The sequence below is a fragment of the Lineus longissimus genome, chromosome 10 (genome assembly GCF_910592395.1).
Source record: "Lineus longissimus chromosome 10, tnLinLong1.2, whole genome shotgun sequence".
NCBI classification, from domain to species: Eukaryota; Metazoa; Nemertea; class Pilidiophora; order Heteronemertea; family Lineidae; genus Lineus; species Lineus longissimus.
In genome coordinates, this window is record NC_088317.1 from 9,910,181 (window position 1) to 9,964,137 (window position 53,957).

General features: G+C 41.4%; 2 protein-coding genes across 2 annotated transcripts; one reads left to right on the forward strand and one right to left on the reverse strand.

Moving 5' to 3' along the window:
* Positions 1 to 17,295: 17,295 nt before the first annotated feature.
* Positions 17,296 to 18,162, reverse strand: LOC135494296 (uncharacterized). The gene has a single exon (XM_064782209.1). It carries the CDS (start codon positions 18,160 to 18,162, stop codon positions 17,296 to 17,298), a length of 867 nt encoding a protein of 288 aa, XP_064638279.1.
* An 8,042-nt stretch (positions 18,163 to 26,204) lies between these two features.
* Positions 26,205 to 40,966, forward strand: LOC135494714 (uncharacterized). The gene is made up of 14 exons (XM_064782956.1): positions 26,205 to 26,370; positions 26,691 to 26,905; positions 27,730 to 27,960; positions 28,638 to 29,522; positions 29,805 to 29,893; positions 30,141 to 30,452; positions 30,760 to 31,119; positions 31,395 to 31,529; positions 31,904 to 32,108; positions 32,434 to 33,784; positions 33,966 to 34,137; positions 34,574 to 34,666; positions 35,179 to 35,374; positions 35,628 to 40,966. Exons 2-14 carry the CDS (start codon positions 26,866 to 26,868, stop codon positions 36,260 to 36,262), a joined length of 4,704 nt encoding a protein of 1,567 aa, XP_064639026.1. The 5' UTR covers positions 26,205 to 26,370; positions 26,691 to 26,865; the 3' UTR covers positions 36,263 to 40,966.
* The last annotated feature ends 12,991 nt before the right edge of the window (positions 40,967 to 53,957 follow it).

Sequence of the window (53,957 nt, forward strand, 5' to 3'; positions counted from 1 at the left end):
TGTCAGCTGAGCTAAAAACTGTTATAAGTAAGGAAAGGAGTCGGCAAACACAAAAAAAATTATGTTCACTCAAATTTGACTATAATAAGTGATTCAAAAATGCAAAGTTGTCCTGAGCTCTGAAGTCTCTCTTTTAAAATCGGTGTGAATATAAACTTCAACTGCTGATGCGTTGTGTTTCTTACTAGGATAACTACTGTCTTCGCCACAGCTGTATCGATTGATTCAAAATCAGCAGAGATCGCAAATGGAACTCGATTCGTTAATAAGTGTTTTTCAAACTTAAGTTCGGGTTCGGGTTCGGTTTCGGGTTCGGGTTCGGGTTCGTGTACGGGTTCGGGTTCATCTTACATTACTGTAAAGATAATCTTACCAGAACCCATGTGGTTTCTCGCTTTCGCTTTCTCACATTTTTTTCTCATGGTTTTGTGGTAAGAACCGTCGCTTTGTCTCGCCCGGTCGCGCCGCCGCGGGATTGGCTGAGGTCAAGTGCTTAGCAGGCGGCATCAGCCAGCCACGTGACAGGCGCGCAGTATAAAAGGTCCGTTCTCTTCCCGGTTTGGTAGATGACATACTGAGACCAAGACCTGACGGCAAAAGAAGACCCAAGCAGCAACTAATCGTATTTACATGTAAGTACAAGACGTGGGACACCGCGGCACCCGCACGATGTAAATCACACGAGATTTATCACAGTTTTCTAGTGTAGACCTACGATGAAAGTAATTCATATACCTTCTACACAGATACAAAGTATTAGTACCAGTCCTTAAGAACGTATTGATGTCTGTTTTGTACATGACATTGTCCTGAAATAAAGCAGATCGGTGACATCGTCATCGTCATAGTTCTTACCATTCCCTGAATGGTTCGAGTTTTGCCTCACTTATGTTTTTAGCAGTTACGTTCTGTAACTTGAACACATTGATCTTGAGATTATTGTCACTCTCGATCTTAGGGGTGTCCTTCATACAAATGCTAATATGGTTATGCTAATGCTAATGCATCGTCATTGACGTCACCTGTGTATTGACTTAATTTACGTCACCTATGACTTACATTTTGTCATCTATTACTTAAATTTTCATCATCTATGACTTCAATTTTCATCATCTTTGACTTAATCCACGTCATGTCCGTTATGTATTGACTTAATTTTCATCATTTAAATTTTGATCATCTTTGACGATGTGATAATGTCTTCTTGATATGTCATCAATTTCTTCTGGATGTGACAATGTTTTCTGGATGTGACAATTTTTTCGGAGTCAAACTACACCGCAAAACCATAACAAGAAACCCAGGTAAGCATCCACTACTTACTTTTACAAACCAAAATCTCCTCATCAGAGGTCATTTTCGAGACGATATGCCCAACGGAAGGACTTCAATAACAAATACACGTCTCTCTATTTTGTTTAGGTTCCTAATCTTCAGCCAATTGTCCTGGGATTACTCCGTTATCTGCGTCATTCCATACGCCCCCGCCTTCACCTGCGCCTCCGCCGTCAATTACGAAGAGTCAATGACTCTTTCTTCAAAACACAAAAGAGCAGTACAGAAATCTGTACAGATCGGAAGTGACGTAGGTTTCACATTCAGTAACCTTCGCTTGCGCGGAGAGACGTCGAGTGATGTATTAAGAAGGTTCGAGAATTTCTAGAATGTTCCAGAAGAATGTTAAATTTATTCCATATGATAGTGTGTTGGAAAATCCCTATTCCAGTGAGAAAATTTCAGGTTTAGTTCACAGAAAAACATGAAGCCAAGATACCTTCATTAAATTCATACGTCCATGAAAAAATAGTCACGAATCAGCATCGTTTACTGGAAGAAAGACAATCCTATGCAAATCTCGCAATGTTTCTAATTTAACCGGGCAATCCTTAATCCAACAATTCAAATACCATTTATCACGTCAGGGCCTCGGTTTTGAGGGTTCTACCATGACATTATGATATGAGGGAGCTCGCATTCACCTACTTTACCAATTAGACTTAGGACTCCATTCCTTACCTCTGCCCTTACTACCTCTATAATTACCTCTATAGGGCCTCCCATAGCCCCTATGAATAACCCGTATAACCCCCATAGATTGGATAGGGCGTATACGGAGGGGGAGGGTAAGGGTAACCTGAACTGGTGGTTGTGTTGTACCACCTGCTTGTGGGGGATGTTGGTCTCTTTCGAGCTGAGTCGAATCCGAGTCACTTTCTGTTCTTCACCTTCTTCTTGCTCCTTGACAATGCTTTAAGCGTCGATATCAAAAAGCACCCCCGCCCAACACCGATAAGGTGAACACAGTCAAATCAATTCTACCCTGATTTTGTTTGGCTTGTCTCGCAACCTCTTGAAAGATGAGAGCACTACTATCATCGGACGTCTCGGCAACCGCCGCCAATTCATCTAATAGTAGCAGCAAGAGCGACTCATTTGGTTCATTTTTGGGTGGCCAGCGGCCTCACCTTTTGCTTCGTACTTCCTCATTTATCGCCACCCCTTTCTGTTTCGGTACATCAATCTACGTCCTCTACTTTGGCGAGTGATTCAACGCAGGATCTATAGTGGCCGCAGGTTCCGCACTGGCTGCACTAGTAGATCTACAGATATATAACCCAATATAAGTGTAACCCAATATAAGTGTCACCGAAACTTTCCGGTACATAAGTGTCTGACTTATGTAGAGAAACTTCGCACAGCACCTTGACCAAGTAATCACATACACTCACTAAGAGGGGCTTGTCCCCTGCTACAACAATATGAATATACGAAGACCAGCCAAAATTCAGCCAAGCAAAACTATATTTCCATGCACACCTTCAACAAGCATTATTAGATGTAAGAATAATATAGTTATATAGTCAGAGCCTATGGCTTAGGTTCCGTTTAGACTGCAAAAAACCCATTCAGATCGGATCCGGATGCGATCCGATCGAACCACAATTCAGGTCTCAAAAATTGCGCGTGATTTAGACAATCAGCGCAATCCGGTCTCATCTGGACGCATTTATGAAGATATGGAACTGTCCAATACATGTTGCTTGTAAATGAATTTTAAAAAACGTTAAAAAAACGTTAGTGCGCATGCGCCCAGGTAAACTAAATCCGGATTCGGTATCCATTTGGGTTTAGCCAAAGCTTTTAATCTGCATGCATCCGGATACATCTAGATTAAAACTACCTCGATCGATGTTTTTTTTGTAATCCGGATGGGACCACCTTCATTTTGCATTTAGACGACAAAACCAGGCGCATGTCGCACAGAAGATGAACCTTAAATGACACCAGGAGAAAATGGAAGAAATTGATGTGCTCATATTTCACAAAAAGCAGACAATAGAGATATGAATAAACAGTCCGTTTCAACCTGCCATGCTCAGAGCGACATGCGCCTGGGTTTTCTGTGACGGCTCACAATTTAGATCACATTCGGATTCAATCGGATCGTGGCTTTTTTCATGTCGTCTAAACGACATAACCTATTCTTCTTCTATTGTTATATACCATCCATGGGGTATAGCCCAACTACACCATGCTTACACACGCACTCAACCAAAGAAATAAAGGGCAGTAACGCCTGCAACAAATGGCATACTCCTTGCCCTAATCAACTTCCATGAATATCACGATGCAAACTCGATAACATCTACCACAAACAGCACCATAACATCATGTTGACCATGATCATTACACGCGACATATATTGGCACTAATTCATCGCCTTCTCTCATGAATCTAGACGAACCCATAGAGTCCTCCTCGACTGTTATTTTATAGCCCTTCTGGACTGTTTATTTTCTAGTCCTACTCGACTTTTGGCATCCTTGCCATGCCTTGCTCGCTGAGCGTATATTTTATTGTCCTTCTCGACTTTAAATCGGTGTGTCCGTCCGGTAATGGCGTCTAACACGAAACGGCAGAGCATGGTTCATCACGTGGTGTCGCTTGTGATGAAAGGACAACACCAGTCACATTTGGATACAACATCTGTGGGCGATCATTTCAGGGACAACCCCAGTCACATCTCGTTCAAAGGACTGTGGACTATCATAGCAGAGACAACACCAGTCGCATTCAGATACAAGGAGTGTGGGCTATCATATCAGGAGAACACAAAACGCATCCGGATACAAGGATTGTGAAATATAATATCAACAACAACCGCAGTTGCATCCGGATACAAAGACTGTGGACTCTAGTTGTACTTCCACCTATCAAATCCCCGTGTCTTTTGCGCTTACACCCTATGAATTGACGTGTCTAAATAGACCCATGTGTCAAATCCCCGTGTTGATTAGCCCCATCGAGCTCGATGGGGCTAATCAGGGGCTAATTTAGACCCGTGTTCAACACGGGTTTTTTGATAGGTGGGATCTGAATAGACACGGCCATTGCAAGTTCTAAGATCCGGCGACATATGGCGCGGTGTAGTTGCCGAGACAAGACCACAATTGATTTTTTAAGCCTTTTAGCAGTTAAATTGTCAATGTTTGACCGCGACGCATCAAAGAATGCGTCAAGTAGTGAAACTGAAATTCGGATATGATATACGGGTTAGTCTTGCAAGTAACTGGTGCGATTTAAAATGGTGATTGACCACGGAAATTGTTTTATAATCGACAAATTAGACAGACTTTGATATTTCCACTCTTTTCAGCCAACTGGCAGGAAAAACTCAAAACACGCCACCTATTATCCAATTAGCAAAATTCGAAATTAATTTTTTCATCAAATAATTTCTTTATATCTGTAGACTTGCCACAACAAATATTTTTTCAATACCTCTCCAAATATGTACTTGAGAGTAAAAAACATGCACTTGTCTAATTGATAGGCCTCGACCCTCCAACCTATGAATATTCATTAGTGGTCTTGTCTCTGCCTCGGTATTGCGCATGCGAAATTCCCTCCAATGGGAAAGAAACACAGGAGAGCTCCCTACCTACAGCGCACCTGTCGCCGGGGCTATTAACCATTATCTTACAACACTGATAGGTGTAAGTCTTGAAAAAACACGGGGTTTTATGATAGGCGGAACTACTACTTTTAATATCAGAGACAACCGCAGTTGCATCTGGATACAAAGACTGTGAAATATCATGTCATAGACAACACCAACCACATTTGGATACAAAGCAAGGATACAAAGACTGTGGAATATCATATCAGAGACACCACTAGTCACATCTGGATACAAGGACTGTGAAATATCATATCAGAGACAGCACCAGATGTATCTGGATACAAGGACTGTGGACTATAATATCAGAGACATCCGCAGTCGCATCCGGATACAAAGACTGTGAAATATCATGTCATAGACAACACCAACCACATTTGGGTACAAAGACTGTGGAATATCATATCAGAGACAACACCAATCGCATCCGGATACAAGGACTGTGAAATATCATTATCATAGACAACACCAGTTGTATCTGGATACAAGGAGTGTGGAATATCATATCAGAGACAACACCAGGGGTCAAGGAGCAACTAAAAAAAGATGTACAGATTGAACCCAAAATATGATATCAATTGTAAATGTTTTATTTTAGGTAGTAGTAGTAGGAGGTATGTACACCATATACAGGGATAAATGCTGGGAAGAGAATGCAATAATATTGTAGTTGGGATGACAGGCTTAGGTACTCAATAACTACCTGCTGTTCAATGAGTTAATGAATTGATACATCTCTGATCTACGTACATTTGCCTTTTGTTGTGAAAGTATTCTAATTTCCTGACAAAGGTAACATTGCTGTTGAGGTGACTTCGGTGGGCATTTCTTTGGTGTTAGTGCAGACACAGTTTTGGTAAGATGTCTTAACAACAAAACAACAAAACTTATCCATTTACATGTTCTAAATTGTAAAAAGTGAAGCTTGAGCCATACTTCTTTCAAAGATTGTTAATCTGAGTGGCATCATGTTTATCTGTCTATTTGTCCAATGAATTAAACAAGACAATTGTTGAGTCAAGGATGTGATAGGCATGTCAGTTCCCCCTAGTGGCTACCTCATGAAGAACTCCGTGTTTCTGTAGCTGGAGTTGTCTCTGAAAGGAGTAAGAAAACATCTAGTCAGATAGGTGAGATGCGAGTATAAAGACAAAAGCTTTTACCTGTTGGCGTCAATGAACAGTGAAGATTGTTGCAAAGCTTACTTCGGGTTGATGAAAAACAATGCCAGCAAAATGGGCTGGGATTTAAGATTGTTGGAAAAGGTCTATTAAAAACTCAGGTTACAATGATCCTCCACACATAATTGAGAGTGGACCACTGGGGAATTTTATTTTACAATGAAATGTCCTGGGGACATTGTGCTCACCTGGGAATCATTAAATTGCAGATGAAATGACATATGGAGGTTAAATTGATCTGCGGTGAAATTATAGAGTTTGACCTCTGTAACCTTGAAAAGTAGGTCAAATCAAAAACCCGGGTATTATGTCATGTAGTCTCTTCAGAGGTATCCACAGAAAAATAATTCAAGATCCTAGCTATCAGCATTCATGAGATATTGACAAAATAAGGTTTTCAAAGATGGCCGCCTGGAGCCCAGAAAGTAGGTCAAATTGCAATGATTTTCGGTATGTCAGGTCATGCTGTCATAATCCATCCACACACCAAGTTTCAACCTCCTAGACTCAATGGTGAGCAAACGTGCCACCATTGTTGACGGACGCCGGACGGACGGCCCGACAGACAGCCCGACGACGGACGACGGACAAGACGTGACGGCATAAGCTCACCCAGGTGAGCTAAAAAATGGTTTATTCCAAAAAAATTATATAAGAAAACCCCAAACGAAGCAAAAGGTCATTGTTGGAGGTTCTATTGTTGCAACATACTAAAGACTACTCATACCCATTACATTATGGCGCAATGGTGGAAATGATATTGAAAGAAGACATCAACTGACATTTTCCATCAAACAAAAAATAACAACTACAAATTGTATTAACCCCCTTGTTCCAATAAGATTCAAATACGGGCGACTCGTTCAAAAACCGCGGTGATTCGTACATGATGAATAGACATCCGTACATGTCCGAAACTAAGTACGCTTGCGCACTTGCTAAGAGTATAATGACGTCATCTACTGGCATCATAGTATGACGTCATCTGTGATGAAGTTTGCGTTTATTGTTGTCCGTGGGTTGCGCATTTCTCATTGTTTAGACGTTATGTTTTTTGACGTTGCAAAAACTTCATTGAACAACATGGCGTTTTACCGAAAGAACATCCTGCACCGGGTCTCATGACCAAAGTTATCGCATTATACCGCCTTTGCCCTTTTCACTTAATCATAAAGCTAGCACAGTTGCGAGGCCTTTACGTGAGTTTGTTAATTTCCGCATATATCATTTGTGTAATGTGTATATAATGTCAATTGAAAGTGGCTAATTGCGAGCTTAGACTAGTAGCAGATATAGACGAATTTGAATAGATGAAAATTCATTTTCAGAGAAACTTTGTCACCTTACGACGTCATTGTCGTCTGGTTTGTGGTCACAAATAGGATGTGTCAGTGAAGACCAAGCATTGCAGCATTTGTGTGTTAAATGAAGAACATATTAAAGAGTTGTCGATACATGTGCGTTATTTTGGTGTAATTCTCGAAATAGTGAACTTTTGGTTTGAACTTATCGTCATTCTGTCAAAAGAGACTTGTTTGCCTCTATCTGAATATACAGTGGAACCTCCCTTAGCGGACACCTCTCTATTAGGACAACCTCTCTATTAAGGACACTAGTTTTGGTCCCAAATTGGTAGTTTCTATTCAATTTGACCTCTCTAATCAGGACGACTCTCTATTAAGGACAGCACTTGCCAGTCCCGAAGGTGTCCTTAATAGAGAGGTTCTACTGTATATGTTAGGCATTATCGACCGATTTGCCCTATAGATTGATCGCGCAGCGCCATCTATGGTTCTGTCGTTTGTGCAAGCATCGGTCGATGGCTCAGCGCGATCTATCGATGGGTTGTGTAATGGATACTGGGATTGGACAGGAGTGCGTGATGAGGGCCGTGCGTGGGTCTGCATGCGGGATGTGCTCGAGGGTTGAGGTAGGGGGTTGACGGCTAGGGTAGGCCGAAGGGTTTAACAAGGATTAGGATTAGGGTTGGGTCAGCTAGGGATAGGGGTTGGCTAGGATTGAGGTAAGGCCTAAATGCATGTCTTTTCCTTCCTAACCTCAGTTTTGAATAATGAAACGGCCAGGGGCCATTGTGCTCACCGTATACATCTTTTAGTAGGCAGGATCATGCTTAGTTTACAGGTGAATATAGTGAACACAATCAGGCATGAAGACTTTTTTTAGATGTGTATTGATGTCAAGTAATAAGACAGGGCAGTATATATAAGTTTATGATCCAACCAATAATTGTCTATGACATCAACAAGATCAATATTGTGTGATTGCTAAGAGTCCCTGCAATAAAAAATTTCATCGAAAAAAAGTCATTAATAAGCGAGATATTGCACGTCCTACCTTTTCAGTTTTGACCCCCTGGTGGCCAAATCAAGAATCAGATCAGGCCAAAATTCGGCGTCAGAGATTATCTGATGTAGGGGGTTATATGTACCAACTTTCAAGTTCATAGCTTCAGCAGTTAAGAAACGTGCCATAGTTACACTCTAACGGCCAATTCACGCCATTTGACCTCTGTGACCTAGAAAAGGAGGTCAAATCCAAAAATCGTAGGACATGTGGTGTATCCTTGCTAGAAGTCCCTGCCATAAAAAATTTATCGAAAACAATTCACTCAAATAAGCAAGATATTGCACTTCTTACTTTTTCCATTATGGCCCCCTGGGGGCCGAATAAAGAATCAGATCGGGCCAAAATTCGGCATCAGAGGTTATCTGATGTAGGGGGTTATATGCACCAAGTTTCAAGTTCATAGCTTTAATGGTTAAGAAACGTGCCATAGTTTACACTCTAACGGCAAATTTACGCCATATGACCTCTGTGACCTTGAAAAGTAGGTCAAATTGAAAACCCGTACGATATGTGATGTATTCTTCCTAAGAGTACCTACCATTAATATTTTATCGAAAACAAGTCACTTATAAGCGAGATATCACACTTTTTAGATTTCCACTTTTGGCCCCCTGGTGGCAAAGTTGAGAATCAGATCAACTGAAATTCAGCACCAGAGGCTATGTGATATAGGGGGTTATATGTACCAAGTTTCAAGTTCATAGCTTTAGTGGTTAAGAAACGTGCCATAGTTTACACTCTAATGGCCAATTTACGCCATATGACCTCTGTGACCTTGAAAACAAGGTCAAATTAAAAACCCGTATAATATAAAATGTATATTTGCTATGAGTACCTACAACAAAAGTTTTATCGAAAACAAGTCACTTATAAGCGAGATATCACACTTTTTCGATTTCCACTTTTGGCCCCCTGGTGGCAAAGTTAGGAATCAGATCGAACCAAAATTCAGCACCAGAGGCTATGTGATATAGGGGGTTATATGTACCAAGTTTCAAGTTCATAGCTTTAGTGGTTAAGAAACGTGCCACAGTTTACACTCTAATGGTCAATTTACGCCATATGACCTCTGTGACCTTGAAAACAAGGTCAAATTAAAAACAAGTATAATATAAAATGTATATTTGCTATGAGTACCTACAACAAAAGTTTTATCGAAAACAAGTCACTAATAAGCGAGATATCACACTTTTTAGATATCGACATTTGGCCCCCTGGTGGCCAAACAGAGAATCAGATCGGACCGAAAATCAGTGTCAGAGGTCAGCTGGCCTAGGGCATTCTGTGTACAAAGTTTCAAGTTCATAGCTCCAGCAGTTAAGAAACGTGCCACTGTTAGGATACGACGACGACGACGACGACGACGACGACGACGACGACGACGACGACGACGACGACGGACACAGCGCTATCATATAGACTCCCCTTACGGTGAGCCAAAAAGGTATAAATAAGACACGCTTCAGCTGTAACCTTTTTTCTGCTTTCTTGCATTATGATTCTATGAATCTTTTATAATGGCCCACCCTTGAAGATGTTGGTATGTTAAGCCTTTCTTTGGTTGACCTATATATAAGGCGAGGTGAGACGGTTTTTGCTAAGCCCGCTAGTTGCCCATGTAGAAGTTTAAAATGTCCTAGGAGAGAATTCCCGGGACACAAAGGATTCTATTATGCGCTTCAGTCTCTGAGCTATTGACGGTCAGGACACTTTTTCCAGGGGGGCATTTGTTACTGTTACACCAGCCTTTGCGTATTTTGATCACCAAGCTTCTTCTACAATGCAATGAAATAAAGTGAAATTGATTTCAATATACATTTATTTATCTATTTTATATACCAGTTGATACATGATTTATTTACAATAGTACAAATCTTAATATATAATGTTAAAATGTAAAACTTTGAAAATACCGGTATCTTTTATTTCATACAAAGTTTACAACAATATTGAATATGTTAATATGTAAAAGTTTAAAAGCATCTTTATTTCATACCACGTTTACAAACTCTTTATCCTTTATATTCAACATTACATTTAAAAATATTTATTTATTTCAGTTGCATAAAAAGTTATCGTCGGGCGTGCCACCGTTGTCACATTTATTTTGTTAAAGTCCAAAAAATTCCAACTGAAGTGGTGAAGAGTCATACGAGTCACTAGCAACTGTTGCACTTCCACTCTCTCTTAAGATTCATCTATCACGCACGCTACATGAAACCACTCTTTGCACTTCTCGCACTCCACCATGAAATCTCCGTTATCTGGACATCTGCATGCACAGTAGATTGGCGTAGTCTCCTGGAACCGTATTTCTCTCTGGTGGTGAGTCACATTGGATGGGAAAGGTGAAATCACACCGGTATTGACACATTGTCCGACTTTTTATCATATTTCAACTCAGTTGGATTCTCCCCGAACAGAATTGAAGTTGCGAAGGCTATGGTGTAGAGTCCACAATCATGAGAATTCGTTTGGCGATCCACGTTCATGACATTCGTTGTCAGATATTTCTCGGGGCGGTGGCAGTAGCGAGCGATGACTTTTACGGTTGCAGGGGAAGGGTTCTTAAGTAAAGAGTCTATCGAAGGTATATCGAAGCTTATATTCTGCTCTAGTAGCGTGTCTTGCAACCCTGATACTGTTTGAAATGTTTTTTTTCAAAAGTGTGCTTGCAGCAGTCATATGGCAGTCGTTCAACCACGTCTTGGCAGTGTCGATTTCTTCGCGTTCTTTACTCGTCAGGAGGACCATTTGTAGTTCGCGCAGCGCCATCGATCGATGCCTGTGCTATCTATCGATGCCCGCGCTATTTACCGATCTGTAGAAAGCGCAGCGCTATCGCTCGATGGATCAGATCCACTGACAGCACGTAACATATATGGGATTGACTGAGTGACATTTAGTGAATTGTCATTGAATAACATTGAGTCAAGTTATTATCGGCAACAAGTGACATTCATTAAGTCAAAGGAGAATCATCTGATGTGAAATCGGTGTATCGCCATTTCGCCTACAATCATTTTGCCTACAGCCATTTCGCCTACAATCATTTCGCCTATAACCATTTCGCCTACAGCCTTTTTGCCTAACCATTTCGCCTATTATCCATTTCGCCTACTAGCCATTTTGCCTACTTGTCTTTTCGCCTACTAGCTATTTCGCCTACTTTTACTGCTATTTTTGTTTTTTTATGAATTGGAAGAAAAGTAGGACTTTCTGGATATTTGTATTAAACAGAGGTGGTTTGAGGCAAATTTTTAGCTGGCAGATAGTAGTACGGTCACTATACATTAGCAGAAAATTAGTCAGTTTGCTTATGTTGTGTGACACACTTTATAGTGATCCAATTAATCCAGTAACCAAATTAGAGCATCAACAACAACAAATAAGTGTGTATGATGATTGGGACTCTAAAAGGGAAATGGGATACAATCCTCTGCTACAGTAGGCCTACATAGGGCCAAACATATGTGGTGGATTTGCAAATCCTCTGCAAAAGTAGGTATAAGGCCTGATAACTTATATTTTTTACTGATACTGGTATCAATATGGAGGATTTAAAACAAATATATTCAGAATTATGTGAAATGGTATTTTCTGTATGTAGGCGAAATGGCAGTAGGCGAAATGGCGAGTAGGCGAAATTGTGGGTAGGCGAAATGGCAGGTAGGCAAAATGGCAAGTAGGCGAAATGAGAAATAGGCGAAATGGCATTTTTTGGTAGGCGAAATGGCTGTAGGCAAAATGATTGTAGGCGAAATGGCGATAAACCGTTAAATCTTCATTTGATTTTTAGAACTGACAGTCTTAGTATACTAGTCTCTGAGTAAAACACATAGCATGGGTGAAACCAACGATCGTGAAAGTCAGAGTGGCTCAGCGCCACCTGCTTCTCTGTTGAGGAGATACGAGAGGATATCTCGTCCTGATTTTGTGCAAATCAAAGAGGATGTTCTGAAGCTCACATTGAGAACAGGAAACGTCGTAGTTCTAGCAGTGTTAGGTCGTACGTGTTTATGGTATCTTCCTGGTGTCGATGCTGCTGGGTGGCTCCTCTCAGTTCTGTGGGGCCTAGCTGGAAGAGGGCCAACACACCCGGTGATGCCTCATCTTGGTTTACATCTCAGCTACTTGATCAATCGAAGGACAACTCATGATTCCTCATCAATATTGTTTAATATCTTGGCGTATGGTATATGGTACAGAAATGTAGGACTTGCCTACTCCATGTCTCGGACTTATCAGAACAAAATATGGACGGCAAACCTCTACCAGCTGAGAACCTTCTCACTGCCAACATGAAATCTTCAACACTCAATGAATCAGTCAATTCAACATGCACTGCTCTCACAACAGCACACGTGAAAAGCAGAATGTAGAGCTTGGTACTGGGTAAGTCGATGCAAAGAGAGGGCCTGCATAATCCAGGCCTGTCACTGTGTAGCTGGGAGCCTGGTGAATTCTGATGCCTGGGAGTGGCGCAGTAAACTGGATACATGCCTGGGCATCTACTCTTTGACAAAATATACAAGCCTTCTTCTCTGACTTCACCATGCGTCTGAGTCCCATGACCCAATAGTGATCACGAAAAGAAGTAATGACTGTATCCACACTAGCACGTTTCAACTTAATATGCTCCCACCTGATCAACAGTACAGCCAAGTGACCCTTTGGTACAATCACTGGGTGGATCTCCCCATAAATGAGTCTTGAATACTGAATACGACCACCAACTCGCATAAGTCCATCATCGTCGATGAATGGTCTCAATGCTGAAAGAGGAGAAGTTTCAGGTAGTGACTGACCACCTCTCAACAAAGACAACTCCTTTCCATACTTCACCTCCTGATCATGACGAAACAAATGCAGTTTTGCCTCAACCAATTCCTCACAGGACAACTCTTGATCAGTACGACTCTCAGTAGGATGTGTCAGGTTATGCAGAAACCTGTAGTCCAAATTATTCGCCGAAATTCACCGGCGAATTTCTGGCGAATTTACGGCGAATTTTTACAAGTTCGCCAAAATTCGCCAAAACCTCCTCAAAAATCGTCAAAAATTCGCCGGAAAGTTCGACAGAAATCGCCTAGAATTCGCCATAAAATCGCCATAAATTCGCCGGAAAATCGCCACAAATTCGCCAAAATTTCGCCGAGAAATCGCCACTGGTATTTCAATGAACTTCGCCGAAATTCGCCGATCGAAATATATCTGGCTCAAATTCGCCACAAATCGCTACAATCTGGCGAAAATCACCTCCTCGCCGGTTCCTCATTGCAATGTCGTAAAAATAGAAGATCTGTAGCTACCTTGTGTTGGATTATAAAAAATATTGGCCAAAAATAGTACATCCACTGTCAATGTAGAACTGACTGTTCAATGCACGTCTACAGAACAAAAACATTATAATTATTACTATAGTCCAGGTAACCTCGACCGCCGGGGCTGCGTCGATTCACTAGGAATAAAGCCCAATGTACAGCCAATGTAAAGAGCACTGAGAAATACTGAACGCTCCGGTATTCAGTAGGCACGAGGATACCTGGGAATCCCCAGCCTAATACCATTAGTCCCCACAGTGGCGCTGAAGTCGCTGCCTTGGGATCTCACTTATGTTCGTTTATCTGGTCGCGCCGTGTATCGTAGGATAGGAATAAGTAAATAACCACATTAACGAGGCAAAAAACACTAACTGGAGGATGACGATACAAAGATACAAAGAACAGGGTGAGCTGCGACTGCTTTCTGGTAAAAAAATGCGCCCAAAAATACGGAAATTCGCCAGATTTCGGCGATTTTCACTTCGCCTCTCCTCGTCGAAATTTGCCTGGTATAAATTTCGCCAACGTTCAATGATAAAAACTCGTCGAAAAATAGTCAGGAATTCGCCGAAAGTTCGCCTGAAATTCGCCATAAAATCGCCGATAATTTGCCTTCAAAATCGCCCAAACTTCGCCAAACATCGTCAGAACTTGTGGCGTTTTTGGGGCGAATTAGGGCGAATAATTTGGACAAGGCCCTTAATGCGAACAGCACGAAACAATCTTGGCCATCGAGTAACCAAGAGAACCTCCTCCACCGGCAACCAATTGGTCGCTACAGCCATAAAAACCTCAACTTCACTCTGAAGAAATTGTTCAACACTCTGAAACGAACAGTGATGAATCAACTGTTGCATCAATCACTGGTTCAGACAACCAATCAGGTCCAGACAACCACAGAGTAGAACTAACCAACTCTTCAGCTAAGAGACCCCTTGTCAACAAATCGGCAGGATTTTCCTTGCCTGGGCAGTGTGACCAGAGAGAAGTGTCAGTTAACCTCTGGATCTCAGTGACTCTCTCAGCCACAAATGTCTTCCATCAGCAAGGTTCCCCCTTGACCCAGCCCAAAGCTACAGTCGAATCTGACCAGCAATGATACTGTATCTCTGGCATCTTCAATGACAATCTCACCAAGTCCAACAACCTCGCTGTAAGGAGGCAACCAAGTAACTCTAAGCGTGGGAGGGACACCATCTTCAATGGCGCCACACAAGCCCGCGCAAGAACCAGTGAGACCTCATAACTACCATCTGGTAGTGGGACCCTTTATCACAGAACCGTAGCCTTGTTCAGAAGAATCTCCGAAGCCATGCAACTCCAATCCAGTCCATGGACGAATTGTATAACACCTAGGAATTTTCCAATCCTTGATAACCTTCAAACCAAGAACCCAGCTTAGAAATCTACAGTGAATCCCTGATGGAACTCCAACATCCCAGTTTAAATTTAACTTCCAGACATCCTGTAGCAAGATCTCGACAGTCATAGAGTCATTATTATTATTATAGAGTGGGGGGGGGGGGGGGGGGGTGTGAGGAAACCCAATGGATCATACAGTCTAGCAATATAACTAAGTATGACACGCTTGGTTGTGACCAGAGACTCAGACACCTCTATTCCATTAAAACTGAAACAATCCTCACTTCAGACTGAGACTCTTCACATAGTCAGTACCTGTTTGCGTCATATGATCATCATTAGAATGACACTTGGCAAAGATAAATCCACCTTCTGACATAATCCCATCAGCCTCACGGTACAAAGAATCAGCAGCCACTCTTTCTTCTGAAGACAGAGAGGGTGTTGAAGAATCAGAATCATTAGTCACATGTACTATGTCCTCTGACACAGAGGGTGTTTATTTATTTATTTTTTTTTTTTTTATTTATTTTGATTTAAAGTGCTAAAATAATGGTGCATACATTTTCTAAGCACTGTACATAATATTAAATGAGTACATAAAAGTGGTGATTTCATGAGGATAAAAAACAGTTTAAAAACATCCGGAAAATATCAATATTTAAAACATGTATGGCCTACTCTGAATATGTTAGGATAAAAAGATGAGTTTTGAGTTTACTCTTAAAAGTGTTTAGCACAGTGACATCACGTAACCAGCTTGGAAGGGCGTTCCACAGCCCCGCGGCCCGGACACACAGAGATCGATCCCCGAAGACCCCATTTGAACGTGGGATGGCAAGGAGCCAAGGGTCATCCGAGGACCGAAGTTTGCGGCCGGGCGCACGGAGACTGAGAAGTTCCTTCATATACTGTGGGCTCTCCTCATGATGGATGACCTTGTGGGTTGTGAGAAGAACTTTGTAGTCGATACGTGATGTCACCGGCAACCAATGAAGAGATTTTAAAATAGGGGTTATGTGCTCTCTCTTTTTGGACCTGGTTAAGAGGCGAGCACTAGCATTTTGTGCTTTTTGAAGGCGCTGGATTTCACAGCCCGGTAATCCGAGCAAAAGACCGTTTTGGAAATCCAGGCGAGATGTTATTAGCGCATTTATTACTCTGGCACAGGTGGTATTGTCCAGGTATCGTCTGATCTTTGCTATTCTATGGATCTGATAGTAAACCCCCCTCACCACTTGGGACACCTGTTGTGACATAGACATGTTTGCATCAAAAACAGCACCAAGATTTCGAACCTGAGATGAGGGAGTAACAGAGGATGATCCGATCTGGATTGAAGGAAGTGGCTCAAGTCTTGACAGCTTTCTCTTCGACGCAATGATGAGGAATTCAGTTTTATCATCATTGCCCTTCAAGTGATTGGGGCCAAGCCACTCCCGAACATCTGCTACACATGATTCAGCCTTTTTAATGGCAAGGCGGAGCCCTTCTGGTGTGACATCGAACGTATCATATAATTGTATGTCGTCCGCGAAGCCATGACGACACATGTCATGATTTTCAATGATTGCCGCAAGGGGTTTGATGTATATAGAGAAGAGTATAGGGCCAAGCACGGAGCCCTGTGGCACCCCAGAGAGGAGAGGCATTTTGTCAGACTTTTGCCCTTGAACGAGCACCGACTGAGTTCTCGAGCTGAGGTAGGATTTAAACCACTCCAAGGCTGTCCCCCTGATACCAAGCTTGTCCTCAAGTTGTGAGATCAGAAGCTTATGGCTGATAGTATCAAAAGCAGCAGACATATCAAGGAGGATCAAAATCACACCCTGCCCCCTGTCAAGAGCCACATCGATGTCTGCCTTGATACGCAGTAATGCCGTCTCCGTGCTGTGTCCAACTCTATATGCAGATTGTAACGGATCATACAGGCCATGCACCTTCATATGCAACACGAGCTGCTTCGCCACCACCTTTTCAATGACTTTTGATAGAAAAGGAAGATTGGACACAGGGCGATAGTTTTTGAGGATATTGCAATCCAAACCTGACTTCTTTAGCAGTGGTGTCACAAAGGCATTCTTTAAGCAGTCCTGAAACATCATTCTTTAAGCAGTGTTGAAACATCAGAATTATCAACTACATGTGCTTTGACTTCAGAGGATTGAGATGATGTTGAGAAGTCAGCGCCCGAGATAAAATCATCAACATACGTGTTCTCTCTCAATTCCTCAACAGCTTTTGACTCTGGGTATTGTGACAGGTGGTATTTGATTGTTGCAATCAAGAGAAATGAAGAACAAGTATTACCAAATGGAACTCTCCTGAACCTCATGACCCTGACAGAACCTCCATAATTCCACAAGAATCTATGCAGATCTTGGTCCTTACCCAGTACTCCAACCTGTAGGAAAGCCTTCGAAATACCAACCTTCCATCTCTGAAATCTAATGAGTATCCCAACCAAGTTTCCCAAGAGACATGGACCAGGTTTCAAACAATTGTTAAGTGAAATTCCATTGATGCCCTCGGCTGATGCATCGAACACTGGTCGAACTCTGGTAGTGAGACTAGACTCCTTCATAACGGGATGGTGAGGGAGATAGAACACCGAATGAGGAGTGACCAGTTCGGACTCTGGGACTTCCTCAATGATACCCATAGAATCCATATCCAGGAAAGCCTGATTGTAACCGGCTTTTAAGGGAGGATCCTTCGCCAATTTTCTCATCAAATTTTTCAACCTTGTCTCAGCCATCATTCTATTGTCTAACAAATTCAACTCAGAAGCATTCTCCTTCCAAGGAAGCTGAACATGGTATTTACCATCCTCAAATTTTATCGACTCATTGAAATTCTTCAAGATTTCATCACCAGAATCCAGATTCTGTGCAGACTGAACTCCTATGGATTCTAAGTCCCAGAATTGCTCCAATGTGGACTCTGACAAATCAGACAAACAAACCATACTAGTACTCACTTCCTCATGATGAGTGACTACAAGAACCTGACAATAACCATCAAAATACCGATTCCTGTGCCACCAGACAATCTGATAACACCACTCTTCGCAAAGCTCTAGTATGAATCTAAACCAACCAGAATATCAATCTGAACTTCCCGATCAACCTCTTAAGAATCTGCCATCTGAAGATGTTCAATAGAACCTAGTACTTCCCTTGAGACACTATGCCTATGCATGGATGAACAAACAGACTTTGTACTGTCTTAGCTACCGGTTACGTTAGGATTAACTTGATATTAACGGATTAAAACAGAATTGAATCCAACAATCTATCAGTCTTTATTCTCATGTTCCGCTAACTACACAAGTACCACGGGTCTCAATATACAGGGTGTTATACAAAACACTACAACCCTTCCCCTTTTAGAACAAAACTCCTCTAAGTTAACTGTTTAACAAGAACTCCAAACTAAGACAAGAATTACAATGTTGAAATATAGTCAACTGTATCAGTCCAAACTTTAACCTGGAGACGCCTAACTAAACTGTCTCTCAATTCTCTGCTCAGGTAAATGCAACCAAATAAAACTCAATTCACATTGATTGAACATATTGAACACTAATATTAACTAAATCTTGACCTTAACTTGTCTCAACCAGATAATCTCTAGAAACCTGTCCAATGTTGTTTACTCTACTAGTACTGCAGGTTGTACGCAATTGTCTCTACAATTCAGAACAGTCCAAATTATCCTAGCATCAACAATTTTGGTTAAGTCTACAATTACTAGTATAATTTTATATAGTTCTTGACACAAATATAATGTAATTAAACCAATAATACTTCAAACCAACAAAATTAAAGGAGAACAACTGGGGTAGACTACCCAGAAGTTCCAGACAAGATCAGGGAGTATTCTGTCCCCTTATAGGTGACCTGTCTGTGTTTTAGAAAGTGCACCTTTTGACTTTGACAAGACACTTGGGCAAAACACTTAGCCCAATTCATAGTCACTAAGATGAGCTGGTGGGCGGCATACCCTACCTGACCTGCGCACATTCGGCAATTTAACCGTTGACTCTTGCGGCACTGAGTCATCATTAGAGTCACAATCTGACAGCGCATCCTGTTCAATATCTACAGTAATGGGTTGTTCCTGACTAACGTCCTTCTCAGGTTCCACGTTTTGTTCATGAAACTTTTTCAACTGCGCCGTGTTCCTCTTGTACATTTTTCCTTTGTCGGATCGGACAGTAACGTCGTTCCCGTATTTCTGCACGACAACACATGGCTTCTCAGCAAATCTAGTTGACAGTTTGTCCTTCTTTTGTTGTTGCATGAGAACTTTTTCACCAACTAATATTTCACATTCACGCGCATTTCTACGATTGTCCGCATAGTCTTTTCCCTTTTGTTTTAACTCTGCATCGCGATCTCGGGCTGCTAGCTCACGCTGGTAACTGCTTTCAGAGTATTGCGGCACTTTTGATCGTATTTCGCGACCGAACATTAGTTTTGCGGGTGTGACCCCAGTAGTTGAGTGTGGCGTTGTCCTATACGCAAGAAGTAGTCTGTTTAGTCCTTTCACCCAGTCTTTCCCTTCGGCATGTGCTATTCTCATGGCTTTTAGCATTGTCCTATTCTGTTTCTCAATTTCTCCATTTGCCTGAGGCCACAATGGAGTACTGGTTCTATGCTCAATACAATTTTCGCGAAGGTATGACTCGAATTCAGCAGAAATGAGTTGTGCCCCATTATCGGTTTTCAGCGACTCTGGATATCCATAACGGGTGAATATCGGTTCCAAGCACTCGATCATTTTTGCTGAGGTTATTGTCTTTACAATGTCTATTTCAAAGAACCGGCTGTAGTAATCCACTATTGCCACAATGTACTCCCCATCAGGCATTGGACCTAGTAAGTCTAAGGCGGTATCTTGCCAAGCTGAACTTGGCAGATCAAAGCGCTTTAGAGGTTCTGGTTTTTCAGCTCGTCCGACTAGCTGACACCCATGACACGTGCGACATTTTCTATCTGTGTCACGATCAATGCCGGGCCACCATACTTTGGACCTGAGTCTCTCCTTAGTTTTCACAATACCCTGGTGGCCTTCGTGTCCTAAATCTACAGTTTGTTTCCTCAATGATTTAGGGATAACAAGTCTCCAGCCACGCAGCACGAGCTTACCAACGACACACAGTTCATTCCTAACCGGTTTAAACTCAGCTGGGCAATTCTCCCAGTGACCTGATTCAACACAATCACGGACAACTGAAAGTTTTTCATCAGCGGCGGATTCGCGCTCAATATCACGAATTTTGAGGGCTATAGGAGTAGCCTCCTGCGCAATGAAACGCACAAATTGTTCTGCTTCATCAGTCTGTTCAAGCTTAGACTCAGCAATGAGTCTGGACAGCGCATCAGCCACCATCTGTTTTCCAGGGATGTGCTTTATGGTGAAATCATAAGACTGGAGTCTCAGAACCCATCTTTCTACTCTAGCACAAGGTTTGGATTTTGGCGCATAAATGTACAGGAGCGGTTTGTGATCGGTGGCGAATTCAAAATGTATACCAGACACATAAGCATGAAATCTCTCGCATGACCACACAATCCCTTAAGCTTCCTTCTCCGTTTGTGAATATCGGCACTCCACTTGAGATAGGCTTCGACTGGCATAACCGATGACCCTTTTCACACTGTTCTGTTTTTGGACTAGCATCGCGCCTAATCCAACAGGGCTAGCATCGACGATTATCTCAGTCTCTGCATCTTTCTGGAAGTAAGCCAAACAGTCCGTGTTGCTTAACGCTTCCTTTAGCTGTTTGAACGATTTCTCCTGTTTAGGACCCCACACAAACTTTTCGTCCTGTCTCGTTAAACACCGTAAGGGCTCTGCAATCGTTGCCAAGTTCTTTATGAACCTACCACTGAAGTTGACCATACCCATGAAGCTGCGAACTTCTGACGCGGTCTGCGGTCTGCGGGCTTCTACAACAGCCTTAACGTGCTCGGCGGTTGGCGCAATCCCATGTTCACTGAAAATGAGTCCCATGAACTCTAATTCAGCCAGTCTGAGTTTAATTTTCTCCTCGTTAAGCGTTAAACCCTTTTCAGCCAGTTTCTTTAACACTTTAAACAGTCTCCGATCGTGTTCTTCCGTATCGCGACCATGTACAACTAGGTCATCATGGATGTTTTCGCACCCCTCACATTCTGCTAGAACTTGTTGAATGATGTGTTGGAATTTTTCAGGAGCCGAACTTATCCCAAACATCAAACGCTTATATCGAAATAAACCAACGTGTGTACAAAATGTTGTGATTTCACGCGACTTTTCATCTAGCTCAATTTGGTGAAAAGCGGATTTCAAGTCTAGTTTACTAAACACACGACTACCGTTCATCCTGTCTAAAATCTCGTCGACAGTTGGAATTGGGTGACGCTCACGGATAACAGCTTTGTTCGCCTGCCTCATATCAACACATAACCTGATGTCATCACCTTTTTTTGGAATAATCACCACCGGACTAACCCAAGGGGTTGGACCCTCAACTGACTCGACTATATCATCTTTGGCAAGTGACTTTAATTTCTTTTCAAGCTTTCCACGCGTACTGAACGGAAATCTACGTGTTGGCTGAGCAACTGGTTTTACATTTGGGTCAATGTGGATGGTTGCCTGGTAATCTTTCAGTTTACCGATTCCATTAAAACACTCTGGAAATGCCTTCTTGATTTCGGCAATCCCCATTGACGTTGAACTGTTAGTGTTACCCTGATTACATTGCTCAGTTTGAATCATGTTGACATTTGGACCAACTTTCAAAACATGTAACTTTTCAGCAGTATCTTTACCTAAAAGTGGTCGACCCGCGCAATCGATCACAGTAAAGTCAGCATTCACTTCATGATCTGCTATTTTCACATCTGCTGAGAAAGTCCCTAATGTTGACAATGGATCTTTTGTACCATACGGATACAATCTTTTACTCGACTTATCAGAAATACACGTAACCCTTTGCTTTTTCATGTATCTCCAAGTATCACGATCCACGATGTTAGCAGTTGATCCCGAATCGATCAGCATTCTAACGTTGACTCCACCGATGTCTGCATCGACCATACCACTATTCAGGCTGCAACCTTTCCTCCCTATCAAGAATGCGTACTCGTCATCTTCATTTGAAGCGTTGACCTGGTTAACTTTTCCTTGTTTCGTATCTCTGCCCTTCTTCGTCGGATTAGCTTTTCCCTGTTTCGGATCTCTGCCCTTCTTCATCCGTCCTTGTTTCGTCTTACAAACGCTGGAAAAGTGTCCAACTGGATTGCACTTGTTGCACGTGGCGCTCTTTGCCGGACATGACGGGTCCTTACTGAGGTGTCCATCACGTCGTCCACAACGGTAACAAGCTAATGTCTTTTTCTCTTTTACGTCACAGGCATTTTTCACACGATTGACTTCACCGGACACCGACTTGGCTTCAATTTGCTTCATTTGCAAATCGACAGCTTCCATTGCTCTAGCTAATTCTAGAACTCTGTCTAGTGTCAGTTCAGTCCCTTTTTGTAAGAGTTTCCTACGTAGACCTGATGATTTACATGCGTCGACAACTTGATCTCGGATTTGTTCGTTTTTCGCCTCCCCATCCCCGAATTCGCAATTTAGGGCTTGCTTTTTCAGTCGTGACACAAACTGGGCAACCGTTTCATCCTCCTGTTTTAACTGTCGAAACACATGTCTCTCGTAAGCTACATTCAACCTCGGCAAGAAATACCCATCCAGTTTTCGAATGGCAGCTTTGTACACGTCATCCTCTTCACCTTCAAACCCAGCGACAAATGGCACAGCTGGCACCGTCTCGTACAGATCTTGTACCTCCATACCAGCAGAGTGTAACAGAAGTGCCTTCTTCTGAGCAGCCAGGGTGACACCTTTTCCCACAGCATAGTACTCAAATGCTTTCTTCCAACGTTTCCACCGGGGCCCTACATTGGCCAATTCACCAGTGCAGTCCAATTTAGGAAGTGGGGCCACTTCTAACGCTACCGCCATTTTCTGCTTTTAGGCTTAGGTTTGCAAAAATTAACACATCTATGGGTTCACTAGATACTCGTCGCCATATTTGTACTGTCTTAGCTACCGGTGACGTTAGGATTAACTTGATATTAACGGATTAAAACAGAATTGAATCCAACAATCTATCAGTCTTTATTCTCATGTTCCGCTAACTACACAAGTACCACGGGTCTCAATACACAGGGTGTTATACAAAACACTACAGACTTGACATCAACTGCCTTGAGTTCCTCTGAACTTCAAGAGCCACCCTGTAATTTTAACCTGTAGACATTGTATGCAGAACGAGTTGATGGCTTACCTCCACCAAAGGCTGCATAGGACATATACTTAGCCGTTACCCATTCTGGATCGACCCTTTTCACAAGCGAACTACTGATGTAGGAGCTGTCTGACCCTGTATCAAACAACACCGTGGCCTCCACTGCACACCTCCTTCCACACACTGTAACCTTCGCAGTCTGCAGCACCGTATAGACGGACGCCCCCTGGCTGAAGAACAAGAGTGAATATTAAGATCAGCTAACGCAGTATGCACCACTGCACGGTCTTCACTGGGTCCGGATTGACTATTACCTGACAGTTCTGTACCACTAACAGTTTCATCATTATCAACTTTTCTTGAATTTGAACCACTACTATGTGAACCCTGCCCATGGCACAGAAGTTGATGATGTCTACCAGAGCACTTAGCACATGTGGAGTTACAACCTTTGGGCCTATGTCCCAATTTAATACATTTGAAGCAAACTCCACTGTCTTGGATTACCCTATGTCTTTCCTCAATCGGAATCTTAGTGACAGTCCAACATCTTTCAGAAGCATGAGCTTTCTTACAGAATACACAAAATTGTTTACTACCTTTGCTAGAATTTGATTGTGAAAGAAGGTTGTACAACAGGCACATGTTTGCAGCTCGTTGTCTTGGTTGTTGAAAGTCCTTCAAACACCTCACTACGTTTTCTGCGTTGAATCTCTGTCTTGAGGAATGTCAGTAGTCCCTTCAGATCATTTTCTTTGCCCTCACTGTCTCTCACCCACTCAAGCCGCAACTCGGACGTAAGACGCGAAAGAATAAGTGGAGTCAACAGAACACCGTATTCCTCTCCACTTATTTTTAATGTCCTCAGGCTTCGAACGTGACCTTGGATAGAATCTAACAACTGCCACAGTTGAGCAATGTTCGGTTTAACAGGCACTGTGATATTCAATAGCACTTGAATGTGTGAGAATATGATTCTATTCTTCTGTCCGAAACGTTCCGCCAACATTTCCTTAACATTCTCGTAATTGTCGGCTGATATCGACAGACCTTCAATGACCCTTTTTGCATCCTTTTCGAGAACTGACTCAAGGTATGTGAACTTCGAAACGACGAACAAGTCCTTCCGATTGTCAACAATGATTTGGAACTTTTCCCAGAAACTTAGTCATTCCATCGGATCTCCATCGAATGTATCAATTTTAGGCAATTTAGCCTCAACCTTTATAGCACCACTACCACTAGTCTTAGTACTAGCACCACCAGTAGCACCAGCTGTTACACTAAGCTTCAACTTATCAAGCTCTTCCAATGCTTGAACCTTGCATGTTAGTACCTTTGTTCTATATTTGAATGTTTCATCAATGTCTGTGTTGAGTAAGTCGACATCCGCACCTATCTCCGTTTCGATTTCTGTACAAATCTGATCATATTTTGCCAAACGTATATCAAATTCTTTGATCTGCAACTCCAGCGCTACAGCAGAAAAAGATTTGGAGCGTAATAGTTCATCTATGGCATTTGCTTCTCTTGTCAGCCAAGACCTCATTGCCACACGACTCTTCTTCAGTGTGGAGAGCGCCATCTTGAATTCGTATAGGGCCTACTAATGTATAGTGTACATGGTGTACAGTCAGTCAATGCAAATGTACACACATTGAGTCAGCAAATTTTCATTCAAATGTTCAACAAGTCATAACTCATGTCACCTGCACTGAAAACCATCTCAAAGTTCCTCATTTATATATCAGTAATGTTCATTGAGGTCTTCGACACCAAATGTTTCGGACCATTATCTTTAGTGCGTCCACAATTTCGATTTTGTGACATGAATAAAATGAGTACAACAAACTTCTTTATAAAATATGGCCGAATTAATCATTGACAAAAACACAAGGTGGCAGCACCAGACTACACACCAACATATTATAAAACATACTACATCACAATCTCCAACAGGGTGAATCACTGAAGACACTAGGGATTGCATGGATTACTTCAGAGGACACCTTCCGCTTCCCAACGGCGAAGAATTTGATTGACTAGGAGGATCCTGAAGCAAAACAGAGTCTCTAAAGTATCGCATCGAAAATATTTGATCCCATGTGAATGCTATCACCTTATGTCATCAGAGCAAATTTGCTTTTCCAAAAGTTATGGCAGAAGGGTTTAGGCTGGGATGATACATTGGATGAGACAACAGCACAGAAATGGCGCATATGAAAAGGAGAGCTGCAGGAGCTGGATCAATTGGAGATTCCCCGATGTTTATCCTTGGGACTAGGAGAAATCTCCAGCATTGAACTTCCATGGATTTGGCGACGCATCAGAGAAGGCTTACGGAGCAGCGGTATACAGCAGACTGGTAGACCAGAATGGTCACACCCCAACAAGATTGGTGATGTCAAAGTCAAAACATTCAAGTCTGCAGGATTTTTCATCAAAAGGGTTTTCATTAGGGAAATAGCATCAAAGAAACAGAGTTGGATACAGATACTTTGACTACACAGTTAGCTGCCAAGGGGATAGAATGAAAATTTATCGTTGAGCGAGCTCCATGGCGAGTTGGCTGGTGCCTGGTGGGAGCGGTTAGTTCGGTCAGTCAAGGAGTCATTGAGGAGTGTGTTAGGGAAAGCACTTCTTAGATTATCTGAGCTGTACACAGTCTTGACAGATGTTGAAGCTGCGATCAACATCGCATTAAAGTACTAGAGAGTCCACGTTCATCTGCTCTAGCACATGGACATTGCCAAGTCATAAGGAAAAAGGAGCGTGTACCGAAGACTACGACGATGCAGGACTATGTTGCTCAAAATATCCTGGTCCCCACGGTGCCGAAAAGTACAGTAGAGGTGCAGCTTAAGAAAAGTAAGCTCTCTTTCCAGACAAAAAAATGTTGCAAATTTAGATCTGCTGGTGTGCTACTGAAGGCCACTCCTTGCCCCTGGTGTGCTGCGTAAGACCACTGTGAGTGCCCCTCTATCAGTGGAGGACATCTATGAGAAAACAACTCTGACCAATGGGCAACTCAGACCTGGTCTCCTTAAATGGTAACAAAGGCTTCCTACTGCATGCACAAAACTGCATATTAACATATATTTCTTGTTCAGGGAACAGCACTGAAGTGCAGCGGTCAGAGAATGAAAAGTAATGCTTTATGCTTAATGTTTATGTGCATTTTATTTTAGGTAGTGAAGTGAAGCCACCACCAACGCATGACTATAGGGCTTCGAAGAGGCAGAGAAGATCAAGCTCAGGCCATGGCAGGGCTCCATTGCCAGAAACCCCCAGTGGCCCTGCTCAGTCGCAGCGACACGTTACCCCAGTCTGACAAATGATCAGGTTCGCAATTCAAAGGTCACCATGGCTATGGAGAGTTCAACAGCCATACAGCCCAAAAAATGTAAGTAGCAGTGGTCTTGATTTTTTGTGTCGCCACGTCGCATTTGAGTGATCTCAGTGATTAGTTGATTAATGGCAGTCTCATGTTGTCGGTCCTTCCGGCTTGCGAGTAATGGCAGTCTCATGCTGTCGGTCCTTCCGGCTTGCGGTCTAAGTATAAAACGTAAAGGAAACATTTATAGATCCAGATCAGCTCAAAGCAGAACAAACACAGAGTCACATTCTTTAAAGCTTTAAGTAAAACAAAAGAGGTACCTAGAGAATGAGGTCTTCATTGCTCGGGTCTGCACTGCTCAGCATCCCTTTGCTCGGGTCCACTCTACTAAGCATCCTACGGTTCGGGTCAAACACTACTTAGCATCCCATGGTTCGAGTCTACACTACTCAGCATTCCCTGGGGTCCACTTTACTCAGTATCCTATGGTTCGGGTCCACACTACTTAGCATCCCATGGTTCGAGTCTACACTACTCAGCATTCCCTGGGGTCAACTTTACTCAGTATCCTATGGTTCGGCTCCAACACTACTTAGCATCCTATGGTTCGAGTCCACACTACTCAGCATCCCATGGTTCGAGTCCTTACTACTCAGCATTCCCTGGCGTCAGAGTGTTGAATTTACTTTGTAGTTCGAAAGCATGAATTTAATCCCGATTTTATTGATGACTATTTTCATGTAAGCATTCATGTATAAGTAATTAATAACAAAGAATCATATCATTCTCACCTCGTCCTGTCAATATCACCTCGATCAGCAACATCGTTGTGATAACATGCAGTTGCAGTCGTTTCATTGTATTCATAAAAACATGCAAATTCATTACAGGTAAAAAGGTCAGACCACCACCCAACCAGACCAGTATGGCTATCGAAAGGCAAAAGACCCATATCGGAGCCAGCTCAGCACAAGGCATGGCTCAATTGCAAGAATCCCAAAGTATGCCTCCCACGGCACAGAGCCAAGTAACCCCGTTTGTTACAATGCCTACAGGTCACAGTGAAACTACTCAGGTCCCCGTGGCGTTTCGCACACCAGCTGTTGTGCAAGCTAGGAAACGTGAGTAGAGCAATATTTTGCTAAATGTCATTGACTTGTTTGATAAATCATCTTACTTAATGATATAATCAGCCCTTTCAATCAATCACACACTCACATTCAATTGACGGAAGAACTGCAACCCAGCCTATGCAAAACAGTGGACTGCTTCCTACACATTTCCAAAAGTTTTAAGAAAAGAGAAAGTATGTCATCATAGAATGAGGTCCCGATTGCTCGGATCCACACTCCTCAGCATTCTCTGGCATCAGGGTGTACAGAAGTTGCTTAACCTAAGAAATATACATTGCGGTTCACTCTTTGTTTATTCTAATCACTTTGCCGTGAATATGGAAACCACTGTTTTAGACAAATGAATTCTTCGATCATAATTCGGCATAAACAAGTGATACCGAAAGATAAACAACCTCTTTTTTTCTAAACGGAGAAATAATGAACACCTATGTAGTTGATGATATTAGCTTTGAAATTCGAGGGAATGAATTTAACCCCAATTACATTTTCGACTATTCTCATATCAGTCTTCATGCGCGTTAAAGCATATACACGATAGACCATCGAATTGAAATATCACTCTCACCTCACCTCATCAATATCATCTATCAGCAGCATCGTTGCGATTACATGCAGTATCGGTCGTTCCCTGGTATTCATAAACACATGAAAATTCATTACAGGTAAAAAGGTCAGACCACCACCCAAACAGACCAGTAATGCTATCGAAAGGAAAAATACCTATATTGGAGCCAGCTCAGCACAAGGCACGGTTCCATTGGGAGAAACCCAAAGTATGCCTCCCACGGTACAGAGCCAAGTATCCCCGTTTGTTCACAAAAACCAAGGAGATGGGCTACATGAGGCTGATAAGTACAGAGATGAAAAAAGGCCTGAAGCTAAAGAAGGCAAAAAGTCGGACGGAATAATTTGCAGTGATGAGTTACAGCCGGTTGAGGAGTTGGTTGAAGACAGCGATGCAGATGCCAGGGAGGTAACTCATTATTATGGAGATGTAAACGACGAAGTCAGTGGTAATGTAATTCATGCAAATGAGGTCATGGAATATCACTACAGTTGTGAAAGTGATGCTGACATGGAAAAATATATCGAATATGCCACGTCTGATGATGAGAAGGATGAGCTACATCGGACAGGGGAAGTGGTTGAGGAACAAAGCAATGTCTGCCCTGCGGGAGAAAGCGAGGAGACTGGAGAGTATGGTATTGGGGAAGACGAAGCCTCGGACACGATGATTATCAAAGATGATGACATTGAAACATCTCTTGACGAGGAAGGTGTTTTTTTATTCAGTGAAACATCTCTTGATGAGAAAGATGTGGTTATAATCAGTGATGATTCCTTGCTGGCTGATGGGATGAGTGCAACAGGAAACGAAAGTTTTGGAAGAGGTCAAAACCTGGACGTAGATCATAATGAAGAAGTAGACCAAGGAACAACAATAGCAGGAGATGAACGATCAGGAATACCTGGAAACACGAAACCTGGGGTTGGCCAAAATGGAATGTGCAGAGGAGACAAGGAAACCGAAGGCGAAGATACCAAAGGTACAGTTATTGTCTTGCCTAACACTTCTTATCTAATGCATTTCCAACCAGAGTCGTTATGGTGACTTTATTGCTAGGTACTGATGACTTTCATAGGTTGCATGAATAGTCAGTAGCCCTTCGACAGGTATTCTTGGGAAATTTTGCTGAACTGCTGCAAAGTAATCACAGATCTACATAAGGAATTCATAGTGAATGTCATGGGCGGGGGTAAAAACGATTTAGAACACCACTATGCTTTTGCGAACAAACTAAATATGCTTTTGCAAATATTTCTTCCAGATAACGCCCTCCTGCATTCCATGCTGCTTCCCCTCACCCCTGAGAGTCTGGTTCTTCCTCTTAGCCCAGATAGCCTATTTGATTTTGAGGTGAGTATCCAAAATAGGAACCTTTCTATAAGTGTACGATAAAGCAAACCACAAACAATGGCCCTTGGGTCCAACAACTCCCTCAGTACGTTCAGATCACTGTCCCCAACTTCTGTCAACACTAGCTTCGGAAAAGAAAGCAAGGTGTTACAAAAGGAGGCAAGTGACCCAAGTTCCATTACCATAACTCTTGTCATTTTGACCAGGATTAGCATCAAATCATGCTTTTCCATCTTCACTTTAACAGGATGATCATCAAGTCATGCCAGTTGTCACATCTACCCCGTCAACTCATCCAGGCAATCACATGGAACCAAGCAGTCTTAACTTTTCAGAGGAGGCGCACCAACCACAAAATGAAGGTGGCCATATCACAGAGTTGATAGGAAATGGTACCAGTTCAATATTCATGGAAAATGATGCGGATACATCATCCTCGTTTACGGAGGGATATGGCTGTGCCGATGACGAAATGAGCAGAGATGTGAAATCAAGTCAAGGGTTGTTAGAAGATATCGTCAACTCATTCATGGCAGAGGAAAAGGATAAAACTATGCAGGTTAGCCCCTCCTCTTCCCATGTCGTTTTTGGAGTGAACATTTCACTGGTTAACCAACCTAATACTTAATTGCTGGCCTCGTTGTTGATCAATCAAGAGTTCTCAGGGGATTATGATAATGCTGGCGCTTAAAAAGTAGTGACAATGCCACACTCACAATGTGTCTGCATGATGGTTTGGTCTTGTTATGCTAGCATTTCATTGACAAAGTCGTGATCTGATTTTAATGAAGGGGTGAAGGGTAGGACCAGATTGGCGATTATTTCCTACTGTATCAACTTTTATATTCATTTTTCATGTTTTGCAGGCTGAGCGAACTCCTATACCAGCTGTCATTGAACAACAACTTGATTGTAATCGCCAAGTAATAAGTGAAAGTTCAGCCGCGGAGGACTATGTTCATCGATCTCCAGATAATGAAGGTTGCATATATGCAATGATGGAATGTTCGGTTGATGATGGTAGTAATTCAACCTCAATGGAAGTGGTAGATGAAGACGATAGCGAGCCCGGGTCCAGAGGGGAAAACACCCAAGATTCCTTTGATGATACGACCAGGGGAGAAATAGATCGAGATGAATCAAGTGATGATGAGTTAAGTGATGATGTATTTGAAGAGGAATGCAGCAACCCACCCAGGAAAGATGGATACATTAACACCGACTTGGTGAGTCCAGATGAGTTTGACCCATTTGACTGTAAGTGTAACGTGTAACTATGGACATTCGTTCATCTCTCAAAGGCATTTTAGTGGGTCGGGGTGCTAACTAACCCCCCCCCCCCCCACATGAGCAGTCAGTGCTTCGGGTTGGTAGTAGTGAATCTCCCCAATGTCTTTCCAAAACTTGTCACCAATTCAATTATTTTGCTACCTTTTCTCGGAGCTTTCATGAAATATTTACATAGAAAATCCATCTAGTCATCTTTAATGACATTTTGCAGAACAAATGCAATGCGTCTGAGGCACCATGCTATGATGATATGTCTGAAGATGATGTCAGCACCATATCCAAGGGAGAGGATGGTATTAGTATTAGCACCACAACCAAGGAAGAAAGGAAAAAAAGCACAAACAAAGTAAATTCAAACATTTTTCATTGCATGTTCGAGTTGGATAACAGTAGTGGGATGGGCAACAGTGACGTGAAGGAAGTTGTGGCCGAGGGGCCGCAGGGGGGGGGAGAAAACCTAAATGAAACTACCACAATGTGAAGACCTGGACTTTTCATTTAGCTATGCAGACCCAACACAAGAGAACGTCCTCAGTACACATGCACATGAGTCTACATGACTGGTCCTATCATTGATAATTGAGGTGTACTTCACCGATGTTATACTGTGGCATTCGATCTACTCAAAATGAAAACATTGAGTCCACACAGTGATATGCGGACATTTTCTTGTTTTTCGGTAGTTACTGAATCATGCATTGTAGGCCTATTTCTTTCAAGGATGATGACAAACAACCATGCCTGGCCCCGGAACTATTTGTCAATGTCAGCCATTTAGACCATTTGAGGGCGGAAGCCTGTTCGGAAGGCAGTTTTGATACTAATGGTAGACGCCATTCATCTGTGGAAGAGAAGGGTGCCATAACATCTGGAAAACTCGAAATGGACAAATCACCAAAGCAACTGCCTTCGAAGTTTCCATCAGGTTGGTACACAATTTGTACAGACCGATTTCAAATTATATTTCAGACAACTTATTTCACGTATAGTAGCAGCAGCAGCACCACCACAAATTTGTCAACGAGTGAAATTAAATGGTACGTTCATCGTTCAACGCAACTGCACCATAGTAGGCAGTGAACAAGATGTGACCGTTCATGTTCCAACATCATCTTAGTACTGACTAACTTCCATCACTAGAAAAATATGCATATTCTGATGCATCACCTGCACTACGAATTAAGGAACCACGTGACTCCACCTTAAATATTCTAAGTACTCCATATTGAAATTGTTCCATTTTCTTTCAGTGACTGTTCCAACATACCAGAAAAAGGACGGTGGAAATCGGCCCTATGACAGACGGCAGGCGTGTTTCTACTGTGGTGAATTGAAGGCAAAGTTCCCGAGGCATTTAGAAAAATGCCATGTTGATGAGGTTGAGGTCGCTCGAATTTTCAATTTGACTGACAAGCAAACTAAACTGAAGGAAGTGGAACGTATAAGGTTAAAGGGAAACTTCAACCATAATGTAAAGATTTTACAAAAGGGTGAAGGCGAACTCATCGTAGCAAGACGTCCAATACAGCATCGAGATGCCAATGAATATATTCCTTGCATCCATTGTCTTGCATTTCTTCACGAAGATGAAGCATGGAGACATGCAAGGGTTTGCCAATTCAACACCAAATCAAGTGGTAATGATGATGACAGTCGAGATGACGATGGTGACGATGGTGATGACGAGGATGAGGATGACGACAATGACAAAAACGCCAACGGATACAAGGGACACTCGATTAAAATTCAAAGTCGTATCTTTCTTGATGCTGCAACAACAGGAAGAGACCCTAACTCGGCTGACTTTGCCGATCTACACAGTGTTATAATCAGTCCGATGAGAAGTAATGTGGTGAAAACGATCATAAAAAAGGACACATTAATACTGAAGCTGGGGGCAATTTTGTTGAACAAAATTGGTGTGAAGAGACAAAAAGTCATAACACAACGTTTGCGCCTTCTTGGGAGATTCTTGCAGGAGTTTCGTCAACTTAGGGACAATCCATTCATCGGTCTATCTGAAATAATTTGCGGAGAACACTTTGATTCTGCTGTCAAGGCTACCCGAAATCTTTGTTGTGTTAGCAAAGAAACAACAATGGCGGGGGTGAGCCTTCTGAACACTCCATCAATCGGACTACAACTGGGCCACTCGCTTAAAAAATGTGCGCTCATCAAACATGGCATCGGATTGAGAACCATGGACAAGGACAAATCGGATGAAGCACACGTATTTTTCCAACTTTTCAATGCTGAATGGACAGAACTGGTTTCGTCACACGCGCTCCAAAGCCTCAAAGAAAAGAAATACAATAAAGTAGAGTTAATTCCAGTGACAGCGGACTTGCTTAAGCTTCGAACATTTCTTGACAGAAGTATTGTTGTTTTGGAAGATGAGCTGAGGAAATCCCCTTCTGAGAATTCGTGGAGAAGACTGTCGGAAGGTATCTTCTCCATCGTTACCTTGTTCAACAAAAGGCGAGGAGGGGAAGTGGCAAAAATGGTCGTTGGTTGTTTCACGAACAGACCAAACTGGAAGGAAAATAGAAATGAAGATATACTTCTCTCCCTCTCCCAGTTGGAGCAAAGACTCTTGGAAAGGTAAGTGGGTCTTAATTTATTTTATACACAATAACAATTAGACGGCTATTGAGGAAACGTTTTGTGGACTTTAAACGAGTGATTGAAAGCTAAGTCTGAAAATCCCATTGCACAAGGGTGTGGTATGTCATCTTCGTCCCATTTAAGGTGGTTGAAATATCGGTACTTATTCATATTTCAGCCTGGACATGGTGCAGTTACCAGGCAAGAGAAACAGAAAGGTCCCTTTGCTTCTCAAACCAGAATGGGTTAGACCGATGGAATTGTTGGTGGAGAAACGATCTCAATGCAACGTGGCAGGCCAATATTTCTTTGCCGTGCCTGGGTCTAATTCATATCTATCCCCCTGGAAGGTAGGTTGCATCAGTTCGAGAAGATGTTAAAGGGGAACAGTATTCTGATCGAAGACATTGTTCCATTTTAACGTTCCCTGATCAATTAAAAATCCTGACAAAAACTTATGAGACAAGTGAGGTAAAACTGGAAGTGGAAGCTATATGCGCATTCCGTTGATGCCATCATTGTAACACCCATGACTGAGCACCACCAAGGCCCTGAAAAAAGACTTGCAGATTTTTTCTTCTTCCAAGTCTCTTCACATTAGCCCTTTTGCAGGGAGAACCTTTTTTTCGTGCCTCCATTACTCTCATGAACCGTACGTCACGTTCTACGGGCTCCGTTTTGACCCCTGAAACTAGACGTGGGACCCCCTTCTCTTTGCCTGCTTAGTCAAGAGGTAACTTCTTCACGGTTGAGGTCGGGATATAAAACCCTCCTACCTATTTACAGGTTCTCAATCGATTTGCCAAGGACGCAGAGTGTACAAGACCGGATCTCATTTCGACAACTCGACTAAGAAAATACACCGCGACAGTAACCCAGGTAAGGAAGATTTAAAATAGGAGGTCACTGGAATAACGTGTGTAATGGACATTTGAGAAAATACTTGTCATAAATCGTAAATAATCATAAATCATGGATTTCACTTGAACAGACATTCCAATAACAGAAGAGAAAAGTTAGAATGGACGAACATTTTGGTGGAGTTCTTGGTTAGCATGTGATTATCTGCAATTGAGTTGAAGGGGATTTGAACCTCTGACATTGAGATTTAAGTGGTTGCATCAAAGTACTGGGGATTTAAATGCTTGCAGCATCAAAATACTGGGGTTTATTTTATCAGTGTTTAACGATATAATGCCTACCGTTAAAATCGTATTGCCCCCCCCCCCCATGCACATCACACTGCTTTTGTATTATGGTTCATTTGCGGACCACGCATATTGCTGTTTCGTTAGTCAACTCTCCCAAAATATAGCATACTACGAACACTTTCCCATTTCTTAACCATCTTAGCATGCTAATGCAAATGATTATCCCATCTGTTTTTTCAGATACTTGGTTTGAAGCCTGGTGAACTTGAGTGGTTGGGGAATCACCTGGGCCACACTGTAGAGGTGCACAAGGATTCGTATAGGCTACATGAATCAACGATTGAGATGGCAAAGGTGTCGAAGGTGCTGTTAGCAATTGAAAACGGGACAGCGGGAAATTTCCAGGGGAAGTCCCTAAATGATATTCACATTGATGGTGAGTTCAGACCGGATTTTTCTTCAGTTACTTAATGACTGATGTAATGATCAAGTTATTTTCCCCTTACAACAACAGCAACAACAACACAACTTTGAACAGACCAATGTATCGTTCAACATGTAAATATGTAAAACGTTTTATAAATTCTACAGCTGCAACAACGCAAATGTCGATGATGCTACCACATCCACTCAAATGTCGATAATTCTGATCTAGCCATCTCTTCAAAATAATATTTGTTACATTTCAGATATTAATATGCCAGCTCAGCATGAGAGTGACGACGACCAAGCTGGACCCAAAGGTGACGGAGAGGGGAAAAAGACACGAAAGCAAAAACCATTAAAGCCAAATAAGAAAGTTGTAAAGAGAGGTGCAGAAACTCATGAATCACCAGATACTTCGATTAACAGCAGCGACTCGAAGGCTGAGGGTGGCAAAGAGTGGCGTCACCCAAAACGTAAGAGTATAAAGACACCAACTTATAATCTAAGCGATGATGATACGCGTGATGACTCGACGATTGATGAAGATTATAAAGAAGAATCGTCTGAAACAAGCACTGACTCTGGGAATGACAGCTTAGTAGTGCCAAAACTGCCTAAAAAGGTCCTCCCAAAGCCACAGGCTCAGAAAAAGATTCCCAGTAAAAAGGTCTGGGTAAAATGGTCGAATACTGACATAGGCATAATACAAAATGCTTTTAAGCGCTGCATTCTAAATGAAAGGGTGCCACGAAAGGCTGATATTGAGAAAGTTGTTGAAAACTACCCTACCTTAAAGCAACGATCGTGGATGCAAATCAAAAGTAAGGTACAACACCTGATTAAAAATAAGATGAAGGTTACTAGCACCATTATGGAAAAGGCCAAGCAAAGATTGTGAGGGATATACTTTCAATTATGCCAAAATATTGTCTGTGGTGGTAATCCGCCTAACATGTGCTGTATCATGATTTTCACTTAAGTTCAATCCCCTTCCAAATGTTTGCTACTTTGAATGCATAAAACTAGATCGATTCCCAGTTGGTCTATAGTCGGATGCATAAGTAAATGTCACTGCCATTTTGGGTCACTGTGCAAAACTACTGGGCCGACTTCTTCAAAGTTTGGTTTTGAATCTAATTTCGAGACCCAAGAGGATTTTCATATTTCAGTAACCATGGTTACGAAATAATTCTTTTGTATGTATTGGTGTACATTGACGTAGTGCATTGATTTTTACATTTTCGCCTCTGTACTGCTTGTTTCTGGATGCATTTTGCAGACACATTCAGGTTAATTTTTTTTTCGTGTGTATCTTCAAAGGTGCCAAGTTTCATTTGGAACTATCCATTAAAAAAAAAATCGGGCCCGTCCAGGCCTACCCCAAAATGGCCAAGGGCTCCAAAGTTGACAATTTTTTCCTCGTGATTTGCAAATCTCTAACCTGAAAATTGTGTTGGGTCCCGAAATTATATTCAAGAAAAAACAAACTTTGAAGAAATCGGCCCAGTAGGTTTTGCACAGTGACCCGAAAGGGCAGTGACATTTACTTATGAATCCGACTACTGTTGGTATTTTGCCATCTTTCAGTCATGCCAAAGAAAGTTGCATTGTTCGTGACGGCAATCCGTCCAAACATAGTTTCTTTAAAGGCATGAAACCGTGATAGAATTCGAGTTCTCTCGAGTGTATTGTCGACACCTTGCTCACGAGCTAGGTGGACATCCCTGAGATAGTCTAGAGTATGAACATTTTCACTGGGGTTTAATTGTTTAGTCATGCCAAAAAAAGTTGCATTGTTCGTGACGGCAATCCGTCCAAACATAGTTTCTTTAAAGGCATGAAACCGTGATAGAATTCGAGTTCTCTCGAGTATATTGTCGACACCTTGCTCACGAGCTAGGTGGACATCCCTGAGATAGTCTAGAGTATGAACATTTTCACTGGGGTTTAATCGTTTAGTCATGCCAAAGAAAGTTGTATTGTTCGTGACGGAAATCCGTCCAAACATAGTTTCTTTAAAGGCATGAAACCGTGATAGAATTCGAGTTCTCTCGAGTATATTGTCGACACCTTGCTCATGAAACCGTGATCGAATTCGACTCATGAGCTAGGTGGACATCTCTGACGTGTATGTCTTTTCTGTAGTTATTTTCATTATTTCTGTATGCACAGTGAACTGCATTGGTTATTGTCAGCACAAGCATATTTTCCTGGCTCTGGGGGCGGGAATGCGGGATAATTGAGAAATTTAGAGAAATCAAACAGGTTCCAGACATGGAAAATATGCTTGTGTTCAGCTTTGGTGACAACGGTGCTATTACCATTGAGCCCCCCACCATAGCTCACAATGTTTTAGTCACATCTGATAATGCAGTTCGAATGTTATTGAAAAGGAAATGTTCTCATTTTAATTTCGAACGATTTGATATGAAGGCATTTCAGTGTCTTATATCATGCCTGAATAAAGGTACTACCATTCCGATTCATGACAATTTGCTATATCTCACTGTAGAGATCATATGTTATCTTCAGTTAGAAGAGTCAATAGTTTGTGATTTAATGCCTATAATTCAAAATGGACAAATGGCGCCATATCTTAAAGTGATGCATACTCTTCTGTGCAGCAACTATTGTGACACCGTAGAAAATCTTTTCAGAAAGTGCAAGTTGCCGACATCTTTATGTAAAAGTGTTAGCCCCAGTTACCGCAACTTTAAGCAAAAGTACCGAAATGCAAAACGACACAATGAACGGTTTGTAACAAAATGTCAACCCCACTGCAAATGCAAAACATGTTCAAAGCACCAGTCTGAAAGAATGCGTCAGATGTTTTACAGTGACGAGAGCGGTTATTCTAACCCGTATTATGGTGGTTTTGAAAGATCACCATTGCAAAATCTTTAATTCTAAATATGTTTGTGTCAGAGTGTAAGATATTTTGGCAATATATATCATATAACAGTGTATTCAATGTTAGCGGACATTTCCAAAACAATGTATTATAATGGGCTCCAGGAAAGAAATCAACTGCTCTCTCACTGTTTGCATTTTACATGAAATTGCCTTTTTGATTAGGAGATGACTATTATTTTTTGAATTGATTTAATACTTTTTTAAAGCTAGATGAAATTAGTATCTACATTTTGAAATAGGGTGCCAGGCTAATTATAATCATCATCATCGAGAAGCATCATGGTTCTTCTGGACCATTGACCAGAAAATGTATCCTTTGTTTTAGCTGAGTAATACTCAGCGCTACATATGCATGCGTTATATTACATTCTGAAGTTTGGTGTATCATTAGACACGGTTATTCTTTGAACGACATTTATTCTAAAACACTTTTTTTATAAAGCGGGTTTTCACCTCCCACAAAATCCTGTCATTCAATGGATTAATTAGATGGATTAATTAGAATTTTTAATGGGGTTTTCTAGACACAAAATCCTGTCAGCAAAGTGTGGCTATGAGTGGCATCAGCCAAAACCCAAAAGGTAAGAGTATAAAGACACCAACTTACAGTCTAAGCGATGATACGCGTAAAGACTCGGTGGTTGATGAGGATTATAAAGAAGATTCTTCTGAGACAAGCACTGACTCTGAAAATGATAGCTTAATTAGTAGTGCCAAAACTGCCTAAAACGACCCTCCCAAAGCCACAGGCTATGAAAAAGATGCTGAGTAAAAAGGTCTGGGTCAAATGGTCGAATGCTGACATAGGCATAATAAAGAATGCTTTTATCTTTGCATTCTAAATGAAAGGGTGCCACAAAAGGCTGATATTGAGAAAGTTGTTGAAAACTACCATACCTTAAATCAACGATCACGAATGCAAATCAAACGTAAGGTACAACATCTGATTAAAGATAAGGTGAAGGTTGTAGCACCATTATGGAAAAGGCCAAACAAAAATTGTGAGGGGTATATACTTTCAATTATGCCAAATATTGTATCTGGGTGTAATCCGCCCAACTTGTGGTTTTGAGTCGCCAAGGTCCGTCAGCTTAGGTCTAAGTGTCTTGCCCAAGGACATAAAGAAGAAACAGCATTCTGGGCTCGTAATCTGGAGGTCGTTGTTTTGAAGTAAGAAGGGTCATTGCTAACTCTTACCTATTATTGCTAGTGTGTGTTATTTGATGATGTTCACTCATGGTCAAAAGTTTATGGACACCATTATTGCACCTTTTCTCAAAAACGGCTAACCTCTTGAACCCAAGTTTTCACCACTTGTGGAACAACTTCTTGGCTATCGACTGATATCACAGTTGATATTAAGACCAATAGCATAACAAAGTTATTACATAATTTTGAGAGGCATCTTTTTTACTTCTTTGGTAATAAATTTTTCAAAACCAAATTTAGCCTACATAATACCTTACACATTGCTAAAACTTTCTGTGAACAACTTTTGGAAAATCTCATTTCGGCTTTGAGATACATTTTCGGTATTTTAATATTTTCGTTTTTTTTTGCAACCGTATCATTGAGAGGTCATACCCAAATACGGATTGGCACCAATTTAGCCCAGCTATCAAATCATATTGCTGAGAAAAGTCCGATACTTGGAAGTATCAAAGTTTTCGAATCATAATTTTGAGACGTTCCCTTAGTTGAAAAAAATCACCAATCATTCAGGGATGTGTACTACCAGAATATATCGAAAAATCAGAAAAAAATCTCATCTCAAATTTTGATTACTTTTCATGATCTATCAACATGTTTTCCAAACAATTCTTCACAGCAAGTCTAATCATTGTTATCCGTATGATGCCAGAGTGCTTCGAAAAATTCATCAACAAAAAAGTGAAAAAAGATGCCTCTCAAAATTATGTAATAACTTTGTTATGCAATTGGTCATGATATCAACTACTTGTGTGATATCATTCGATAGCCAAGAAGTTTCTCCACAAGTGGTGAAAATTTGGGTTCAAGATGATCAGCCGTTTTGAGAAAGTGTTCAATAACTGGTGTCCATAAACATTTGACCATGAGTGTACATCAATTGTTACCAGATATCCCAGTCGGTGAAATGAAGGAGCATAATGTGCTCACTGGAACAAATGTTTGTTCATGGGGGCGAGTGTCAAATATGATGTCTTTTTATTGCTGTTATTGGATTAGTGATCATTTCCGTTGGGGTTTTCACTTCATGAAATCCTGTCAAGTGTATATATGATCGTTTTGTGCGTGGCTGGGGAATCATCTTCCGATCGCACTTTTGCATTAACCAGGGGGATTAATTCTACCGAAATCATTTAGAAGCCTTTCAAAGAAAAGGTCTTGTGGAGGCTTTATTATTCCGGCTTTTTTCGCTATTTAGTGTATTGTATGTATGTTGCATTTTAGATGTAAAATAATAGATATAATGCATTTTAGATGTCAAATAATGGTCACATTGAGGCACAAGACCATGAGAAGCTTTTCGGTTCATATTGAAAAGAGTAACATGTAACAGTCTGAATAGGGCCACTAGACATGGAGGTAACACAGGGTTCATTGTAGAAATTTATATGTTAGGCAGGGTATATCATAATGCATGGGAAATCATTTGTTAATAAATGTAACGAGGATTTGTAGATTAATAAACGCAATCAGTTATTAAAAAAAAACACTTCCTTCTGATTTCATTTTTAGTAAAGACACTGGGTCAGTTCTAGTCATGATTTTTAACTGCTCAACTATTATTTTATACTGTATTCTGGAGCAAGAGCTGCTTGTACAACAGTCAACAGTTGAGAACAGTGAAAAGGAGATACGTGTTGAAACTGCTGGCCTTTCCGAGGATTTCAATCAAGCCTCCTCTTTGCATCCCACTACGATTTCTACGCTAAGGGCGTTTGTTGTTGGCCATAGTAGGACGCGTAACACACATGCCAGCACGATGGGGCCAGATGGTACTGATCCTATCTCGCTATCTCCTCTCCTGTCCGTCAGCTGTTAAGGAGTATGCGTCCACCAGAACTCTAGGGCCTAAGGGCGTCGATCTTGATAATCGAATTAAAGATATCCGACAGGGCATCGGAATCATAATCAGGAATCCCCACCCCATCCCCGACAGATTATGCTGCCTACGGTAGTCATTTGATGTAGCTCCTACGTAACGGTGTCTATTTCAAGTAGGTCTATGCATGTATGTAAACAGAGAGGGACAGACTGTCGGAGAGGCAGGAAGCCACGTTGTCTGGATTCAGTGTTGAATCATCGTCCTGGGTTAGCGAGTTCATTTCCTCATGAAAGAGTTCAATTTCATTTCCTGCGAAGGAGAGAATGTGTACTGAAATATCCTATGAGGAAAGAATTTTTTCTTTGCTTTAGAATCACCGAGAAAACGCCTGGTCTGTGAATGTTGTCCAGATCCCTGCTGGTCTTCGGCCCTGTAGAAACTTGATGGTAGCAAGGTTTAAAACCTTGGCTTTTCTAAGATACAAAGACACGAGTATCGCCACCAGCCGGCTTGATGTGAATCTGAGACCCGGTTGGTGGTGCGTATTTGTCTAATCAACTGTCTTGGGAAGTGGCAAGAATGCTTGGCTAATTTTCGGGAAAAAAGCAAAACTGTCCTTCCCACCGGTGTATGCGGAAAGAATTACAATAAGCAGACCACAACCCAGCGCCACAGCCTGAATGTCCAACGACTTGGCACTCATGCAGCCCTTGCATGGTGACAGAACGCTTCAGGTTATTTCATAGTCAAGTGAATTTCCAGATTCACATCACATGACCATGAGACATTGTCACAAAAAAGTAACTGGAAATTGGGCATGCTCCGTCATTTCTCGACCCGAAATATAAGTTTGATTTTTGACGCGTGTCACCGCGTTTGAACGCCAGTAAACGGATGGCGGCGCGCCTGACTTGGCGTCAGTGGCGGGTCTTTTGCAAATCAGCTTGCGTCTTGACAGCCCAGAGTAGCGGAAGAGACGCTACTGATCTGAACATGAGGTGTGCTCTTACCGGTGTGATAGAATCAAATGCCCTCCCTTTTCTGATGCCCGCCTGTATTGTTCGTCTTCGGATTAAGGGTCTTGGTCTCTTTAGAGTCCTATTGAACGGTGCCGTGTTCTATTGTTGAGGGCATTTAATATCAGGGGGCATCAGATTCTATTACACCGGGATCAACCGGCCGCAAACTCTCTGGTGTCGAGAGGCGTTCAGTCAAACGCTTCGAGTCGTCGAAGTTGGCTGCTAGTGTGCTGTCGTCATCACTCTGCTAGTGTGCATGTCGTCATCACTCTGATCATGCCACTACAAGCCCAAGTCACTTTCCCTCCAACAAGGCGGTTATGTACTGTTCAGAAACCAAGCCTCACCTTCCCATAAGTAGGGGCCTACCGAGTGTCCATAGTTCAATGCTAAGATTTCATTTCAATCCTTGGTCCGGCTCTGAATCTGACTCCCAATGACTTAGCATCGACGTTGCATATTTGGTACATTAACCTTTGGATAATGGCGACGTCGTATCTTAAAGCGAATTTCTTCTTCCAGCGTTATCGGGACACACACAACATGACAGTACAACACGTGTACTCACTGCACGGTAAAAGAGTGTGCAAGGCCTACTATACGTCCTGATAACGCGGCGGGAACGCCTATGCGTAGGACCCTTAGCCCGCCCCCTCCGCAAAAGGGAGCAAGTTTCATTATTAAATCAGCTATTTACTCCTTTTTTGCCATAGGGGGAGCAGAGCTCGTATCACGTAAGCCTCGGGTAAAGTACCAAGGGAGGGAACACCACTTCCAAGGTGGCCGCACAGTCTGAGTATAGCTATTTTCCATTCGCACACATGTGCTGCCATCTGAGTGTCGCGATCCTTCCTTGGACTTTACAGACAATACACAGCGTTATCACTAGGTTCGCACCCCACAGTGAACAAATCCTTGGGCCAACAATATAGGCCAAGGTCCATTCATTTCCGTTTACAACGGAGAGGTCCCAGCTTGGTCTTCGTAGGTACTTTATTATTCACCAAATTATAAAAAAAAATTGTCCTACATGTATGTCGATGTCGAGTTTTCACGACCCAGGGACTTTACCGCGCTCCCTGACATGCCTGAGACGGATGTCATCACCTTCTTTTCAGTGTAGGCCCCAGCCTAGTTGTAGATATGAGTGTAAATATGAGACGATTTTGTTCAGACAGAGAAAGGTTTTGTATCCCTATCTCGCTCCAACAAATTTAGTTTTCGATCAAATATACTTTAGCAAACAAAAGGGCGTTATTGGGGACATGTTTATCCCTCGGCGTAATGGCGACGTCGAATGTTTAGCCTAACTCAGTTGGAAGGCATTTTACAGCGTTCGTCATGTTCGTGGGACATACAACCTTGGCATAGTGGCGACCTCACATATTCCTGCATAACTGTTGAAATGAACATTTTCCAGGGTTAGTGCGTCTTATACAACTTGACATAGTTATTATGCGGTCCCTGAGGTCAAGGTCAATACTCGTCCTCACTGCTCAGGAAAATATGGAGTATATCTTTGTCTCATAAGGCAGGAAAATTATCAATCTTAAATCAAGAGTAGTTTCTATGAACAGCAGCGAGTAAGTGTTCTGTGGCATAATGTTACGTGAAATACGCTTTAAACGACTTTCCACAATGCGTAATAACAAAAGGACCATAACGCGATAAAATTCGTACAACCGCCCAACCCGGTCGGGACGCCTAGTGGTACATATAATGTATGTATATACATATAATGTACAGCGAATGTATTACAGTTGCAATACTGGACTTGGCCCTACGACTTGACTGGTCATGCAGTACTGCTGAACGTGTGTGAGTGTGCGAATTTTCACCGGCGAACACATGGTATGGATGGAGCGGACTGACCACCTGTCTGCTGGGCCAGGGTTTGGTTTAAGTGGAAATGGGAAACGGGGACCATGGCTAAAGGGGTAGGGAAAGGGAAGCCAAATCAACCTTAATGGGAGGGGGGTCGTCCCATCCTGGGCAACGGCATGGGACAGCACAATGTAGTATCACTGGGGTGAATGCTAATGGTAGGCCCGGGTGCGAGTTTTTTTTTACTGAACCTTTCGGGCAGTACACTGTACATTTGTACAGCGACTCTAACCAATCAGAATACGACTTTGAATGACGTCAGCTTGCACACACGTGTATTTGTTGACATTCTGGACTTAGTAATTTTGCTGTGTTTGGGGAAGGGAAATTGTTGTTATTTGAAGTGGATTTCATTGATGCTGAAGAATTAGGCCTAAGTGATTTTTTCTTATGTCACATTCGACCATTAATTCCTTATTTTTAATGCCAGTGGCCCTATCTGATAGTATCACTATCAGTGGACCTTCTCTATTCTGGGCTGGTGGGAGAGAGGTTAGCAGGCAACAAAATGTCAGGACTATTGCTTGTCAATGCCGGCCAAATAATAATTTCCATCTCTGTAACTAAATCATATTAAAATCAGCAAGATCAACGGGTTTATTGACATATTATATTTGCAAATCCCCGCCATGAAATTGAAAAGTTTTCCTGTCGATGGCGTCAGTCTGACGTTGACATATGATTGGCTTAAAGTTCCTGTACAAATGTACAGTGTACTGCCCGAAAGGTTCAGTAAAAAAAAACTGGGGGGCGAGTTTTTTTTTACTGAACCTTTCGGGCAGTACAGTGTACATTTGTACAGTGACTCTAACCAATCAGAGTTCGACTTTAAATGACGTCAGCTTGCACACATGTGTATTTGTTGACATTCTGGATTTAGTAATTTTGCTGTGTCTGGGGAAGGGAAAGTGTTGTTATTTGAAGTGGATATTTTTTCTTATGTCACATTAGACCATTAAATCCTTATTTCAATGTCAGTGAACCTTCTAGGTGGGCTTGTGGGAGAGTTGCTTCAGCTTCAGGTATGTCACTGTGAAGTGCACCATTCACCATTGTTCCCAGTGCAGACTTAATGCATGACAATGCCTGCCAGCTGCCAAGCTAGGTTATAATAATTTCCATCTCTGTAACTAAATTATATACCCTCTATATACCCTAAGACTATCAATATCAGCAAGATCAACGGGTTTGTTGATGAATTTTTCAGACTCCATGTTTGCCATCTCTAAACCGCCTGCAAGGCTAATATGCAGAAGCCCTAATGTAAAAATGAATTAGGACGGGCAACCAGTCTCCTTGTCTGACTCGACATCTGATTGGCTTAGAGTTCCTGTACAAATGTACAGTGTACTGCCCGAAAGGTTCAGTAAAAAAAAACTCGCGGCCCGGGTGAGGGATATTGAAATTAAGTCAAATCGGGTAATGTGGGGGTGAGTACTACTTGTATGAAAGGCGAGTTCCCAGGTGGTGGAAACACTTTACTTGGTTGAGGCCCCTTACAGGGCAACAACGTTCCCCTCGGAGAGCATGGTTTGCGGGTCCTCGCGGCTCGTGCGCCCTGTCTGGGCAATCTGCGGCTGCTACGGAATTGGTCTGTAGTTCGTTTACCATAAATGTGAAAAAAACCAAAAAAAACCAAAAGAACATCCCAACAAAATGGAATTGTTTGCCGACAGCAAACGCGAAAAAAGGCTTCAAAACACACTTTTCGAGTAAGATATCGCAAATTTAATGTTACGTTGCATCAGGATAGCACTATATCTCGCCCTGTGCGAAGTTTCAGGGCGAACAACGGCCTCGAAGTGCGACTTTATTGAGCCCCCTTCCCGTATTAATATATAGATGATAAATGAAACTGTAGTTACAAAGATTTTAGTGTATTTTTTTTCTTCAGTTTACAGCTTACTAAATACTTCTTATCTTTTATTTGAGGCTGTCTCTCGCTGAGAAGTCAAGATTTCCTGTGAATTAGGGAGGGAAATTACATCCACTTTGCTTTGAGTGGCAGCTTTTGTCTTATTTATTTCATCAATTGAATTAAACTGTGTCAAAAAAATACTCAAACCCGTTGACAACCTATTCTTTAGCACTATTCCACTAAAGCTATAAAGGCTTTTGAAGAATTACTAGAGCCCCAACCACAACAAAGCTATGACTGATATTTGTGGACATGATGGATTTCTTAGAAACTACATTGATACTGCGGAGAACTGCAAACTAGGATTCCTCATCTCTAACCCTCAACAGTTTGGTGCTGGCTTTCACAGGCATTCATCACATCTGTCATATATTATCTCATCCAACTGTACTTGAAATGACAGATTTTAGAAAAAAATTGAATAGATTTCGACGAACAAGACATTAGAGCAGACCTAAATCATGTAACATAAACCATTTTTTTTGGAGAATTTTTCACATGTGGCAAATACTAGATGCGGTTGTCTTAGTTGCTGAGGTAGCCTACACTTTGCTTTGTAATTTGTGAATTTTATTTTTAGTAAGATATCCTTTCAAGTTGTGAGAGTTTAAAAGCATTGTGCCTTCTTTTGCCTGATACAATCACGTTAGTAATTTCAGTCAATTTCTGATTTGCAAGCAACAAAAAAGGAACAAAGGAAATATACCAGAGATCAATTCCCACCTCAAATAAACACAAAGTTGGAAATCACTTATGACTTTTTGAGTAAGTTCAAAGTTCAACTTTCACGTTGAAAGTGTGAAAAGTTTCTGGTTGGGTGACGTGAGGAAACAAGGATATAGCCAAGAACATCACTCTTGTTTGATTCAAGTTTTACGACCAAGTTATAGGATGATATTGAATATTCTCTAGACTGGCATAAGATGGCAGCAAAGGAGGCAGTTTCTGTTTCCCCACCCCTAATTATTGGCTAAAAATATTGGGTTCAATATTTTAGATTTGAGGCCATAAATACGCTATTCGCACGAAATGCGGACATCTTAACAAGTCATTTCCTGTGTAGAATCATTATATCTACCAGAAAACACATCCAAAAAAATTATAGGAGACCATGCGACCTCCCTCAAAATTTCATTGCCTTGGCTCCCCTACTATTAATGTTGTACATGTTATCATAATCACTGTAATTATGTCATGGGGTTTAGGCCAATTCAAATTTGCTCAGCTCTCTAACTTCAGATCCTATCTTTCACCTAAACGTCGGGATATATATCCCTACAGGCCGATTTATCTGAATGAAACATCGAGTGAAAAATGTGTTATCATATGAAAGTTTGACATGCTTTGCCCCTCTTGGCTAAGTCAAGACGAAAGATCTGTGAAGGGCGACCATTTGGAAAGGATGTTGGTGAAGACGAAAGTTCTGGGAAGGGCGACGGGCGGGAAAGGAAGAGGACCGGTTCCGCAAATCCCCGAAAAGCCCGGCAGGCATGGCAGGCCTAGTATCATGCAGTGGTGACGGTAACGTACTTGGAAGCAAACTTCGTCTGCCGAGAACGTCAAATTTCTATCGTTTATTGGCCTATACTTTCTCCTGGTTAACAAGTTAAGTTGAGGTGAAAAACGCTGGTAATGGAATTATGACGATATTTTATGACCCTCTCATCGACTTTAATTCGCACTAAGTGTAAACAGGCGCCCATAACAACGGGAATTATTTTAAGAGAGAGAAGAATGAGTGGTATAAGAATCAAAGGAAGCAGCGGAATCTGTGTTAAATCCATGTAACTTTGAATATGAACTGAGTAATTACGAGAGAATGTGAAGAGCTCTTTTCCAAAACGAGGTAAGTGCCAAAATTCAATATTTTCAGTTTTTCAGAGGAAATCATGGTAAATAATGATTACTTAATGTGGAAAAAAATTGAAAATATCAGTGCCATAGAAGTGGCAGAAAAAAATATTTTGAATTTCTTTCAAATCATATAAATGGACTAATAGCGATTTGGAAAAGAGGTCTTCATGTTTCAAATTAAAATGGTCATCACCTTAGCATGTAAGGCTATAGCGAACAATACTACAACAAAAGGAACATATACGTTATCAGTGACAGGAATCTAGGGAGTTCCTATATCGGTGAGCCATAATTGCTATGCATTGTGTAAGGTAATAAACATTTTGATTTAATTGGTCGCAGCCTACTCAAGTGCTTATTGCATCTCTACCTATTAAATTTATTAAATTTGTAAAATTTATTGGTTAAATAATCATATTTGAATTTGAATTTGAGTGTTGTAGGAAAGATTTCAGGTGACACCGTGCTAGAATAATATGGCTTTAAAAGTGAAAGCCTATGTTACAGTGCAAAACTGTAGCCAAAATCTACAAAAGGGGATTTCAGGTGGCACTGTATATTGCTTTATAAGAACCACGTGTACAAAGGGAAACTTTAACCCTTGCATGCAGGAATAGTGATCATTTCCAGTCCTAAGGTGATTTTAATTTCCAAGATCAAATGTCAATGTTTTAGCTACATCCAGGAGTAATTGCGGATGGCAAATAAATTCTGGCCTAATTGAGCCGGAGAAAAGGCCAATGATTGCTAGAGCCCTTAGAGGCACAATGCTTGCTAGAGCCTTAAATTTAAATGAATTCCAAAAATGTGACATTAAAACCTTTGTTTCTAATTCTAATCATCAAACACGTAATTTTTTTCTGATATAAATGGAAAAAATGCCTACAAATGTCAAGAAAAAAATAGTGTCATCCTACTGAGCGAAACCATGCTTTCCAACATCAGGGGGCGAATCCTTCCCCCTCACCACAATACACCAAACACTCAAATGTACGGTCAAGAAGTCTGGTTTTGCAAATTAATAAACCTAAACATTTTCCTATATTTTTCACCATACACCAGTTATTCAAATGTAAGCTGTTTATCATCATACACCAAACCCTTATTTGTCAGGTCAGTAAGTCTACATTAGTAACGAATCCCACCCTTAAATTCCTTTGTTTCACCGATTCCTCAATTTAAAGGCAAAGAGGCATGCTTGATGTTACAGACCACAGGCTAAATAGTCAACTGCTTCAGATCGTACCCTCCCTTTGCTCCCGACCAATTACTTTCCGTGATGAGGTGAGAGATCTACCTCAAGCACTTAGATAAGAACAGATACTGGTCTTGTAACGGATCCTACTGGTATTAAGGCCTCCCATTTTGAATATAGGGTATATCTCATTATACATCGAACACCCAGTTGTAAGGCCCAGGCACGGTATCCTAATCAAAGTGGTTCTCCCATGACGCCATTGTTCGTTACGAATAATTCTGCACGTAAATCTTGCGTACATCGTTATGTATAAGATGGAGTGCGGTTAGGGAGATCTTCCACATAACAATCCGTGGGAGAAACTCTTTAAAGGATAGATCTCATTTACACACCAAAAACTCCTGGCCAGCGGCGTGTCTACACCCTTACAAATATCACAAATCAAGCAAGAAAATTTATCTATATGCGTTACAATGAAATAGACAAAACAGTTTAGGCCGCCAACGTGACTCGCTAAAGAGCTGACGTTTGCTGCGAGCTACTAGGCTAAAATCATTCCTTGATATTTCAAAAAGAAAACTGAGCAAATAATCCCAGGTATCTCCTCCCTATTTTGCACGTTAATTGTATATGTTGTATGTGATCATTTCTCATCACTTCAAAAAGTGTAGAATCAGATTCACATAAGCTCTCTACAATACATGTGTGACACACCTCTGTGACATAGCCTACTTTATGCCGGCAATTACCTAGAGATCTTAGATAGTCTGCTCATCACGATCAGACTTTGTTTACTTTTAATAATCACTCGACCTGAGTTAGGTTGCAGACACATTGTCTTTTCAACAAGGAGGCCAGTCTATACCCTACTGGTGCTATAAGTAATATATTTCTTGTGCATTCTGTATCAATCTGTAGACCTAAAGTTAACAGATACTTGAATCGAACAATTTATGAAAGCTAAATGGTGAAAAAAAATTACACATTTTAGATCAGGTATGAAACTGCCGAAAAATATGGATACATGTAATGTATTCACGACAATAATATTTCGATGCTTGTCATTTTCAGCTTAGGCATACCACAAACTTTTGCAGTGAAGTGGAATTAGATGCAACAATGAGACTAGAGACCGGCTCAACCGAGATCACTATTAAAATCAAGCAGGAAATCATAAATGTTGACGTATCAAAATTATGCTGTAGGTTGGAGTAAACCTACGATATATACAATTGTTGAAGGCATTAATAAATAGGAAAATATGACCGTCTTAAAAATCCTGTTATATATGTAAATGTCAAGTAAATTATGAAGATTATGATACTGCAGTTTGGTGCATGCGGAAAGGGATGATACCGCCCACTTTAACCGTTACCGTATTTGATGGACGAACTTGAAGACATAAATACCCTTTAAACAGTTGCAATAGTGCACGAAGTACCACTTAATACCATTAGCGTTGCATGAAGATAAGGGGTTAATACCCCCACAACCATCATACATAATGGTGCATGAGAGAATAACCGATTACATTGTAAAGTCCTATCTAGTGCATAAAGATGATTTGGTACATGTACATTAGATGACTTCTGTACTTGACTGGGGGTAAATGCAAATCAAACACTGCGAAGAAATTCATTTCCATCTGCGATATTCATAAGCAGGTTTTGAGGACAAGCTGACGTACCCTACGTAAAAAAATCATTTTAATGCGAATACACATAAATAGTACCACCTACATTTGACATATCTCACTCAGATATGTGATGCATCCGGTTGGAACTTATTAGATCTTATTATAATGGCTCAAGTATGTCGGAATGAATACCGTAGGTGGAAATGGATAGATAATTTTGCACCTCTGTTCAGATCGGCCGATATTTATCCATTCCTAGTTGTGGGGATTTTCTGTAGTGCATTTTTTTACATCGCTATGTGGACGTCCTACTTAGGTAATGAATCAATTACACCCAGTTCATGGTACTGATGATAACAATAGATCCCATAGCATTGAGAAACAGTTGGAAATAATGTAGTCTTTGAATTTTAGTCTCCAAGGCATGCAAGGGGCTCAGGTAGCCACATGAAGGTCCGTCATCGATGGCTATGAATAAGCATAGATGAGGGTACCAAACATAGTGAGCTAATGACAAACCTGCAAGGTAGGCTAATAGACAAACAGTATTTAGGTGGGCTCCTTTTTTGGAGTGGTATTAGACCATAGAAATACTTGAGGTGTTAAAAAACATCATCAGGCAGGAAAACAGATTTCACTGACAATGTAGACGTCGCTGCAGCGATAACGCCTTTGTCACGGCCATATTCTGACAGTAACACTACTACTATTGATGGGGGACGGGAGGGGGTTTTCAAATGGGGAGTGTTCACTAAAAAGATATGAAGAATTCCTTTGCAAAGACAGATACATCCATTTTCAACATTTCTACAATATTCATTTGCCTCTACCGTGTCGGCATCAAGGGCTATTTTCGTAATGCATTAAAATGGGATGTCCTCATAGAGAAGGTAAAATGGTCAATACTGTTTTTGCAAATGCACTCTTCGTAAAAAAGAATAACTTACCAATCTTTTCATTTATGAACCTTTTCTCAAAGCCTGGGGGGTCGGTTATGGTGCTAAGAAACTGCTTTGCAGTGTCAAGTTCTAATGCCGACTGTTTCTGCTGCCGGCGATTTGATCGTCTACTCATCTTGGCTGAAAATAAAAATAAATTCAGTAAATTGATACCATTCGAGGTCATTCTATACATGTGTTTGTCTGGGGAAAAGTATTTTGCTAGCTTGATAGCCTTCATTGAAACGGTGACTGTTGAAATGTTGAATGACGGAACTATTTACGGTGCATACAATTTGTTAACATTTCATTTCCCGAATGACTCGTTTGAATTAACATCAGACCGTCGGACACTTCACCAGTAAAATTTGGCTGACTTGTGAATGATTTTCTTTTTCTTCGGTCGTTGGCACCGCACAACGAATGGCGCAAATATTTATCAATCAAGTCAAACGAATTTGCAAGTTTATCCGATAGAAACGAATGTAATAATTGTTACTCATATCGTTGAAACCTATTTAAAATCGGATACTTACCTGGCTGCCTCTTGAATGATGATCATGACGCTATTTGTCCTCCAAACTGTATGATGTCCTAACTAATTTCGGACTTTCTTTTATCTTATCAACTTCCCGCTCTTTTTACCGGGTTCGGCAGACAAAGCTCTATCCGTCCACTCAGCGACTTGCTTACATTTCGATTGCTAAGAAAAGCTTGATTTCATTGGTTGTCAGAAGTTGTGGAGACCTTCAGAGAAACTCGTGAGTATGTGGCTATCCGGCTGACGTCAGACCCGCATTTTTTGGCCACACAAATCGAAAACAAATGTTTCTTCTCGAACGCGTAGTGATCGTAGTGATGACCTGGTTCTCATGAAAAAAAAAGTATGGCCCATATCCGGTTGACTTTTACAACTCCAAAGCAGTTATTGTTCCTTAAAATATACAACTTTATCGGATATTTACAATAAACGGGTTGTGAGGACAAACATCTGAAAGAAAGAGGCAAGGACTATCTGACATGTCTGAGGAAGTTTACCCATTGTGTAATGTTTACAAAAGACAAAAGTGACCACCGCCCTGTCGCTAGGACATCAGGAAGTTTTTTTCTGCTTACCCTCCTAAAACACCATGATAATCGGGTGTTTCTTTTAATAAAGATGCTTTTAAATCCAACCGGGCACGGTTAGTACCCACCTAGTTACTTGGAAAATACTAGAAATTCACTTGGCTGCAAACTGACATCGCCTGCGCTATTATATGACACACTCGCGGTACCCTGAGAAAAGCAATTGACATTGTAGCAAGCGAATTTCATACTTAACTGTAAGCAAGACACTTTAGTGCCTATTGGGGTAATGGGGACTATAACAGGAGTGAGGATCATATGCGTTAAGGGTACGTGAATCATAATGTAGATGTAGAAAAATCAACAATTAGCACAATTTGTCATTAAAGAACCAACACAGGTCAAAACTTAGACCAGTAATGAATTCCATAGCTCCAATTGTTTAATAATAATTCTGTAGGAAAGAAACCAGTTTATTCATTACCAATGCATTACCGGTACCGGAATGTTTAATAGAGTAGTCGCTACGATGCCCTGAGGACACCAGATACCTCATTTAGTAATTAATATCTAGGCCTACTGGTAAAAATACGTGTAATCTTGGATTGATTAAAAAGATTGGAATCCTATCGGAATGTTTGATAGAGTGGTCGTCTAGATGTCCTCTTCCAACCCCCCTATTCAGAAAACATACCGATGGAAGTTTTAAAAATTTACGCATGATGCATTTGTTAAAGAGACCATCACATTACAGCGAGAATATCAGATAGAATCTCACATCTAGCAATTCTTCAGACTAAGTTAGGCTAGAGGGTGTATTTCGACTACCATTTTTAACTTGAATCATCAAAAATTCCAACTATATTTTCACTCCTTCACGGTACTAGTAAAATTTTACAAGCATTTGCCGGGTAAGATACTAACAGCCATCGAGGACGTGAGTCCCTATTACCGGGATAATATTATTATAGACGTATTAAGGGACTGCAATGTACTGATTTCAAATAAAAGTTGGATAAGGCAAGCTTATATATTTTTGATTTTACTCAATTTTTGTGTGACTATATAAGGGGTTTCAATAATTTCCTTCCGTTATAACCAGCAGGAGAACCCGTAGATAGGGTAGGGGCTACA

Excerpts from the sequence above, each read along its gene's own strand:
- LOC135494296 (XM_064782209.1), bottom strand. The coding sequence starts at position 18,162 with ATGGTTTGTTTGTCTGATTTGTCAGAGTCCACATTGGAGCAATTCTGG.
- LOC135494714 (XM_064782956.1), top strand. The coding sequence starts at position 26,866 with ATGGCTATGGAGAGTTCAACAGCCATACAGCCCAAAAAAT. Across the intron at positions 27,961-28,637 it reads TGTTGTGCAAGCTAGGAAAC|GTAAAAAGGTCAGACCACCA; the intron begins GTGAGTAGAGCA and ends AATTCATTACAG. Across the intron at positions 33,785-33,965 it reads GAGCAAAGACTCTTGGAAAG|CCTGGACATGGTGCAGTTAC; the intron begins GTAAGTGGGTCT and ends TTCATATTTCAG.